Raw genomic sequence first — 60,948 nt, 5'->3', positions numbered from 1 at the left:
TGGTAATCCTTATTTTCACATCTTCCAGAATGCCACTTTTCCCTGTGTTTAACATCACCACCTTATAAAAGCTGAAAGTATTTGTTTCATTTGGAGCCACTCCTAAGTCTCTCTACATAATACTCAGAGCAAAGCAATACCAGTTCTTTTAGTATTATAGTCTTATTGATGCGATCAAAGGCCTGACTTAAAAGATCTATTTCATCTTAAATGCTGATTATTCCCATTCTTTTCTTGATTTCTTATGCAAAACTTTCTCAGTGACCACACACCATCCCCCCACATAAATTCCAGTATCTTTCTTACGGTTTTGATTCATGCCCTAGAAGCTGTATATTCTAGGTCACAAAGCCAGGCTGTAATAGGAAGGACTCATGGCAGTCAGGATTATACAGTCTATAAATAATAAGAAGTTTAGAATTTTACCTTAAGTTGAGAGTAACCATCACAAAATTCAAAACAGATGAAACAGATACCATTTTTGTAATATATATCCTGGAGACCCCTCCTTAGCGTTCCTGACAATGCAGACACTGCAATAAATGGCCTTTTGATTAACTACAAGTGTGGTAACTTTTACGTGCATTGGAGTAGATTAAATGACCTTTGAAATCCGTAAAAGTTTTCCAGCAGAGTAAATGAGCATTTAATTGGCCCATTTAGAATGCATATTACTGACAATTTGCTGTCATTTCAATCTCAACCAAAAAAAAATATTTGCAGGGAGGCATGTTAACTAACTAAATAAACTGGATGGTACTGGCTGACTCATAGGAATTTTTTTTGTTGTCTGTTTTTTTGCTTTAAGCAGTAAAGAATAGAGATTGTGGGCACACAGTGTAGTTCACTATCATACCATCTAATACCAGGGCAACCTTGAAATATTGGTGGGCGACAGCACAAACACCCTTGATGTAGGCTTTTGCTGCTTCCTTGGGACCATGTACTACATTCCACTGCTGCCTGAATCACTTATTAACTCCTATTGATTGGTTCACTCAGCTCTTATCTCAGTGTTGCACCGATGCTTACCTTGTGCTGTATAAGCACAAGAACTTGGTAATATTTTGGATCTTTTCTCAGGCAGCATATGGTCAGATGATATGTTCATTCTCTAAGGAAGATGAGAACTGTTTGCCTGTGGCAACAGCATCACCTGCTGTTGGATGAGGAATCAACATTCCCATTTCCTGAGGAGTTTGCCTAACGCTTATTTTATTTTTCAGGGTAACTGAGCTGAATATGCAGATCAGGATTGAGGAATAAGACCATATAACTTATGCTGAGCTGTCATTTTTTATAAAATATTGCCATATGCACATAACTTTTTCAGTAAATAACAATTCATATGTTGGGTTCTCTAGTGTCACTTTGACACAGAGAAAGCAGAATATTTTGATGTTTGGGGCTGTAGATTTTCCCCAAAATACATAAGAAGGCTCAGTCCATACTACAAAAAGATTGTGAGGGTTTTATTAGAAATAATCCTTCCTTGGGTTTGTAAATCAACATTAAAGAGGATTTCCTAAAGGAAAAAAAAAATTGGCATATTAGATACTGTAAGTCTTAGTTTAGAATCACATCTAGGAACATTGCATTTTAAATTTAATCATTATGCATAAAAATTATAGAATAATTTTGTAATAAATAAAAAATGTAGTATGTAGTATGATATTTTAAAATTTAGCAATATCTCTTCTTCCATCAGAATATGACTATAAAATAATACTTTTTAAGGGATCAGACTGATTTTACAACTTTTGTTGACTTGCCTAAAAATTAGACACGTATAGCTTCCAAGGATATCCAAGGATAGGTGTTTCCTTACATATTGCAGGAGCCAAAGTATTGATTGGTATCTCCAACTCTGAGTCACAATAACAACAACTTTGAGTCTTCCTTTCTCCTTCCTGTCTCTCCCAAATTCAGATGGCTTAGAGCTGACTTTGTGTTTCTCCATCCAGCAATGCTTTCTGTGATTTAATCCCCATATACATATACATGCTATGATGTCAGGCATTCTTTGGGGGATGTCGTGGGGAAGAATAATGCGCAATTACTTTGCTAAACACCTTACTTAATATGTTGATTAAGCTTGTGAAGACAGAGTAATGTATAGAATAAGCTTAGTTAGTGAAAAACAATGGAAATATGAGGAGAAAAACCACTTGCAGAGGTGCGCCAAATGAAATTTAAATTTTAAAACAAAAATAATTGATATTTAGGAGCAGAGTCTTTTGTCTAAGTCCTGCAGTAAATGACCAGAGAGAAAAGAATCCAGAATTAGTACTGGCTTCTTTTGAACCATAATACATGTTTGTTGTATTTTGTATATCTTGTTGGCTGAGATTTTTGACAAGGGAGGCTAAGTTCAGACAAGAGCAACGTAATGATCGGAAGAAATGGGTAATGGAGAAACATTAGAAGATTCAAATTATATAGCTTGGCAACGAGAAACCTAATGAGATTTATGAGAAGAGTCTAAAAGCATTTGAATAAATAAACCCAACAGCAGGAGGAAAATTAATTAGCTCCTGCAGGTGTGGTGTAGCTATGCTTAATAGGATGATCTTAATAAAAGTGAAAATTGAGGCAGAATACCAGAAGAGGCCCTATGAGACTAGTCATTAGGTTGGGAAATAGCAGAGGAAAAAGGTGATAACCCAGCTGATCACCAGAAAACATATGGTACTGTAAAGTAATCTTATTCAACATAGTATATTTCTAAGTGTCCATTCCCTGCAAAACACACCACTCAAGAAAGGATGCAAAGGGTGGGATTCTTCTCACATGACATTGGGCTGTCTAAATGCTAGGACTCTCATTCAAACTAGTCACCTCATATGCTCTGCAGTTCAAGGAGAGAGGCACTTACAGAACACAAATCATCCACACCTAAAATCTGAATTGCCCTCTCTCCATCCGGGATAAAAGGGGAGCCAAGAAAACTAGCTTTGGCTTTGAGATGGCTAAATTTAGGCGATATGAACCCTAGTTTGAAAAGTGAACACATAAAAAATCATCAGTTGAGCAGGGTCATGATGTTTCAGAAGTGAGTTAGGATACCTTAAAGTAAAATCCTGATGTGATAGAAAATAAGTGGGTAACTTAAGAAGGTTTATTAGCATCTAAATACTGGTGATAATGGAGGAAATTATTAGGAGCCTTCTTGGACTATTTTATTTTAATTTCCCAACAAGACTGACTATGACTATCAACTTATGTACTCATGATCATCCTCTTCAGAGGACCCACCATCAAGTCTTTCCTAGTTACTTTCTTGAGGTTTATTTCCATTTCTCATTTGTGGTGATGGCTATATATGGATTCATCTTCACTAAAATAAGTATGGAAAGGAAAGAGATAGCTGACAGCAGCAAACCTTTGCCAGGCAGTTGCATCAGAAATCCTCAGTGAACGTTTTGGTGATAATCCATCCCCTTGGAAACAAACACACTTAACATTTTGGATCTTGCCTTCAGTCAAACCAAGCTTGATTTATTCCTTTCTAAACTTTCCCTTAAGGTATTATCACTATCACTATCGCTATCACTATCACTATCACTATCACTATCACTATCACTATTATTATATTATATTATATTATATTATTAGGTATTTACTTTATAGCTCTGGGTTTCTGTGTATCCATGTAAACATCAAGCCCTCTTCCCTCTATTTGATATTTAAAACCCCCACATCTTATATGAGTTTGTGTGGAAACCAGGCTGCATCTGGTCTAAGCACTGCTGGGTCCTTCACTACACCAGTGGAACTCCCCTCCCTTGGTAGGTTCTGTTGGTAGCCAGGCTTACCGTGCTCTGCGCTTTTTTTTTTAAAACTGTCTGATCTAAATCTCCAGAAGGTACAAATTCTTACTGAATTAAACTGATTATACTTTACATCTTTATCCCCAGTGGTTCTCTGCTAGACACTCTCAAGGAAACGGAAGACTTTTTCCGTGACTTTTTCATGCTTTATTTGACGGGGTTCCTAAGTGGTGCTGCAGTAAACCACCAAGTGTTAAATATTTTTTTCCCTGACTGCAGCTCCCTTACAACACTCCTGTAAGGCAGATATGCAGAGAAGCCACGTACACCAGCTGTGACCGGCACAGAACTCTTTTACAACTAAACCCTTTACTTCTAAGGTGTATCACCTTGCACTTACAAACACTAAATTTCTTACACACCTGTTACTGTCAACCTCTTTGTTTGTCTAAACGGACATGGGTTGCTTGGATTCTTCTAGTAAATATCAATGGCATTCCTAAAAACAAACTAGCTTTTAAGAAGAGACACTGAAGGTTACTCCAGGTGCAAATTGCTAATCTAAGTGAAGTTGACAAAAATCCCAAATTTGCTGAATCAAGGTTTCCAAGGAAACCTAAGAATTCAAGCAACAACTGCAGGATAGAAGGAGACTTTCTTTTAATCTTAAATTTTTTTTGCCCATTTGTTTTTTCCACTGAGCACACACATACTCACACAACAAAAAGTAATCACATAAAGTAGTTATAAAATAAAGAAGCAGAACACGTATAACATAAGACACACGTTGTAAATTACCTGAAACATCTGCAGGTTTTAACTGGGAAGAAAGTGTTTGAAAAACCTTTAATTTCCTTCCATTCTTATTTGCTAAATTTCTGCACATCATCAGCAGAATTAGCCACAAGTGACTAATAGCTAGATGTTTCTTTTACTTCAGTTTGATGTAAAGGCATTTATTCAAACCCCTGAATATTTGAATGCAAGGATTCTTGCATCATATAATTAAACTAATCCTCTTTAGGAATTATAAAACAAATTGTTTTATCGTACAATAAATTCTTAGTGTAAACACTTCACACAACTTTGAGAAAATGATTTTTACAGAGTTCTCTCCACTAGAGGTCTCTAGAGAAATACAAGAAACAATGCAGAATAGCAGATACCTTAGGCTTTTCTTCTTGACACTACTTACATTTTGTGGAAGATGAAAATCAGCACTTGTTCTATACTTGTTCCAGGTATTTCTTTGGATATGCTCCTTCTGCTGTGGATAATAAAAAGTCCTATTACCACAGTGATAACTCACATCTATGAGGTGGTTTTATGCATTTTATAATTAGATTTTCGTCATTTATAATTAGAATTTCAACATCACATCCCTTAGGAAGCAGAATATTGCACAAAGTATTTAGCCAAAGGAAGAAAAAACCTAAGGTGACTACTTGGTGGGGTAGCCACCTTACTAAATAAAGAACAAATTAAAACAAATAAAGTAGCAATGAGCACAAGTGAATAAAGTGTTGGTTAACCAGAACAGTATTTCAGTTGGCAAATTAGAAAATGATTACTCTGGTGTGCTGTTCAGCACGCCATTATATCACAGGCAAAACAGAGCCTGGTTTCATTATTTGCTTTTATATCTGGGCTAACATAAACATAAATGAGGAATAAGATTCATGTAATTGGACTGTTTTTTCTTCTTGATGCTTTTTGCTGTTTGTTTGGTTGGGTTTTTTTTACTGGAAGTTTTTAAATTATAAGTTTGTGCAATTTCCATTGGGTTGATGGTTTTCAAAACAGTAATTTCCAGTTAAAGATGAGCTTTATCCATTTTAGGATCTGCGCATTTTTACACCACTCACCAGAACAACTCATTCAGCGATTTAGAGATTTTTCAGAAAGTCAAGCTTATGATCAGTATTTTTTTCCTCATGCTATTTTATTTCAGTGAACTTTATGTCTCCATTGACTATTTTTTACTAACACTTGCCTCATTAAATATAATCATGTCACTAGGGTTGCTATAAGGTTTAATGTTGATTATTCTTTGATTTGGTTAATTCATATAACTTTATATTTGCATATTTCTTCATCACCAGTTTCTGTGCTGCCCCATTACCTCTGCCACCATGTTTGATATTAAGTTTGACATATAACAAGCCTTCACATCTTTTCTTCTATACCTCTGAAGTGGAAAGGGCAGTTTTATAACATTAATGTATGGAAGTGGGAAGCTGAATGGTCTTAGGTTCGCTATTTGTTCCCATTATGTCCAGCTCCTACCACAATCAAAGTGGAAACAGAGAAGAGTAAGGTACTATTAATAAGAACTACCATTTTAAGAATTACAGCCTACTGTACTCTACGCAGAGAACAAATGGGATTCTCTGCGATTTGAGATTGGGTCACTAATCACAAAGCTGGAAAAATCTGGAAATAATAAATACTTGCCCTGCTCAGATTGCTTCTTCTTTAACTGTGGTGGATAGCTCTGTGAACAACAGGAGCTCAGTGCATGCCGCAGCATTAATTTCTACTCATTTTTTGATGCTACGTGGTAAGTGTGGAAGAGAAGAACATGAGCTATGCTGAGAGTTGAGAGACTCAGGGGGGAGGCACTCCTGAGAAGACAAGTTACTGGGACAGTTCTGGGACTTTCTGAAGTTTGTCAAGTTAGTTTAACAGAGTATCTTCTATTTTTTTCGTCTATAGATTGAGAACTGCAAAGGGTAATCAACTGAGGCCAATTAGCAGCTTGAAATGTTATAGCTAGACAATTAAGATGTGATATTTCTCACTGTATTTCTTGCTGCAACGACCAGAAAGAGATAAAAAGCTCTGAGAGGAACAGAAGGAGCACAGCAGTGACATTCTCCTAAAACTTGTAATATTATATCACAGAGTTGACCCGTCACCTCCTTCATCGGATCTGACAGTGATGGTTTCAGGCATGGAGTTTTACTGAGTTCACACATAGTGAGCCTAGAGATGCTGCCACTTCCATGGGCTATCTCAAGTCATTTGCAGGTAGGATGAGTATGGGTTGCAGTAGAAAAGAAGTCCACCTACCATTTAACCTAATGTCCCTGCTGTTAACCTTAGAAACCATGAAGTGTTATGGTTATGTAAGACATGACCTTAATCATAAAATGTCTATATACCTATGACTAGTTATAACCTTTACCTATGATGATATATAGGAAATAGTCTTTGTCTCTGCCCGCTGCTCTTTGCCTGATTTGTGTTTGTTCTATAATGAGAGGTTGGTCCCAGGGTGTCAGTCCAATACTGCATCCATTTCCAGTTATTCACCTCACTACTTGCTCTGGTTTGGAGGAATAAATTGCAGCAAAGAACTGCCATTAGAACTCACCTTACTTTCATAAAGATCTGAAATGATCTATAGAGTATACCTTGAAATTGTGTTCATATGCAAACACTTCTATATAAATGGCAGAATTTTTTCCTTGAGATGAAAATTGCAAACTCCGGGATTGCAGTCCAAACACCAACTGTCCCTGGAGCCTTAAGACTGTTGCTTCACTGGAGGCTTGAGCCTGCCACTTCACCCTTCTGCCTCAGTTCCCTCATTTACAGATCGGAATTACATTTTCCATTTACTTCACAATAGGCTCCCAAAGACTGACTAATAAGTATAGAAAGATATATATTCAAATTTTCAGATACTCAGGGATTTTTATATGATTACATAAAGCTCTGAATAAAAGCATTATGTAATAGCAACTGTTATTATTGGAATTAAAATGCATATTTAAGCTAATACTGCATTTGATAGTGTAACTACTTCATAATCAGGTTGTGTGTTAATTCAGCTTTTTTTTCTCAAGACAAAAATGCTATTCCGGGTTTTTGACCACAGTATTGTTTGGAACTTTCATCAACTTCACTAGTTAAACAGCTCATAGCTGATAACTGTGAGACATGGAAAACAAAGGAAAGTAGTGCAGTTCTTATGGGAACAGACAACATCTTCCTCTGGGAAGGGGAATGATCACACGCAATGATCACGACTCTGGATGCTTCAGTGCTATAAATACCCAATCATAAGTCAAAGTCTAAACTTCTCAAACTTTGTCTGCTGTTGTGTCAGCAGAATAAAATGCTAAGCCTTCTGTAATAAGGAAGAAATTAGTCAACTGGGGATTAAAAAAAATGGTTTATATGGTTAATGTATGGTACTAATTTAGGTTACTGAAGCTGGCAGAGAAAGCTGCTCTTCTAAGGAGGGTGGTACGAAGTTTCAGGTTGATCCTGTGGTTCCCTCCCACCACCTTCCAACATGTATATAAATTGTCAGCTCTCCAGACCCTTTGCCAGTTCTCTCTTCTAGACTTGCCAGAAGCAACAGAGGACTAAAGATGAAGATCTTTTTCTTATTCACCTTTTCCATTTTTTTGTTGTCTGCTTTTGAACAAGCAGCTGCTTCTGCTCACTATGACAAGATTTTAACTCATAGTCGAATAAGGGCACGCGACCAAGGGTAAGTAACTGGGTTTTATTTCTATTTTAAAAGGGAGCTTGTTAATCTTTATTCTTCCCTTTCTTCTCTCATTATATTAAATGTGATTTTTCACTATGAATTCTTATTGTCACTCAAGTAGAACTTTCTTTCTCAATTAATTTTACAAGAATTGTTCCTAAATGAAAAGCTTTCTGGGGAGTTTCAAAAGGAGACAGAATACTGTTAAACTTCATAAAATGTGGAAAAATCTAAAATCACCACTTCTCAATGAATAAAATACATGTGTTTTAGAATCACTGAAGTTAGTTACAGTTCACAATTAATGTAATGGGACGTCAGATATGTTTAATATATGTTTGAATATGTTTGAAATATGTTAGTATGTTTAAAATGTTTGAATAGAGTTGACACCTATCCCACAGTATTTGCTCTCTTTATTCCATCCTAATAAAAATCATGAACTCTGTTTAATTGCTTTCTAACATGGGAATATATACTGGGAGCCCTTTGTAAAACTTCTGTTCCCACTGGAGCAATGCAGCAAGCTGCTCAGCAGAGTACCCAAAAGACAATGCTTACAAGCCAGGCTGCTCAGAGACATGGAAATAATTTGAACAGCTGGTGTCAGGGAGACACATGTGTCTAAACATATTTTCCTTCGGTCTTCTTAAGTAAAAAACGTTCTGTGAATAAGAATTGTTTACCATCCTATCTTCCTTTGTTGAATACCCTCTGCCTGCTACACAGACACACACACACACACACACACTGTGCTTTTCAAATAAAAAAGTTCCCTGGCTTCCCACTGATGTAAAATGTATGTTCTAACTTTTGAACTGATGAATTTTTTTAATTGTAGAAGTATAAAAATTAGTGACAAAATGCCTTTGCTCCTTGGAATTTGCCATTAAGAAATTCCTTTTCCGTACACTACCATGCTAAGGAAAAAGTATTCCTCGTTTGAAATCTGTGACTCCTTTTATTTACATGCCAATTTACCCTTTGGTCCCCAGTAATTCCCAGAATGTTTACTTAGGTGCCTGTGGTACTCCAAACGGTTGGTAATCAAAATAGCTGATTGATTTACAGAAGACAGGGTTTCCTTCTACATAAAGAACAAGGCACTTTTCTTCCCCATCTCCCCATGACCTTCAGCTGCACAGATGTGTACAAGACAAAAACTGTAATGAAAAGAGTCTGATGGTATTCACAGCTCAGTCCTTGGTGGCTGGTAATTAATTCACTTCGCAGGGGGAAAGAAGAAATGTAAGGCACATTGAGACTTGACTAGGCACAGCTGGCATTCACTGCCCATCAGAGACAGAGGGTCAAACCAGAAAGGAGGGGAATCTTCTGTCCCTGCCGGGAGGGTGGGCTGGCCAAGGAACCCAGCTGGGCCGTCCCGGGAGCTTGCACTGTGGTTGCTTGAAAACACACCTGCCCTGGGAACTGAAGCCAGATGTTCATTTCTTACTCTTGCTCAACAGAAATGATATTTAAAATGTTTCTCACTCCCACCCGTAGCCCAAATGTCTGTGCCCTTCAGCAAGTTATGGGAACAAAAAAGAAATACTTCAGCACCTGCAGAAACTGGTACCAGGGAGCCATCTGTGGAAAGAAAGCGTAAGTATGCTCTGTTTCAAAACTATTCCTCATACATTGAGATATCATAATGTACGATTAGAAAACTCTCCTTCTGTCAGAGACAAACTAACTGTTTGTTTCAAATGTAGACGCAGGAAGAATTCAGTGCATAATTTTACAGGGTTACAACTTCTCTTTAGCTCCTTCTAAAACCACCTGGGTAACTGATCCAATAATTGTTGCCAAAAATAATCACAAAAGTAGTGGAAAGTCTGAAAAAAACTGAGAGCATAGTATATAGTCTTTTTTAAGTTTAAGAGGCTTCAAAGTATTTGTTCCAGCAGTACTTCTCTGAGTTAAGTATTCATAGCTCTACTTTAAACACAAAGAGGTGTGAGGTTACCCAAAAACACAGAGGGACCTAATGGGCCAGTTGTGAAAAGAATTCAGCACTACCCAGCAGAGCTGTGTGCTCAGACCGCACCTCTCCACAAAGAAAAAAAAAAATCAAAATATAGTTCTGGATACAGATTAAATCTGGGAGAGTTTGGCATTCTTTTGGAATCTGTGTGTATACTTCAATTGTCACTTCTTCTCAGAACGCAAGTCATTGCCTTCTCTGTGACAAAATGTCAGTCACTACTGCTTCGTCAGCCATAGAGCAGCTTCAGAGTGTGAACACATACAAAACCCCCAGTCCTGAACTTGGTCTGCCCCACTTGTCTCACCTAGAATTAAGTAATTTAACAGAGACTGATATTGTTTATACAATACAATAAACTAATGTTTTTCTTCTGTACCACATTTTCTCTTGCTGTTATGCAATTACTTGGATAAATTTCTCAGCAGTTGTCACAGGAAATCATTATTTTTATTTTCCCATTATTCTCTTACAGGGTCCAAATAGGTCTGGAGTGACATTTTCAGAAAGGCTTGAGTAAACAGGGAGTCCAGGCTTCAATTGCAACTCTGTTTTGGGGTATTAGGAGTCTCTTAGTGAAAGCCTATAAAACTCTTCCAAATGTCCAAGTAATATTTAGGTACACAATTTGAATAGTCACTGAGACATTTTATGTCCTAAGACATAAAGATGTTAAGTTATATTGATACATGGTGCAAATTATATGTATGAGGAACTTAAATCCATTTAAAGTAAGATTTGTACTTAGAATTTTCCTAATGAACATCAACCACTGTTTTAGGTGTTAATGTAATGTGGAATAGAGATTTTTTGTTTCTGTGCCAACGGCTTCCTTAACAGAGGTTAATATGGAAGAAAAATATCCACAGGGTTAGCAACATAAGCCAGTTGAAAATTACTCCCTTTGTAAACAAGCTCTTAAATTCTCTTGAAAATGTTTTTCTGATCAACAATAATTCACTAGATAAACTAGAAAGGAGAGCTTGAACAAGAAGTGACTGATAATTTGCAATTAGTTAGTCATATTTTTATTCTCTTGACTGTCAAAGTCATGAGTAAATAGGATTCACATTTTCCAGTCCATTCTTCAAGTTTTAAAAAGTGTTTCTAAATATAGAAACAATGACAAATTCGGGGGGGGGGGGGGGGGGGGAGATATATTTTGACTTTAAACCATTACACATAGCTCACATTGAATCCAAGTGAGCGTTTACAAACAGAATACTTCTAAGTTAAAACTGCAACTGTAAGACTTTGTAAACTTGTATGAAATTCATTGAATGGTTCTTTACAGAAAGTCAAAGAATTCTATGTTGACAAAGAATTAGATGCAGACACAATCTGGGTTTGTGCTGGGGAATGGGGGGGGACACAAAAAATGATGCAGAGTGTGCATGCATCACTAGGAGTGCTAATATGGCTACAGTCTCTCATGCTCTCTTCAGTGCATCTACATATACGACACTTTCATAATTAAAAAAGTATCCTTTTCCTATTTATTTTTTTCATTTTTCTTCAAAACCAGCTTTACATTTTGTTTCTTTTTTTGACTGGTTCAGCTGTCCTGGCTGCAAACTATTATATTCATAGTTGTTCTTGAACATGATCCCTATACTTACTAATGTAAAACTGATTAAGACTCCCAAATGATTATTTATGTGAGAAAAATGCCTCCAGTAATGATTTTTGCACTGTTAAAATCAGACATGCAAATCAGATAGTAGTCAGGCAAGGATCTGAAATGGGCTTGGATTGTGGTTTCTACTGCTCCTGTTGGGTGTCAGAGGCTTTGCATTTTTTGAGATTCCTGAAAGATACTGCATGTCATAACACAGTGTTGGAAAGGATCTTTAGGAAAAAGACTGAGGGAAGATGTAGTAGGAGGAAGTTTTCTTCCATTTTCTTTCTGAGAAAATGTTTTCAGTGCTCTGACAGCATACCATAAATTAATGGAGCTGAGTTATACTTCCGATACAGTGAGACACTGATTCCAACACACAGTCTTGCCTTTCAAGCACCGGCTTTGAAGTCTCAACTCTAAAGTCAGTCTAGACATGAAGAATGATACCATGGCCCCACCAGAGCCGAGGAAAAGACCTGATTTTCATGGGCCAAGCTGTCACCCTAAGCTTTCTGCTATTGTAAACTTTAGTGGCTACTAATTACTTACTTAAGGAGATGGAAGAAAATAACAGCAGTAAGTTAGAGTGGACGTAGCACAAATCGTACTGAACATCCTACCCAGACAAGCAATCTGATAATTCTAAATCCCCAGAGGTTTCTTTGGAATGTAATTGACTGTCCGGAATCCTAACCAATCTCTCCCATTTTGATTTTGGCTTTGTTTTTATAAGCAAATCCAGACTGGTTAGATCTCATTTTTCATACAAATTGCAGATTTGTATGCATTTGATGATGGTAATAATGATCAATTTCCAGTCAAACTAGACTGTGTGCGGTCATTTGCCCCACCTCTACCTTCAATTTTTTTCGGGACCCATAGATTTATAGTTTTTATCAGAATCTTTCCTTCTCCTCCAGGTGGCATTATAATACTGACTTCCCTTTTCCTTCAGTAGCCATGCTGCAAGTCATCCAAAATACTTCACCTTTTGAGTAAAGTCTGCCATACCACTGACTTCTTTGGCACTACATTTTATTCCACTGCAGACACATTGGGAAGAAGGGTATTTCCTGAAAATGACTTAGACTGAAACTTGGATATTCTCAAAGTCAGTTTTGGAAAACAACCTACTCCTGTGGTTTTATTCCTAGATAGATGTCATGTCTTCCCATGAGAGAAAGTCTGCTCTCAGCACAAATCTGACAGGGAGTTCATTACTTTGCTGAGCTGCAGGAGTAAAATGAGTTATGCAGTGATAGATACCTTCATGTGTCAGGAAAAATTTTGAAGCAATAGGCAGTTTGGATTCATTGAACTAAAGTCAGATGGTGACTTTGTTCTCTTCACTGACTAGAATTTAGAGGAATGTAAGCTGTAAAACATTTTACAGAGCCTGAGTAAGGCCCTAAGCAAGAAGCCTGCTACAGCCAACTAGAGGAAGACCTTTGAGCAGTTGGGCTGGGTGGATTTGGGCATGAGAATCTACACAAAATTATCACCTACCTTCTCCCTCCTCTTTTAACACTCCTGCCATTGTACAAGCACTCACAGAGCAAGGCTAGAGGCGGAAAACAGTGTGTATGAGAGTAAATTCAGTCATAGAACTCCTGAGGTTTTTTTGGTGGCTGTAATAGAGCATCTGTTACAACTTAGTCTTAGCTGTTAATGGGAGTTTTATACTCTGTGTACTCAAAACAGAAATGCAGACATGACTAAAGAGGATACTGTCATAAGAATGCTAATCCAAAGGACAATGGCTTTTCTCATGTTAATATCTCCATGTTAACAAGTCCTCCCTAACTTGTATATATGATCTATAAAATGTTAATTTAAGAATGCTTTTATTATTTACACTTCCTATCCACTGCTGTAAATTTCCAACTGGAATGCAACGTAAAGATTTTCTAAAATCAAAGTCTGTTGGACTAGAAGTCTTTCCACTGTTTCTCTGCAGTATTTTATCTCCATGCCAGCAAGGAGTAGAAACAGAAGAGTGACAGAGCTGATCTGAATAAACTGAAAACTGGCTCTGTTAGCCAAGAATAACAAGGGCATAAGGTAGTGTTGCTCTGACGCTTTTTCCTTTGGAATATACTCCTTTGGATGAGGTCAGAACAACTTTGTGCTAAAAAAACCCCAACAACCAACCAACCAAAAAACCCCACCCCAAAACCAAAAAAAACCACCAAAACCTCCAAAAACTCAAGAATGCAGCATTGCTTGTTATCTGAGTAACTGTGTTCTTTGCTTGGGCAACATCTTACAATGAACCAGTAAGGAGATACAGATGAGGATAACTTATGGTGTGAGATGGTACTTCCCCTGTGTACTGTGTCTATACATGAGTGGTGCTGAGGAACTGCATCTTGCACTGAGTTTTGTCTGGTTCTAACCTTGTCAGGGGATCCTCCACACAGATGCTTTTTTTCCCATTCCATCTTTCTCACTACATTTTGAGCACAGCTGATACATGGACCTTCTAATTGCAGTCAACTGTAAGGGAACATGAATACAGTAAGCAGGAATTTGCAGTAATCCTTGATGACTGAAAAAAAGCCTGGGCTGTACATAACAAGTTACATGGTAAAAAAGGCACTGATCTTGTAATGCTTGGCTGAAGAAGCATTTTCTTTCTTAACTATGTTCTTCAGCCAATTTTCTGCCTTTCATTAATTGTGTCGTTGTTGGATGTGGTAAGAAGACTAAACTTGCCATGTCTTATTCTATGCTTATAACTCAGCTTCCTCTTTCCGTTTTCCAAAAGCTAATTAAGACTGCAATCTTTCATAGCTGCTCATGGGGTGAGGAGCAGATATTTTTCTATCCCATGGAAGGAAAAAATATTTTCTCATGACAAAGCAGTTCACACAGTTGGGAGAATATTCTGGCTTCTATTCTGCTACACAGTTTTCTCTAATCAGATTTTTTTTTTTCATTAGCTTCTGGCAGGAATGCAACAAGGAGGAAGAGTATAAGGTTAATTTCCTTATTAGTTAGAAAATCTGTAGCCTAAACTGTATGCTATTCTTGCATTCTGAAGAAATAGCCATTCAGTGAATTCCTTTAGAGAAAGAGATCTATTAAAAAGAACTATACAAATACTTTCAATATGTGGCTTCTCAGTTGAAAAGATGCACATGGCAGAAGGGTGAATATGTCATGTGTGTATATGTATATGAGGGAATGAAGACAAAATATTTTCATAGCACAGAGAAATGAAAGACTATGTGTTTTAAAAAAAAATTCTTTGATCTTCACCAGCTCTTTCAGATTGCTGTCAATTACGGAATTATAATCCTCACTTTTAAAATCATGCTTTGTAATGCTATTGTTCTTCCAGTCTACTTCCATTTTTTAATCTCTTCAAGTAGTTTGGATGTTGCAGGCCTTGAGTCCAACTTTTCATTTGAATAAGCTGTTCATTTTAATGTGCTTGTGGTTAATGTTTTGTCAGCTTTAGTTTATGAAAAATGAGAGAAGTGTACTCAGCTGCCACCAAAGAGTCTACAAATTAAAAGCTGGAATGTAGTGGTAAAGACTCAGCAAAAACCTTCAAGGAATTAGTGTTGAGAACTCTAGCACTGCCAACATCAGCCACACCTATAAAAATAAATCTATGATATAAAACCGTGATGGCAACTTTTCCTTGTCATTCACAGTGTACCATAATTTGAAAAGTAATATCTGAAGTCTAATGTCTTAAACTTTATGTTTTAGACTTTGGTAAGGTTGTATAATTTGTTGGCATTCCCCCTCCTGAGGAGCCAAAATCAGCTCTGTGATAACTTTAGTGAATTTGCACTTTCGTGTAAGACAGGAGAATTTGTCAAGCAGATCTATGGTAGAGCTTTTATTTCTGCCATATTAATTAAGAAGACATTATATCTTATAAGACCATAAATGCTAAATTGAGTGTTACAGTATAGAATTATCAGTTAGCCCTGTTTTGCTGTTATGTATATCTCACACGTATTCAAGAATGAGAATATTTTATTGACATCGTTATATAACAGTTCCTAGTCCCTGGTATTGCTAAATTCTATGTATGCTGTGGTGACACACTCTTTTAACTCTGTTTTTGATTTCTTGTAGTCTGGTTTTCATCCTCACTACATTTACCAGTGAACTTTCCCTTGTGTCCATCCATCCAGTCTTTAGTGACTTTCTTCTCTATAACCTGCTTTATGTCTGTTCTTAATTAGTTCTCTCCCTCATTCCTGAGCTTCTTCAAAGTCTTCCTTGAAAAACTGAGACTCTGCCATCTTACTATCACCATACAATCCACAGGATCTTCTCCTAAATACCTGTTTAGTTTCTATATCCAGTATGTATGTGACCTCATGTAGTTTCACCATTTTAATTTCTGTTCAGTTCACTTATTTTTTTTCTTTTTCCTTTACAGCCTTGCTGCCACCAGTTTCTCTCGATGTCCTCACTTTCTTTATTTTTCCCTTTCCTGAATCTTTTCAAAATAGACCGGTTAAATTAGTTTTCTTCAGCTGTTGTTCTAGTCACATCATCTTTTAATAACTTTACATGAGTTTCACATCCCCTCCCATGTTCCTTCCTAGCACTTAAACTTAATGATGGCAGTCATTCTATAAATTCAAAAGCCTTACATTTAGTAAAATACAATCAATTTGTAGTCTATACAGAAAAGGTTGAATGATAAAAAAGGGATGAAGATCTGGAAAGTGTGTACTTAGCAATGAAAAATTCATAATAAAAAAAATAAAAATTAGACTCAGCTAAAATTAGTATACACTTGTCCAGTATATTATTTAATTGTGCTTTTGTCTATATCCCACAGAACTGTCTTATATGAGTGCTGTCCTGGCTATATGAAGATGGATGGTATGAGAGGATGTCCTGCAGGTACAAGCTTATTTTCATATGGATGAGTCAGTATATGAGAAGCATTACAACACAAGAGGCTTTCAAAGGTGGTCATCTTGAGAAATGATTGCCTCTTTTTAAGATTTACTTCCTGAGAACACACAGCTTCATTTGCATACAGCCAACACAGTTAAAAATCAGCCAGCACTGAATTTGATCATGCAGTTTAAGTTGAATTTCCCAGCTCCTTCCAGTTGCTGGATTGGAGAGAAACAATAGTGTCTTCCGTTCCCAAAGCTGCCAAAGAACTTTTATTCCTATGCCCTTCACACCCCAGAATAACCTAAAGCATACCAGTGAGGTCAGAAACCCAGGACATGAGGTGTGGCATATCTAAATTCTGTTTATTCCTTTTCCTGAGAAGACTTGAATCTTATTACTAAGAGTGTTTTAGGCTTTAAATAAACTAAGAACGAGTTAAAAACAAGACACGAAGTCTTAATTTCTCCTATTTGTGCTATTCTGTTTTGCATAAATGTAATTAATTGCAGCAGAGAAGAGTAATCTGAGAAGGAATATATTTCATCACTTTAGATCCCTATATCTGAACTAGTCCTTTTACATTCAATAATAGTTAGGCATATCTAAGGCAGAGTTCAGTTTGTTTAGATGAATTAATCTCACTTTAGATGTTTACATTAGGATGAGGTCAGTCACGGTCTAGAATTGCCTGTTCCTCTCCATGACCATAAAAAGAGCCAAGAACAACTAGCTTGCATGCAGATGCCTAGAATTAGGACAGATGAATCCTGTTCTCATGTAGCAGTGTTTTAACTGTAAGACTATGGCCATTCTTACTCTCTGGATGAATCAATATATGCAGAAACCACACACTGGAAGAAGAGCAAGAGGCCTCATGAGAAGAATTCTGGTCCACCATGACCAAATGAGACCCACTCCATTGAAATTTTTGTGATTATAGATGGAATTTACTCCTGTCCTCAATGGGTAGCCTCCCATTTCAAGTTGGGTTGGCACAAAACAAGACAACTCTTCTAAAGAAAACATTACAATATTCTGTTTTGTTTGATCTAATTTTTCATTAAGCAAACTAAAAAACTAAATAAGAATCAGATGTGTTTGGATCGTTTTTGCGTATGTTGACAATGGAATTTTAATCTAAGCACATTTTTTTTAAATTTATTTAAACAGTTTCAGAAAGGCAATAGTATTATCCAACCAAAAGAAACAAAGTAGATTTGGTTGTGAGAAACTGGATGACTGAAGAGTTTACAGTATTCTTATCTCATGTTTATTTCAGTTGCTCCTATTGATCATGTATATGGTACACTTGGTATTGTGGGAGCTACCTCCACGCAGCAGTATTCTGACATATCAAAGCTGAGAGAAGAGATTGAGGGACGAGGATCATTCACTTTCTTTGCACCAAGCAATGAAGCCTGGGAGCAACTAAATTCAGTAAGTGTGTGTGTGTGTATGTATACATGCGTGCATGTGTTAAAATGTGTTTCTCTTTCAGCTAATGTTGTTTTAGCTGCAACAGCTAGTCTGTGACAAGGTAGACTAGAAACAATATTGATATTTTAGATATAAAAGGACTTTACACAAATTATAATAAAATAATTTGTGTGTTTAACATGCATTGCTGAAGCTAGAGAGTCTGAATTTATTTTCAGGAGTACTAAGCAACTGTAAGTGTTTCTTATTTAAGCACTTGCATGACAAATGCTAATATTGCTAGTGTTATTAGCATAGTTTTGGGGAAACTGACAGGAATTCCAGTACTTGTATGATGTAGAGTATAATTGTACTTTGTCAGTGATTCAGGTGTCCTCTTTTAGTAATGTTTTTAGTTAAATAAATATTGAATCAAAGCTCCTCCAATGACTTGTCTGTGATGAGACCTCTTGTCTTTCATTTGTGAGCAAATCAGACTAAAGCATCATTTAAGTAGAGCCAGATTGATAGGTATCAAAGTCGTGTCTCCTAACAGGAAATACCCATTGTTGAATATATTGAAAGCATATGTTAAAGTAAAGCAATATATACATCTTTCCAACTGGAAGAATGTTTTGAAGCTTCTAATTAGTTAAATTCCTTTCTTCAGGAAATTCACAGGAATTTGGTTGACAATGTAAATATTGAACTGTATAACGCTCTCCACCACCACATGGTAAACAAGCGCATGTTGACAAAAGATCTTAAGAATGGCATGACTCTGGTGTCTATGTATAATGACCAGAAGTTGCTTATTAACCATTATCCTAATGGGGTAAGTCTATTCTCTTTTCTTTTTTCCTAATATAATTATTCGGTTATAGCCATTACTCTTTCTTTTATTTCCTTCTATAGCTAAGAAAATAGGTTATAGAAAGTTTAACATCTAGCAAGTCAGTTGCCACTGACAAAAATAAATAAATTTTATCTTGAAGAAATTTTGTCTGCTGTGTAAACTAATCACTAAGAAAGAATTAATGAACATATGCTGTTTGCTGTTTAGAAATCAAAGTTCAAACGAGAATGAACTTTCTTCCTAAAAGACAAAGCCTTTTGTGGCCAATATATATGATCATAATAAATGTGAGAGCAAAATCTACTATTAATCTTCATGTGTTTACAAAACAATATTAAATCAGCTCTCTTATTTGAATTGGAGTGCATGGTAGAAGCATTTAAGAATGTAGGGGACACCCATCCATTATTTGGCTGGAAAAAAATTCATTTTTATAAATGCTAGAAATCTCCCATGCCTTAAATGCATTGAAATGTTTATGTTGGACTACAGTTTACATCAGTAAAAAACAATAAAATCACCATATTAACCAGATATGGAAAACAAATCTGAATAATTGCAATAAGAAATTAAACATGAATATGAAATCAATGTAGCCTGAATAAATCTGCTGCTAGCTTTCCAGAAGCTTAGTCAGCCTTTCAAATCTTACAAGGTTTTACTTAAAATTTAAAATAAAAACTGAAAGAACAACAGTGAATACATAATGTACAGTACATACTTTGCCAATCTGTAAGAATCAGATTCCAAGTTTATGATCAAATTAATGCTTAATCTTCTACTGCTTGATTCTTCAAATATAGGTTGTTACTGTTAACTGTGCCAGGGTCATCCATGGCAACCAGATTGCTACCAATGGTGTTGTTCATGTCATTGATCGTGTTCTGACCGCTGTTGGAAATACCATTCAAGATTTCATTGAAGTTGAGGATGATCTTTCATCTCTTAGAGTGAGTGGACAAGTGAAAATGCTTCTCTGGTCTTTTAGTTTTTTCTTCTTTCTTTTCTATTTGTGTATGACACCTGGAAATAAGAAGGGTTAGTTCAGTAAAAGACAGAAATAAATTAAATTAAGAACTCCAGCTAATATTGCAAATCTAGCTATATAAAAAGGCAAAGTACATTTTACATAAGGAGTCTGCTTCGGCTCTTTTGCGGATCGAATAAGACCACATCAATAGGATGGGTAGTGTCCCTGTGCATAAAAAAGTGTGCCTTCTTTTCAAGCACTGAGGTAATGAAATGTGTGAGCATAAGTTAGTGTCTGGTGCTAGATAAATAATTTCAAAATGAACGATAGAAAATGGTAAAAATCCCAAATAAATTCCAGAACCTAACTCATGGCAAGTTTCAGAACACCAGTAGATACATGTAGGAAGGATTTTTCTTGCAGAGAGGAAGCAGGTTTTTTTCTGTCCAAGTTTCTAATTTCTCCTTCTGGAAGATGTGTCTGCCTAGTGTAATGGGATTTCATGTTGCACATGTTTAAAGAAATATGCCACAGTTTTGCAAATAGCTGTTGTCCTTTTCCCTCCTTCATCTCCTCAATAAATACAAAAAAATATTTTAAATACAGAGGCATAAAGGTGGAAAAGACTCTCTGAATCCCTCAAATCCAGTCCATGACAGTCATAGGCAACCACATCATTTAATCCCTTTAAAAAACTGAATATAAAAGCCAACCCTTTCTAGCCTCCAGCTGAAAAAGAAGCCCTCTCTATTTCATTTTTTCCTGTGCATTCTCTTGTATCTCTTCTATTTGGGTTTAACTTTTGTGAACTCTAAGCAGACATTTTCACTTAATCCTAGATAAGGTCTTACCTATTCCTTTTATATTAACTTGCATACCTCCCTAACTCTGCCTGAAAAAAAAATACTGGTTTCTGGGATACATACTAGCATCATGCTTGTTTTTCTTTCAGTTGCATCACATTGCACTCTGCCTTTCTGACTTTTCGAAGGGTGAAGTCCCTGTTTATAGCACATACACCCGCTAATTCCTGTGTGCACACCTCTGTACTTCATACTGTTTTAATGACTTTGGCTCCAAAAGGAAATGTGCTAAAGAAACCATTAAACAAAATCAACCTTGAGACTCTAATATGACATTTCTTTTAGGATGGTTATTTCCATCTGCCAGTTCGTCAGTTTCATATGCAGTTTATCTTTCTGTCTTAGGTTGAGCTAATAGTATTTCATATTTAACTGTGCAAATTCTTTACTCCAGTCCAGATGTGTTCAATTTTACATATGTTCTTTTTCTAGAAAATCTGTTCATAATTTGTATTGGCATACTCTATCATATTACCCTTTTAATCCATCATATATTCTCACAATATCTTTGATTACTTTTCCTGCATTGTTCTTTTTCTTCAGTCTTTGATTCTAATGAGGACAGGTTGCAGCCACCAAAGAAATACATATTGTTACAGTATTCTCTTTTAGGATTAATTCAATAATAGAAACGCCAAAATTGTGAGGTTGTACAGAGGTGATTTATAAGCAAGTTAAGAAGATTTTTGTGTTTAACTTTATTTTAATAAACAATTGTGTTTAACTTTACTTTTTTAATGTCCAGAGCTGAGTAACATTTTAGGGATTAAAAACTTGGAGATAATTTTTCCTAGCTTTAAAGCCTGAGACAGAATAGAATAGAATATTTCAGTTGGAAGGCATCTACAATGATCATCTAGTCCAACTGCCTGACCAATTCAGGGCTGACCAAAAGTTAAAGCACGTTATTAAGGGCATTGTCCAAAAGCCTCTTAAACACTGACAGGCATGGGGCATTGGCCACCTCTCTAGGAAGCCTGTTCCAGTGTTTGACCACCCTCTCGGTAAAGAAATGCTTCCTAATGTCCAGTCAAAACCTCCCCTGGTGCAGCTTTGAACCATTCCCACGCGTCCTAGCACTGGATACCAGGGAGAAGAGATCAGCACCTCCCTCTCCACTTCCTCTCCTCAGGAAGCTGTAGAGAGCAATGAGGTCGCCCCTCAGCCTCCTGTTGTGATTCAAAATCTCCTCCTTGTATTTAATCAAACTAGTCATACACCTGTAATATATTTTTTATTATTTCAGGGGCAAATTATTAGCTTTGATAGACTATTGCTTTGATCTAATTTGTCAAAACCTATATGTTCACATTTTTCATTTAAAAATTCAGGCCATAATAATAAAAATTTCTGCCCTGTTGTCACCTCTGTCAGAATTTATTGATTACTGTGTGCTAAATTAAGGAGGTAACTTGGTATATCAAGGCACATTTTTCCCACAAAATTAATTTTCTATTCCTTTTTGTCAATTCATTTTTTCATCTTTCTGTAACAGTGATCTCAGTCTAGCATTAAAGTGCCTATGGGTACTAGGTGAAACTAGACAGATAATGTTTTTTTGGTAATCTAAATAACCAGCATTAAAAACCGAATGTATTTTCTAGGCTGCCGCCATCACATCAGATGTCTTGGATATTCTTGGAAGGCCTGGTCATTACACACTCTTTGCTCCTACTAATGAAGCTTTTGAGAGACTTCCAAGGGGAGTCTTAGAAAGGATCATGGGTGACAAGGTGGCTTCTGAAGGTATGTAACCCTTTTTTGCAAATGAGAAATACAGTTGAGTAGATCAGGAGGTAGAAACTACATGATCCTAGTAGCTCTGAAATTAAGCACCTGTGCTTTCATACATACAGGAGGAGTTACTACTTCTGTCTCTGATTTTTCCAGTTAACTAAGGATTCAAATTCACTGAAAACTTAGTTTCCAAAACAGTTTAAAGGAAACTGTGAAAATATAGGCATATTGATGTTTCTAATAGTTCAGCTGCATAGTTCCGATAGAGATTCCTGCCTCCAGAAATGCAGGGCTATCTGAATGTGGGATTCTCTCACAGCTTTCTCATGAACAGCTTTTTCATACAAAAAGGACATGTTCTTGTAAAAGGCAAGTTCTGCCTTGCAAGTTGAACTGAATTTATACTATATATTCTGAAAAACTATAACAGTCAGCACATTTACTTTTCTGAGAACTACAATAAAACTAAATAATAACTGAATCAGTCTGTTATGTGAACAGTAATGTAATGGACCACTAAGAAATGGAAGGCTACATTTCTATTCTCATTTATGATCTCTGCTGCACTAAACAAGTTCTCCATCATTTCATTATAACCTGATTAAGTCACTGTGCAGTATCTCAATGGAGAATGGTAAAAAGAGGGATCTGGGCTAATTTTAATGTGAGGCAATGACTGAGAATGGAACCCTGAAATAACACGGCATTTTTGTTGTGGCTTTTTTATTATTTTTTCAGTTTGCTTTCAGGAATTTTTGGTTGATTCTTTTGGTACCCACAGAGGATAGTACACTGAATCTCACCTATATAGTAAGGCATAACAAAATATAAATCTGGGGCTGACTTTGCATAGCCTATAGAGTTTTGTACTCAGAGGTCCGTTTGGACCATATCATCTGCAGTCACCGAGTTATATACTCTGTTACATGCAGATTGCAGCATAACCAGTGTAGTTTTCATAATATAAGGGATGCCAAAGGTTTTTGACCACAGAAGTTGTTTAGAGGCCTATAGTATCAATTCTCATATAAATAACTTTCAATAAAGAATCTATGAGTGCAAATAAGCAAATATGCTAGATAAGCTAGTAAACTATTAAAAATAGTGTAGATGTAATATTTTATCCCACAGCTATATGTGAATTATATATATATATATGAATGTATGTGTCCAAACACCGATATATGGACTTCCTGCTCTTTTCTCCACAGCTCTCGTGAAGTTCCATATTTTAAATACTCTCCAGTGCTCTGAAGCCATCACAGGTGGAGCTGTCTATGAAACCTTGGAAGGAAACACAGTTGAAGTTGGTTGTGATGGTGAAAGTCTGACTGTGAATGGAGTGAAGATGGTGAAACGCAAAGATATTGTGACAAACAATGGCGTTATCCACCTCATTGATGAAGTGCTAATTCCCGATTCTGGTCAGTGATGTGTATGAAAAACTTCTTACACTGAAAATGTTTTCTACAATGTTACCTAGATTCCCTCAGATATATTGTTATGGATAAGCATAGAGAATCCAAATCAGGAAAAGGAATAAACAGTGTGTTAAAATACCTTTTCTTATTTCTTTATTTGCAGCCAAGCAAGTCATTGAGCTTGGGGGTGCCCAGCAGACTACTTTTACAGACCTGGTGGCACAGCTAGGACTGGCATCTTCTCTAAGACCAGAAGGCCAATACACTCTCCTGGCACCTCTGAATGGTGCTTTCTCAGGTTAGTAGCCTTAAAAGATTATGCTCTGAATGTCAAAATAAACAAGAATATATGCTACCCTGACAGTTTTCCAAATAAGTCCCAGTACTGGTTCTAAGTCCCAAGGAAAGAGAGCCATAGAGAAATAGAGATACTTCATCTTTTCAAAATACATACCATAGAGAAAGACAAAACAAGCCTAACCACCAGGCTACACAGCTTGTTTTTAGTGGTATCATTTGTTAATGGAAATAGTGTCACTAAAGTAAGATTCAAAATACGCACAGACAGATTGTGGGAAAGCAAAGATATTAATGAACTGCCAGTTCCCTTAATCTTTGCAGTACTTGCATTAGATTCACAACTTATTTATTCTCAGAAAATTTGTACAAGAAGGTTGGTATTTTCCAGTACATTAAAGCAGAGAGAAACTGATACAAATATACTATAGAACAGGCGTTTGCATATTTGCAGAAGTAACCACATGGGTATCCTGCCCTTCCTCCAAGAATTTAAGTGTTAACTCACCACCACAGAAGCAAATTTGGAAAGGTTTTAAGGTGCACATGCAAAAAGGAAAAGTTGTAATAAGAACTTCAGCAATTCAGAAGATGGAGCAGGCCCACATATAAATCATCAGCCATATTATTTATAATAATTAATCAGGGCTATGTCAAAAGTTCCTGACTGAATTTAAGGAATGGCAATTTGCAGAAACTACTTAACAATTCATTTTCTGTGTACACAAATCTGCCCAAGCCTTAACTCGAGCATTTCAAAGAAAGATTCGGTATTTCCATGGTCTTTTAATACAGCGTCCACAGTTAACCTTATTTGAATAAAAATTCACTATATAAATCACTATATATTAATATCTAAATGGCTTTGTAGATGACACCTTGAGGATGGATCAACGCCTTCTTAAAACTATCCTACAGAATCACATTATAAAAGTGAAAGTTGGGCTCAATGAACTGTACAATGGACAAGAGCTGGAGACAATTGGAGGAAAACTGCTTAGAGTTTTTGTGTATCGCACAGTAAGTGAATGGGCCTTTCTGACAATATGTATCCCAACTATGAAAATGAACAGTCATGAAAGAATAAAAGACAAAGCTGAATGAAATTTCCAACGTTTACCATTACGACTATCGAGCAAAAATCTTTAAGCTTTCAAGCTAGGAAAAAATGAAAATCTAATCTTTGTCAATGGAAACTTTGCATGGAAGACTCTGGGAAAACGAAACAGGATTCCAGATTTGGCACTCCATTAATTACAAATTTTTAAAGCTAGTTTTTAGAACTAATTAAGAACATTCTCAAGGGAAACAAAAAAATCAAATATTTACACCATGTTAACCTAATCCAGATTTTTCTAATTTTGCTTTCTCAAGCAATATCAGATTTCCTGGCAAGAACACACAATTTGATTGTAGGAAATACATATGAATACTATTTTTAAATTTAGGAGCCTCTTGGGAAGTATGTGTCCATCTCATTTTATCAAATATGTTTAAATGTGTATCATTGTGTGAATAGCTATACTTGTTTCTCTTTTAATCAGGCTGTATGTATTGAAAATTCATGCATGGTCAGAGGAAGTAAAGAAGGAAGGAATGGTTTTATTCACATCTTCAGGCAGATCATCAATCCAGCAGAAAAGACATTGCATGAAATGCTGAGAAATGATAAGCGCTTTAGGTGAGTAGCAGTTTTGACAGCACTGAGATTTTCCTATAGAGGGTAACTGTATATACAGCATAGCTAGTCTCAGAAATAGTTGTGGACTGTGGGTTGTTGGATTTTGGGCAGCAGGGAGGGCAGGGAAGGGGTTATTACCTCCTCAAAAAGAAAAGGGGGGGAGGGTGGGGAAGAAAAAAGAAAAGTTGTTCTCCTCCAGCTGTATCCTGAAAGGGCTCCCAGACTTTATGCTAGAATGGTTGTTTACGGCACATAGGAGTCAGTAAGACACCAGAACGAGAGGAGTAAGAGGACAAAAGGGATTGGATGATACGTCCAGAGCTATAAATGCAGCTGAGTCTGGAGATTTAATTAACAAGTAGTACAATTCCATATGGGTGCAGCATGATTGCATATCCTTCCAGTACATATTTCTGTCCCCTTCCTGCAAGTATCTCAATACTAGAGAGAGCAACTACCCTTGGCATCCTCCCTTAATCTCTTTTGATCTGTGGGGTTTTTATTCGATGAATTCTGCTCTGATCCAGGCTGCCAATATTTTTTTTCCTCAAATCCTTTTTCCTCAATCTGCTACTCTTAAGACTGTCTTTTTTTTCTCATTTTCTTCCTCCATTGTCTTTATTTCTGGGACATAGTGAGTGTTTGAAGATTGATGCACTATCAGAAAAAATGAGGGAACTAAGTGCCTCGACCCAAGTATAGTTACTACACTTCAACAGAATGTATTTGTGGTTTGTCTGTTTGTTGTAAACAGCGTTTTCCTCAGTCTGGTGAAAGCTGCAGATTTAGATGATGTTCTGTCACGGCCTGGAGAATGGACTCTGTTTGTTCCAACTAACGATGCCTTTAAAGGTTTGACTGATGATGATAAGGATATATTGATAAGTAAGTAACATAAGAAAACTAGAAATATAAGCAAAGATAAAATCGATGGGAAAGGTGGCTAGTGCATTTCTTACGCAAAAGATGTCTGATAAAACAGTTTACCTTTTGCATAGAGCAGGTCATGGGACTTCCCTAAATTAATTCCTTCTTGGGGGATAGAGAAAATATCTTTTTGGAAAAAAGCATCCAACCTGAATTTAAATTTAAATTTAAATCCTTGATATATTATTCCCAGGTGTAATCACCTTCCAGGTTAAAATCTGCATTCATTTAATTAGTTTCAACTTTCATCATTCAACCTTGCTATAGATTTTTTTAAACTGAAAAGTCTCTTCTATCACATTTCTTTTCTAGTTGTGGCCATTGCATTAAAAGATATCTAGTATTGACTTTCCTATCTTTCCTTTCTCTTCTCTGCCTCCACCCAGTGATCTCTGATATCACCTGTGCTCTACAAGTTAAATATTTAATATATATTGCTAAATGCCAATTTATGTAATTTCTTTCCATCTTACACTTTTAAACTCTGGAATTATATAGATTTTCCGCAAGATTTAAAAGTAGTTTCTTTAATGTCATGTTTTATTTCTGTAAGAGAAAGAAATGCACAGTGAATACTTCAAATCTCCTGCAGAATTTCCCACTAGAAGGGTAGACTGTGGCCACAGCACTATAAATATTTTTATTTTATTTGAGAGTAATGTGAATCTGGCCTGTGCACAAGTGCGGAAGGAGTAGTTGCCTTGAATCCCACATCTAGAAGGTCAGTCACATTTTCCATTCCTGCACTTTTCAGACCAAAGTTCGAAGACATGAAGCCAAATCCCATGAATCCTTAATGACTTCAGAGTCCAGCTCAGAGCACTGATAAGCAGCAACCCCAGCTCTGTACAGCCTTTAACTCACTAATGAAGCAGTGTGAATTTGAATTATCTCTTCAGCCATTTAAAGTTATGATAGTGGTCTAAATTACCCTCTAGTGTGGTGTGTCTCTAGTGACTAACAGTAAATTAACAGATAGCCTAAATGACTAACATTACATAGCTATAAAATGAAGCTTGTCTCATGGCTGTGAACTGAAGTAACTGGATAAATGCCATTGTTCTGTTTTTATTGGACTATATATTTATTTTATTACCAAAGATTGAATTTATCAGGTCTACTATTTTTCTCTTCAATTCACAACTTGACATTGTACCCAAGGCCCATGCCATTTTGGATTATTTCTATAATTAAGAATACAATTATATTTGCCATTCTGCTTTTCAAGGGGCTTTATGTACTATCTTTTCCTTTTTCCATCATTGTGACTCAGTTTCTACTTACTTTCCTTGGCAGATGAGATTTTAATTTACCCTCATTATGTTTTTTGCAGCAGAATGTCCATTCTTTGTGTCAGATTACTTTCTGGAATTCTGTCTTGGCTTTCTTTAAAGACATTATGGTGCTTCCTCCAAAAAAATTAAACCTTAAAATACGTAATTTTTTTAAGAAATATAAAGAAATACTTTGTTTGTCTGTAAGACACAAAACAAAGATTATTTTAACCAGTAGCCATTGTGGCACAGAACAAAGCTAATCTGATTGTTTGTGAAAACAGCTTTTGAATGGCCATGTTTAGCCTTTGTATGTAACGACGCTATCTATGAATAGTCCAGTCACAAAATCTCAGTGCTAATCTTAGTAGGAAGAAAAAGAGCATTTAATTGCATGTCATATCAGTGATCAAAGCAAAAAGCAGAAAAAGGAAAATGTTCATTGAAAGAGACACCAGGAAAAAATTATAACCAGATAGTATTTCCATTGAAGTTTCATCAAGGCTGAAACTCCTAATAACAATATCAGTGTGTAATGCTAATATGAAACTTGTAATAGAATGGTCAATATTCCTAGTAATGGCAAGCAGATGTGTTTTAAAACTGCTCAGTTTGGTACCCTGTCACCTGGGGAGGTTGTGGGTATTCCTACAGCCCATCCTATGATTCTGAACCTCCATGGACCCAGAGCACCAGGGAGCCCTGTCAGGACACTAACTTTGGCTCCAGAATCCATTTCCTTTTTAAGACAGTCTTGAAAATGTTGGCCTTTTTTCTTTTCTTCCCAAATAGTAATGATGTCAAACTTTGAAATAAGGAAATCATCCCTAGAATACGGGCTTTTTCCCCTTTCCCCACTTCTCCAAGCTGCATCTGTTCTCTGTAAGAACAGACAAAACCAGCACTCCAAATGAATCCTTCTTTTCTGCCTGAAGTAAATACCAACTTTCTCCTGCCCCAGATGGGAATAAAGATGTGTGTATATAAAGAGTTGTGAATTATCTCCAGTCATCTCAGAAGCGTATTGCCACAAAAGAATAATTATATTAATTGTTAGCTGTGGTTCCCTTTAATTGCAACAGTGTTAAGGCTGGAGTTTATCTAGTAGCTTGGTGAAATTTGATATTGCCGACTGCTTAGTGGTCCTGAAGTTATTGTGTTTGTGAATGATTTGTGGAGCATATTCAAGAAAAGGGCAAAAAATTCTGATTAGAGGTGCAAGCAAATAAGAGAAAATAATACAGAAAAATAGGAAAATGCTGGCCACTTTTCTGTTCTTTATATAGGAGTTCTCATAGCATCTTTATGATTATGTTCTGGGTGCCTTTTTGTCATAAGGTTGTTTTTTTCCCTTTATCATCATTTTAACAGACTCAAATTGTATGTGTTCATGGTAGTTTCATTCATACTATGATTATTTCTGGCTCAAGCCTGTGTGAATCTTTAGAATTTCCAGAAAGAGCTATCCATTACCATTTAATTTTTACTCCTACTTTTCTTTTCAAATAGGAGACAAAAATGCGCTCAGGAATATTCTTCTTTACCACTTGACACAAGGAGTTTTCATTGGAAGTGGCTTTGAGCCTGGTGTGACCAACATTCTTAAAACCATCCAAGGAGGGAAACTCTACTTGAAAACAGTTAAGTGTTGAAAAAGAAGTCCCCCTGATACAGGCTTGTAACAGGGATTTGACATTCCATGTCTATGCACATTACAGAAAGGGAAGCATTTCTCTGAATGTTATGTTAGGGTTTGGGGTTGTTTTTTAATGTCCCTGATAACTTGTGTTCTCCTTTCATCCTTTACCAGGTGAATGATACTCTTCTGGTTAATGAACTGAAATCAAGAGAATCCGATCTCATGGCAACCAATGGTGTCATTCATGTTATTGATAAACTCCTGTATCCAGCAGGTGAGTATTAGTACATGGAATTTATACACACTCTTCTGAATCTGTTTATATGTTAAGTAGGTGCAATAACTTAAAAAAGTTAATTCCTTTAAAGAGACAATTCCTATGTAGAATAAGAAACAGAAAATTTACCTCACTACTCATTTTGTGGACGAACCTTGTTTGAAACCATGGCAACTCTTTGAAATTCTGTGAAAGTCAAGTATATGGAAGACAAGATGCCATAGGCTATCTTTTCCACTAATATGGAGGAATGTATATGTACAAGTACACGCTTGTGTGAGTGTTTGAGAGTGATTACATCTCCTGATCACTGTAAATGAAAGTAAAATGAACACAGATGTATGTTTCCTTTTACACGCCTATTTCTTTTGTCAGATCTGCCTGTTGGAAATGATCAGTTGCTCACAATCCTGAAGAAGTTGATTAAGTACATTCAAATTAAGGTACTCTTTAAATAATGATCCCTTCATCTTTTTGGCAGGATCTGTGGAACTGTGTACGTTATAATTCATAAGTGATTCTCTGGTCCCTCTGTTTCTTCAGCAGACAACACATTCAATAGCTACCAGTTACCCAAATATAATCATGAATGATACACTGCACTCAGTAGTTAGAATTTGTTTTCCAACACCAAATAATTGTAGAATATTTGCATTTGGGTAACTCCAATGTGAACTGGCCCAAATCTGCTCTTTGGTTCAGGTACACTTTATAACTCCAGCAAAACAAATCACTTCTAAATCCTTGAGGCAATCCCTCTTTGAAAGAAATATTGAGTGGCTAAATTGCTATGTCATTAAAACCACCAGCCTCAATAGCCTGTGGAGAAAAATAGGCATCCCTATCTATCAAAGCTATCCTCTTGAGATTGCATTCTTCCTCAACAATGAATGAGAGGACCTAGGCAAATAGCATAGCCTAACTCTTAGATCAATGAAGTAGTGAATCCTACCCACACTCACTAGGAAGCTAGAAGGCAAGTGCTGGTTTTTTTTAATTTTAAAATTAATTTTCTGTATTTATAGTTTGTTCGTGACAGTACCTTCAAAGAGATTCCACTGACGTTTTACAGTAAGTTAATTTTAAATACTTCCAGATGGGTTTGAGATTGCTTTTTAAATGTTGCCAATTCCAATCTTGAATTGTAGATCTTTTTTTCAATCAAAAAGAAAGCAATTTCTGGGAAAGTAAGATGTGCCAATGAAGCACAGGAAGAGAAAGACTCAAAGTAGAATGTTTCTGGCTGTTGTGCTACTGTATGTATTTTTTCCCTTTCCAGATGTGTGACAGGAAAGTAATCCTGAAGTAAGCTGTTCAAACTCTTTGGGGTAGGCAAGGTACATATGGAAAAGATTGTTTTTCAGTTTTTAGCCAAAGTGCAGTGCTTGGTGCGTAGCAGAGTTTTGCTGCCTCTCTCTCCAAGACATAGTATTGTACTGTACTGACTCTCCAAGATGTGGCATTGACCAAACTGCACTGAGATGCTTTCTTTTTCATAAATGCTTCCAGAGGGACAGAGTGTACCCGTTCCACCTGTTTCCCATACGTGCAAATATGAGGCTTGTATGGGAGGCAGTACATTTCTGAACATTTTCTCTTTAGGGAGTAAATGTAAAAAAGGAACCTTTTTTGCTCTCTTGCAACCTTTTTCAGGGTTTGCATTTAGATTCTGCATATAAAGCAGAACCTGTTGAGGCAAACTGTTAGAAGACAAAGATCCTGCTGAAGCTTTGGCTTGTGAGGGAATATGAATTTAGGCAGATGATTAAATTTCTGTAGGATTCTACCCACATTTCTCAGTAGAAATGGAGACCATCACATTAGGCTTTTGAAAGTTGAGAATGGACGCACTGAAGTTAAAAGACTCTTGGAACAAAAAATAAAATACTCTATCTTGATGGCAAGTTGACTATGAGTCAACAGTGTGCCCTGGCAGCCAAAAGGGCCAACCAAGCCCTGGGGTGCATCAAGCACAGCATAGCTAGCCGGTCGAGGGAGGTGATTGTCCCACTCTGTACTGCACTGGTGAGGCCCCACCTTGAGTACTGTGTGCAGTTTTGGGCACCTCTATATAAGAAGGACATCAAACTGTTAGAGTGTGTCCAGAGGAGGATGACGAAGATGGTGAAAGGCCTCAAGGGCAAGACTTATGAGGAGCAGCTGAGGTCACTTGTTTGTTCAACTTGGAGAAGAGAAGGCTGAGGGGTGACCTCATTGCAGTCTACAACTTCCTCCAGGGGAACAGCAGAGGGGGAGGTGCTGATCTCCTCTCTGGTGACCAGTGATAGGACATAAGGAAATGGAATCAAGCTGTGTCAGGGAAAGTTCAGACTGGACATTAGGAAAAGGTTCTTCACTGAGAGGGTGTTTGGTCACTGGAACAGGCTCTCCAGGGAAGTGGTCAGGGCACCAAGCCTATCAGAGTTCAAGGAGTATCTAGATGATGCTCTTAGTCATATGGTTTAGTTTTAGGCAGTCCTGCGAGAAGCAGGGAGTTGGACTCGGTGATCCTTATGGGTCCCTTCCAACTTGAGATATTCTATGATTCTATGATTCTATCTCCCACGGCCAGTGAGAGTAACATGAGAAGCAATGCCTCTAAACTGAACCAAGGGAGGTCAATGTCAGACATCAAGAAAGTTGTAAGTGTTGATTTAGTTGAGTGTGGGAACGGGAAGGCTGGAACCTCTACCAGTGAAGGCTTCTCTACCAGTGAATGGATAAGAGTCGAATAATGATCTATCAATCAGAGATGTTCGATGAATACTTGAGTCTGTCTTAGGTGTAGAGGGACAACTTGATCTCCCAAGGGCACCACAGTCATGCTCTCCATGATGTTCTATCAAGTGTAAGAATAGTTCTGAATGTCAGAGGGTTTCCTCTGTCTACCAGGTTAGCTCCCTAACGAAAAGAAAAGGGCAAGATTCAAATTTAAGATATGTCAGGGAATTGTGCAAATCTTTATGCAGGGGATTGTACAAGCCATTATTATTATGTACCTTACATTATCATGGGTTTCATGACCAGTGCGTTTCATAAGGCACAAACAAAGGCAAATAGCATGCCAGCAGACTCCGTTTGCAGGCGACTCGTATACACTACCATTTAGTAACTAGAACCAAGATCCATATTCTAGATCCTTTTGAGTTACTTTTCCATCCATTAATATCTGTGATTTTATCCACATCTTTATGACCAGACCAAATCTAACTGATCATTACCACAAAGAAACTGTAAGAATGGAATGTGCTTTATATTCCATTTTCTATACTTTCAGAAATTAACATAATTGAAAGCAACGTCCAGCCCATCATCAGAAAGGAAGGTAAATGAGGCCCTTAGTATATATATTTCTGTATATATTCATATACATATACAGAATATATATTGTATATATTTCTTTAACAGGATGCATTTTGTACATAACAACTCCAGGACATTCAGCACTTTGCTGGAAAAGCAAAGATACAAATATTGCAATTAGAACTGGCTGAAATATTTTGTATAAAAAGATTTCCCACAGTTGTTCTCCCCAAATGGATTTTCTCCTTTTTCTACAGGCATTTTTAAAACATATTTTAAATAATCTTTTTTCAAACCATTTCTTTTAAGTAAGTGCCCCAAATATTACTATACTTTCAATAAAAACACTTCCTTTTTTTTTTAATTAAAAACAGTTTTTTTAAAAAATGAAGTAGATTTGTTTCTTATACTTTGAAGAAAAAAAAAATCAGTTCTTTTTTCTGTAGTTTTCAATCAGTTCTAAATACCAATATCTGTCAGATGCCTGGAAAGGATGGTTAGCCGAACTTTCTTTTTCAATTTCTTGAGGCAAAAGCATGACTTAAAGATTAGTGGTGGGACCGAAGAGAACAAAAAATGGGGCTGGGACTGTCAATAGCACTTGTGATTCATAACAACTAAAACACCCATAGGTTTCACTAGCCCAGGTACACTGCTAATGAGCTCCAGTTTCCCATTGAAATAAAAATGCTCAAAGGGAAACTAGCCAAGCTCAACTGAGGAGAAAGGCAGTTAAAAATGTCTTGCAAAAATTTTATCCAGACTGTTCAATCATTGTTTCTGGGACGACTTCCTCCCAGCAGAAGTGACATGAGCTTGCTTTTTGAGCAGCTTGTCTGTGCTTCATCCCACTTAGGATTAGACACCATCTAGCCTATATGCTGATCTTTGTTGCCTAGTCTCCATGATCAAATCAGATCCACAGAGCAATATAAATGGATAGATGATTCCATGCGGTAATTAATCCAAGATATTTTAGAAATCTTCCTATGATGAAGGTTAATCACTCTCTGAAAGTACCTGTTCTTCTATGTTAAATCCAGAGACAGAGCATATAGTTTAGGTGATTTACAGAATGTTTAGAAGTTGAAAGTTAACTGAAACAAAACCTTCTTTTAAAGAAAACATGAAATGCCTGAGCACTTCTATAGTCAAATGTACAACTAAGTGTTATTCACCACAGAGAGAAAAAATAACTTTATAAGTTAGTGAGTATTGAAGAGTTACTCCTTTCCATTGCCAGTACAGTGTTTCTGCTTTGGGACACACTCCAGGGAATGATCTCTGGCCAATACAGCCTTTCTGCTGATGATTCAGAAATAGACCCAATAAAGCCAATTCTGGCCCTTCTGAGCTTGCTAGTAGTAACAGTAGTGAGCGGCAGCTCCCATCAAAACCACATTAAGCCCACAATTGTCTGTAGAAAAAAGCTGGCAAAGTTGCATGTTGATTTTTGCAACATATGTCAGGAAGTTCTAGCAGATCGTGATGGAAAGGAGATTTCAGTAAAAAAAGAAAAACCACCGCCCCTCCCCCCCCCGGTTTAGAGGATGATGTCTGCCCTTTCCTGTCTCAATGTTTTCTATTTGAGTTGTGCTTCCGTTGTCCATGCATAGGCAAGTTAAAGGGATCTAAAGAGTTAAATCTGATCGAAACCCAAATCTTAATGGACTAAATGTGTAAAGGATTGATCATAGACTAGGCAGTATGGCAATCTATGGCTTTTTGTTTTGCATACATCTGCTGTATCAATCACATAGGAAGGTACAGTAATTTAGAAATCTAAAAAAAAATAAAAAGATTTATAAACATTCATAAATATACCTTTGACATGTTTTCACTAGCATTCATCACTTGTATCAATGTATATTGATATTTAATGGATTCTCAACATGCAAAAATGCCTCTAAATTTAAAACAGAAGAAAGTGAATGAATCTTGTAAGATTGCTTCTTTAAAATTTATGAACGTTTTTCAGCCAAACTTGTTAGAAAATAAAAGAAAAAGCAATGGGTTGTTCAGCTACTTAAAATTGAGAGTAGATCAATACAGCTCTGTAATAAATGGGCATCGTTATGATCCTATCATATCATCTCATCTGTGGCAAATAAATTAATTATTTAGCTCTAAAGTCTAACTTATACCATAATCTTCTGCTGCAAAAGCAAACAAAAATGTATGCTTGGATTTATTACTATTGAAGGACACTAGTTAGCCTGAATTGTACTGTTTTCAACGATTAACACCAGGCACACCTATTAAAAAGCTATTATTAAATCCTGATCAGTAATTTAAAAAAAAAAAAAAATCTAAGCAGTATCGACTTCTACATAAATTCATATAAAAAAAGAATTTTAAGGGATTTTTAAGGAAAGAGAGAGATGGACTGTGTTAAGTTTCTAACTCTGAATAGGGAATAAGAGAAGTGTGTGTTACAGCAGCTTCTTAAGTAGATGTTGCCGTAACTCTTGTTACAGAAGAACCATGTTATTCCTGTTAATTGACTGCATCAATGGTATGTTCCTAATTTATTTAGTATATGCTGCTCCTGCCTGTCAGACAGAGATACATTTGGATCAGTATGGTCTGTAGGGATTGCACAAGATCGAGAGGTTTGTTTTGTCCATTGAAATCAAGATTACCTCTCCCACGCAACTCAAAGAATGATAGCCATTAATGCTGACAGATATCCTTACAGCCATTCCAGCTGATCTCTGAAGTTTTTTTTTTCTTTAACCTGGATGACCACTGGCCAAGTCTTGGTAGCTTAAAAAAAAAAAAAAAGCGCCAAATAAAAAAACCCAAAACAACAAATAAAAAGCCCCAAAACAACAAGTAAAAAAACCCCCAAAACAACATAAGATAATTCTGATTAAAAGATCTAGTTTCCTTTTGGATATCTATACAGTTAGTAGGAAATAACATGACAAACATTTCTCTCTCTAGTTTTTTTCTAACCTTTCACACGATAGTTTGCATGCTGATCGCTAGTGGAGCAATAGCTGTAAGATTCCAGAAATGCTGCAGAGTAGGCTTCTTACCAATATATATAGAGGAAGACTTCCTTTCAGCTGCTGAGGATCTGTTTTTTGCCTGAGACTTGTCAACAGATGTTAAAAATATCAGATACACAAAAGTAAAAAAAAAAATTGTAAATAGTAAGTGTACAATAGGATCAAAATTTAAGATAGCATGGGAGGAAGTACAAGATTGTACAGCATTGCTGCAAATGGCTTCTCAGGTTTAAAAAATCCTCCATTACAGTCATCTGGTTTATTTAGGGTAGGGGGGATAATGCTAGCTTCATCTCAGCCCCCTGGAGTACCATAAATATTTTCTGACTATTTATAACATGTTGTTTTTTTCCTATGTCACAGACCCATCTATCACACAGCTCACTAAATTAATTGAAGGGGAACCTGAGTTCAAAATAGTCAGGGAAGGGGAGACAATAACTAAAGTGATTCATGGAGGTGGGTATGCTTTCAGCAACTCAATTTGTATTAGTTAAAATTTGAAACATATACTGTTCCCAGTCAGTTTTTACTTTATGTAGGTGATTCATGTGATATGTTAGACAACTGTTCTGTTTTTAACAAGACCTTCTGGAAGTGTTGTAATTTTATTGCATCATTTCATTCTCACTTCTCATGCATTTAAAAAAATTGGATTTTGTGCCTAGCTGTGTCCTATAGCTACAGTCAAGACAGTGTTAGAAATGCTCTCCATGCTGACATAACATCTGTCTCAGTTAAGAATTATTTCCTGGTTGTTGTCCTGCAATCAAAAATGCAGTATGTGATTCTGTGATAGAAAGGCAATTTTATCAGACAGAGAGGTAAACTTTGCCTTCTGCTTTGCTACAGGCATTGAGAAGTTCACATCTAGGGTGCTTTTAAAGGAAAAACAGCATGTGGCCATCCTAAATTTGGAGGAAACTTAGTTCCTGGTCTCCTCTGAACATTTTTATTTTTCATAAAATATGCTATGGTATTTCCTTGTGTGCTTCAGTAAGTTTCAGCATCTCAAAAACAGCACTTGTAACACTGTTCATCACTTGATTAATGTCTTCAATTTAAAAATCCCTGTAGAACCAATTATTAAAACATACACCAAAATCATTGATGGGCGACCTGTGGAAGTGACAGAGAAAAAAGTAACAGAAGAAAGAATTATTCAAGGTAAATTATGCCGAGCTGTTCATACTTAGTAAAGTTCACCATTACATACAAAAGTAACACATCTTAAGTTCTGTCCTAATGCCTAAACTGCATTTCCTGGAGAGATTAACTTTCCCTAATGCTTCCCACTGCCTATGTATGGCTCAAATTCTGGCTGTGTGTGCTACACACACATATACATAAACGGCAACAATATTTTAACAGCTTGCAAAACAAGGAAAACGTCTCTTTTTTTTTTTTTTTTTATGTATTTGCAAAGTGTTTGCTTTTGCAAGCTTCTTGCTACCATTTCAGGATGAGACTGCTTTTATTGCATTTTTTTAGTCTGCCTTGCTTTAGAAAGAAGAAATTTTTAATTTTTTTTTTCCTTTTCTGTGAACTTTTGGGTTGTATATCTCCAGGTAGGTTTCATTTGACCAAAGGTAGACCTTCAGTGTGTAGATACCTACTTTTGCATGTCATCCCAGGCTCCCCAGACAATCATTTCAGAAAAAGAACTTCTCTTTCTCTGTAAGGTGGGGCCTCGACTGATCTGACATCCACAAGTTAAACATTTGTATTCAGCTAATATAAGATAAAATTAATATGCATCTGTGTCCCTTGATCTTCTCCCACAATAACTTTTGAACTCTTTGGCCAATTTAAATTATATTTGAACTACTACAGAGATATTTCTTTAAGAATCCTAGAAACTTCACAGAAATTGAAAAGTGGAGTGAGGCGTATTTAAGCAGTCACAAATTCTCTGCTAACATTTTGATCCCCTTGGTTAAATATCAGTTTGAATACTGCCATTAAAATTCTGTGTGCCAGAGCAGTTATAAGGGAAAGACAGTGTTATAAGATCATATTGACCTAGCAGAAAGTCTTAATATTCAGTTTATTTAGAAAATCTTATAATTCAATTGAAGAAGTCATTCAAGCAAGAGAGAAATAAAGAACCAGACTTAAGTTATTCTCATACAACTATTTACTACAAAGAAAATAACTGAGTGAAAAACATTGGGGGTTTCTGAATAAACCTGGGACTATTTTTCAACACAAAATTTCTGGGGGAGAAAATAAAATACCATTTTCTCATTTCTCGAATTCAAGTTTCACTAATATCCCACATAAAAACGTCAAAATAATGTAAAATGCCAGTGTTTCAGATCTGGTATTCCCTTCTCTTCCCTCTGTAGTAGAAAATGATAAAGAATCTCAAATGTTAAGCTCTCAAAAGATTCACAACAGTAATAAGAGCAACAAAGTCTATTTACAACAGTGGATCCAGACTCTTTTTGCACTTAGGAAATATCTGATCTACGACCTAATACAACAAAGTGTTTAAAACTGTGTCTTACTTTAAGAACGGGCAGATATTTACTGTAAGTGTGTTAAATTTGTCTAAGTACTTTCCTGAATAGCTCTAAATACTACTTGTAACCCTCTTTCAGTTTAATTTGGGACACAGTGAAAGATAAAATGATCATAAAAGCAGATTAAAGCATGTTAATCATGGAACCATCCTAAGCGTTAAATAGGAAAAAATAACTTAAAGGACAATCCTGTTATATCTGATTCAAGTCACTGTCTTACACATCTTTTTTTCAGGTCCTGAAATAAAATATACCAGAATTACTGCAGGTGGTCCAGACAATGAAGAAAAGTTGAAGAAATTGCTTGAAGAAGGTTAGTATCCTTGTTTTCTTTCCTTTCTTTAAAAAAATAATTAAAAATTATATTACTTAAGTAATTACTGAATGGATACTCCATGTTTTCAGCAAAGGTGCTCATACTGCAAAATCATACCCAGAGATTAAACCTCAGAACCTGAGAAATGTCCAAATCTAACATTCTGGTTTGAGTCTCTGATCTTCACATTTCAGTCGACTCCAGAGTTGAGGCTGCCTGAGTCTCATATATAGTATGCTATGTTTGTCATAAAATATGGTGTTTTCAGTGTTTACATGGAATTTAATATTATAACAGATGAATTTTGTAATTCAGCAAAATGCTATGACAGAATTAATTCAGTAATATGTTGTTATAGGATTGTCAAATGTTTTCTGTAAATCAATTTTTTGCCATAACCTGTATCCTATCAGAGGTTACCAAGGTGACCAAATTTATTGAAGGTGATGGTCATTTACTTGAAGATGAAGAAATCAAAAGACTTCTGCAGGGAGGTAATTCAGTGTATTATAACTAACCTTTTTGCAACAGGTTATGATAACTGAAACCCCTCTCAGATATGTTGATCTCGACATTTTAAAGACTGACCTAGCAGAACTGTAATTTTAATGGGAGAAAAAATAGAATGCCATATAAGAAGTGCCAGATGTCTGTGAAATGGAAATAAGTACAAATTTTGATTAATCAATTTTTTTATGATATTGATCATGAAAAAAAAAATATTTGGTTTTTTCAGTCTTTAAAAAGTTATCTAATTAAAACTCAGGGGAGCAATGAAGATTTATTCCACTAGCTGTGAACTCTTTTTTCAGCAAATTTAAATCTGTGAAAAAACACTTATGAAGTGGAAAGTATTGTAATAGGCCAAATTCATCTTACTTGTCAGTTCTTCAGAAATGAATATTCATTGCCCTCAACTTAATAATTAAAGGCATGTTTAGCATCCTTCTTTCAATGCTTACAGGAGATGGATATCAAGGCATTAACTTTAATTCTCTTCAAATATAGCATTCCAAGGAATGGTTTTCTTTCTTTCTTGCTCTCTTAATGCTAACACTTTTGGCAATATATAACCGGTAGCTGTAGAAAACTGGTAAAAGAACTTGTGCTTATGAAATTAATCTTTATCTATGAATTTGGAATGTTCTCTGCTTAATGTAGATTAGAAAAACTATCTATAATAGCAATGGGGAATAAAAAAAGAGAATTCAAGTGTTGTGTATTTAGTAAATGTTAGTGTAAACCTGAGTCAGAAGCTCAAAAATATGTATAGATGTTTCTCTTGGCGTAAATTAACTGAATCCACTTCATTTTATGTTCATGTTTTAGTAAGTTACAAACTTGAATACCGGTGAAGTAGCTCACAGCCAGCTGTGTGTTCACTGACCTAATCTTGTAGTCCTTCAAAAGCACTATTCTGTGGATGTGACTTCAGTTAAGTAAAAAATTTAGTGACGGTTGAATGGCTGAACAGCTTTCCACCAAACAAAACCATGCTAGTTGATAATACAGCTAGTCTTAGAGAAAAGCCAAGATATGGCTATGAATACAGTTGACTGTATTTCTTTCTTCTGTTTTAAACATCTAAATCTTAGTTTTACAGATCTAAGCCAGGATTTGCCTATAATCATTGGAGAGAAACGAAAACTTCCGGAGGGTTTTTCATCTTATCCTATCTTAAGCGTCCCAGCTATGTGAAAAGAGTTGGTCTCTGGAGATACCTATTTCAATGTTGAATATTTAAAAGGAAAGTCGAAAATGAAAGAAATGATAGCAAGAAAATCCCTCCATATACTGGACTATGTTCTATTGGTGTCAACCAGGCAATAAAGTGTAGGATCAAGCTTTATCTGTAGAACTGTTCAAAATCTGGTGACAGGTCTGATACCAGAATCTAACAATTACAATTGTAATCATCTTCAGTTACAGAGGTATACAATTAAATAGACATAATCTGTAGAGGTACATCTTACAGTGATCCTATAGGTGTATGGAAAAGAGATAAATAGTTTCTCTGTAGTAAATTTGGAAATGACAATAATGCCTCTTGAATTCTTGCTATTTTTCCTTGCTATTATATGTTAGTTTGCATAAGCATCCTGCTTTACAGAATGGACCAAATAGGCAGATTTGTCTCTTGTTTTAATTTGATTTTTCTCTATCTTTTCCATGATTTATCCATTCAGCTACCCTTGGCTGCCATAATACCTTACCATATGTTTAGCCAAAAAAAGCAGATACACATGCTGCTTTATGGCTGTTGGTGATAATGGTGATAATGCTTTATGGCCCTCTTGTCTACATCAAATTACTTCTGTTTTACTGAAAATTTCCTAAGCATTTAAATCCAAGTCCAGTCACAAATGAATGTAATACCACTGTCTAAAGTAAAAGAATAATTTCATATGGGCTGTAATTCTACTCATACAATATCCAGCAGTGCTTATTACTATTGGCAGTCTTTGCTAAAACAAAACTTCAAGCCAAGATTGTGATGAATGACTCTCAACCCTAGAGAAGGAATCACTTGTGGCAGGGCCAAGGAAATCAGCAGGACCTTACAGCATGAATAACATGGTGGCCTGCATACACCTGCACCCCCAAAATGACATTGTTTCCACTGAAGGCTCCTTGCATATGGAAAAATGCTATGCCAGATTTAACTCATTTGTTTTTGATGCTTATCATAGCTGGAACTGAGTACACCAAGGTTACTAAAGTAATTGAGGGAGAGCCACAGATTATCGAGAGAGAAATCAAGGAAGTCCATCTGGAAGGTTAGTTTGTCTAAAAATCCAGTATCACTAAGACCTGCTTTGTCTGAAGTGATCATTCCAGGTAGGGTTTTATAGTATCTTTTCACAAAAATTACTTAGGTCTGAAGCCAGTATTCTAGCAAGAAGAGTTTTATAATTGTTTTGGAAAAGAATTCTTTCACTGACATTGCAGAAAAAAATGTTGAGGCTTATCTTGTGGCTAAAAGTAACTAAAAGATTTGGCAAGCATAGTAGACAAGAGGAAATGTCTAACCACAAAGCTTAGGTAAAACATTTGAAGGAACATGCACCATAAGAATTGCCTTTTCTCTAAGCAGCACATCCAGAAGAAGACCACGTGAGTTGTTTTTAACTTGAGTTATTTCTTGTCAGTGTTAATGTGATCTGTTGATGTGAGGGGTTCTCAACTTGGTGAAGGGCGGGTAGGGTGGAGAGAATATAACCTCTGGGGTTGAGTAAATATCTCACAGGGACTTGAAATTTCTCTACCCTTATCCCATTGTTAGGGAAGCTCTTGGGTTTGAAAAAGCTGAATGGTGTCGAGGTCCAAAATGAATCTTTTAAAGGAGCCAAATACAATTCAACCTGGCATTATACCAGGAATTTGTTCTTCACGTTTAACAATCTTTTTTTAATGATCTTCATTCAAAGTTAAGAAGTAACGTCTTTAGGGTTTCTTTTGTATTTGTATGTATGCCCTTTTCCAATTCTAATTCTAATAATGCAGAATAAGTTATTCTGCCAGCCTTTGAACTGAATTCATAGGAAAAAAATATTACGGCTTGTGGAGAATGAAGTTAAATAAATATGTTTCTACTTTTTAAATTTTGAAGTCTATGCTAAATACTGAAGGTATACCATAGTGTTTGTGTAACTTCAATGCTGAGTAGTACAAGGCATGCAGGGAAGTCAACTATTGCCTGAAAATGACAGACAGGTATGATCTTCAACCATGAGGTTTGCCTGAAAGCATAATTGTGTAGGCAGCATGTAAGTATGGAAAGCATACTTTGGATGGACCATGTTCTGTCCTTGTCAGGGCAGTGCAGAGCTTGAAATTTGCTGTCATGTTACTGCAGATACCCAGTGTTTAACCTCATCTGTAATAAGGTGAAGCCTGTATCTCAGGGCTATGCATTTATATACCCTATACCTCAGGATGAAAAGACAACTGACTGCAGCTGGCTAAGTGAAGATGAAAGTACTTCATGGTTGTGAAGAAGGAAAAATACTGCACTAGCATTTCTGTGACAGTAACAGAAGAATTCTCTCCTATGCTTGTGAAATGTTTTTCCTCCCAATGTGGAGACATCTGGTTTAAAAAATGTCTCAAGGTTTGATGAGAAAGAGGAAAAAGTGTCCATAGTTTCACTGAGTCAGTATTTTGGAAAACAGATGTATCTGCTAATGAAGGTGGTACCTATTCAATAGCCCTTGCTCTACTCTACCCTTTAAAACAGAAGTCTCTGAGAAAATTAACTGAACTCTAAATATGGAATCATACTGTGGACTCACAATGCAGTTACACATCAAGCCCCAAACACAGCTGGAAATGTGGCCAACATCTTGTGATGGTTGACTTTCAAGCATATCACTTATAAATAATTCCTGAAGTAATGTCTATACAGCAGACCTGGACATCCTCTGCCAAAAGCTGAGACTGAGTCTTGGGCTGTATATTAAGCTGAGCTTGTACGTTGCTGACAGTGTCAGATTGTGTTTGCTGAATGAAGAGCATGGGCAAAACCTCCTGGCACCTGCCTACATCATGTAACCACCCATAGGAGATCAGTGTGAATAATGGATTAATTCATACTGTTAAAATGTAAAAATACTTTTGAAATGCTGATAAGATTTGATGGATGACTGCACATGGCAGAAATGTGTGAATTATATTATAAGCATTCATGTTTCAGGTGATCAAGTCAACATGCTAATGGGACAAAATTCTTAGTTTACTGAAAACCTTAAGAACAAACTTCACAAGTCAGCAATGGGTTTCCAACATTTCTAATGAGTTTTAATTCAAAGGTTCTTGCAAACAACTTCTGACTGCAACATTTCTGTTTTCTAGAAGCACCTGTACGGAAAGTACAACCAACCAGGAGGACACAAGGTAAAAGCAAAACATATATTTAAACATCTTAACATGCAACAAATATTATTCCCAGTTACATTAAAAGCCAGGAGGGAAAAAAAATACCCTTAAGAAAACAGAGTTCAAAAGGAAAGAGTTGCATTTATGCTTTAAAAAAAAGAAATTTTAACAAAGCTTTGTATTGTTAATTACTGGGTTTCTAGATTTTTTTCTTATAGATATTTCTGTCTGAAAATGACTTAGAGTATGTGCTTTGATCAAACAGTGTTTCAGATCAGAATAAAGCCATCAAGGTGAGATCTGACTCTGGAGTCTAACACTGTGAAAATGGCACTGTGGGATTCCCCACCATGGGATTTGTAACTCACTGATTCTACATTATTTTGATCAATTAAGAAGCCGAGAGATCATTGTAATTTCCTAGCTGCTAGCACAAGAATGAAAGATTCAGCATCAGTCTTCATCTTTCCTTTTCACATGTCTGTTTCATAAGACAATATATAGTGTAACTATATTATATATAATTATAGGTAGTAATTACGGTTCTTTTTCCATTTTTCCCAGGGGGAACAGCAAGAAGGAGGACAAGACTAGCTTATCCCTAAAAGCTTTCCAGGATAGAATCCACAGAATTACAAATTAACAGCATGGTTTTTGAGAGGAAGAGAAACTGTTTTTAAAAAAACATGAACATTAGAAAACAATGTTGTTTTGATAACATAATGTAAACTGAACCATGAATCCACAAAAAGATGTGAAGCTGCAGATACTCACAGCTAGCACAGTGCTCACTGGAAGGAGTAGTCCATTGGGGGTGCTTTAACTGCTCTTGATAGTAAGCACTATGCAGAGTGGGATCCTGGAACTGCTGAAGGCCATCAACTTCTGTAGAAACAGGATTCCTTCTTATGCTGGCTAGTAAGTGTTTGCAGGATTGGATTAAAAAAAAACAGGGAACAAAGCAGAGTGTATTTTTTTATTATTTTTATTTCCACTAAATAAGAAATATAAATGAAATTACATCATTTCTAGGGAAAAAAGTCACTTCAGCTGACTTTTAGAGTAATCTAAGGAAATACGAGATGTTAACATAGCACTTTTGGTTCAGTAGTATTGTATGCTTTTTATAAGTCAAAATTCATCACGTGTTTAATGTCATAATGACATCAGTAACGTTACCATTTCTAAACAAACAAATATGCCTTATATTAAATGTATTCTTTTTTTTTTTTTTCTACATTACATATCCAAATGCCTTCTAGTAAGGTGGCTAATGGAAGCTCTTAAAAAGAAAAAAAGCAAATATTATGAGCTTCTGGAAATGTATTTGAGATCATGTTGACTTCTTTATTTATAAGAAAAATCATTCCCATTAAAGGAATCCTATACCAATACATATACTGAAATTCTTAAGTGTTTTCCCGCTTTTCCCTAAATGTGTCTTTTGATTATTAAAGTGGATTATAAAATGGATAAATAGAATGCATGCAAACAGTTAACTCAGCATGGAAAAAGGTTTTACAAAAATGAGGCTAGGTCTGAAAGCTTTTATATCAAAACATGCTTTGCTAATGTCTGGTACTAATGTGGAGTTGTCTGTAAATTATGTCAATTTTATAACTCTAGTTTTGAACTCATAAAAGTTGTTTGCCTTTATCAACAAAAGTTGGAAAACAACTACTCATGGAGTAGAAAAAACATGTTCAAAGTGCCTTAATTCTGCAGACCAAAGTTTCAGAGGACTTATCTAATGTGCTTTTATACTTTTGTTTTGAAACAAATACTCAATAAAGAATTTGGCTGAACTGTGCTTGCTTTCATTTGTAAATTTTTTTTAATATTAAAGGAAATTATAAATATTCTTAAGCTTTTAGTGTAGTTTTTAGTTAGTGTAGTTTTTAGTTAAAAAATATGCTTTCACAGAAGCAAACTGATGCTTCCCTTTCTCACTTAGCACGTGCTAATGCACTTAAACTGCATCACTCTCCTTAAACACAGCTAAAAACCTTCCCTAATTCCATAATCACATACCATGAGCACTACTCCCTGAATGGTAAAGTTATCTGAGCATTGGATTGATACGTTGTGTAGCTTTACTGGGCTGTCAGACTGTCTCAATAAGGTAACCTCAGTATCGACTATCATAGTGCTTTGGTGGAAGGATAGCTTTTAACCCTGGTGAGAGCTAGATAGCTTTTAGGTGAGAATGAGAGCTCTTAGGACTGCCTAGAGGGTGAACTGAAGCTGTCACCTTTCCCCAGGGCCTTTGACTGTCCTTAAATCATTAACTCTAATCTGCTTTCTTCACTGCTGTGCCACCATTAGCTGTCAGTCAAGTAAGATTTTAAAGGACGGTAATTATGTTAGAGGAGGAATGTGTCTGTTCTCTCCTCTCCCAAAAAAGAGTAGGAGATGGGGAAGAAAATGGAATGGAACTGACAGATAGAGTATGTATAGGAACTGGGGAGGAAGCAGAAGGAGGCAAGAAAATGGATTAAAACGTATCCTGTGGTAGGACATTTTTAACTTTTCAAGTGGGAATAAACTTGTAACATACTAATTTTCTACTTTGATAACATTTTAAAGTCTCTGGTAGCCATTAAAGTACCTTTCTGTACTTCACCCTTCATTAATATAATCCAGGTGAAATACAAAAATATATAAAGGGCACTCCTCTACGAACGCTTGTTTCCCTGATACACTGCATCCCTCTGAGACCTTCCTTGACCACAGCAGGTGTCTGCCCAGCTGCACTGTACACTGACATCTCTTTTGATGGAGTGGCTTTTTCTATTTATCTGAACAAGAATCCTTCCACAACCCAATGTAGAAAGATAATCAACATGTTCTTTTAATTACTTTTCATATAGTTAGTCATTTCTGTCTCAGCACGGACAGTCTTTTACCAAAGAGCAGATTTGGAGAACTTTTGTGACCATGACTCCTCCCGCCCCGTTATCTATTTCCCCTCACCTTATAGTAATTTAAACTAATGTAATGTGATTAAACAAGGGATTAGCATACTACCAAGTCAGAATGCTTACTAATAGTAGAGAACTCACTCTTTTCTTTGGTGTTTCCTTATAATCTCTTGGGGATTTATAAGCAGGAATGCCCAGCTGAGTTGGTGATGGAATTCTCAAAGCGCTTTATTTGCTTCCTTTGGTATCCTGTGTGAAAAACTGATGCCAAAGAATTTGTAACTGGCAGTGCTCCCAAATCTGTCAGTTTTGGCAGCAGTAGGTGCACATCAGTGATCTATAAGATCACTAAATATTCATGTTTGCTTTAAAAATAACGAAATTTTAGAATTATACATTTAATTGTTACCTTGTGATTTTCTGGAATCTAGGATTTGTATCTACATGCTTTTCTTTGTGATGTAGGAGAATGAATATTCATAAATGTTCATAATTTGACAAGTATTGAACAGAGGAGACTATGGTGAATGTTTTTCATATATTGGATAAGATGAAAAAAAATTGGGAACTACAAGGCAGAGACATTACAGATGCATGACAAAACTGCCCTGGAATTAACATTACTTCGCATTTAAATGTCACCATATACTTAATTAATATACTTAATACTTAATCTTTTCTTTTCATTATCAAGGCCTTCATTGTCTGTATTTGTCAGACTCATAACAATCGTACTCTCATCTCCACTCATTTAACCTATGCCATATAAGCAATAACACAACAGGAGAGGAGGAATAGAGGGCATTGAGGTATATCTACATTGATAACCATGAAGAAAAGCCAATCATAATGTTCCAGGAAATTACAAGTAAGTCCGTACCCCAAAGCTATGATAATATAGGCTTCATCCATAGACCGCTAGCACAAAGCGGCTTCAAATTGCGACAGTCCACAAAATGGATATCGTCATAGTAGCAATCCCTGGGTTGATGGAGAAGGACCTCGAAATTGTCACAGCAATAAACTCTTTTTCCAATGTCACTGAAATAATTCAACCACAAAACTGGTAAGTGGAAAGAAAGCCCTAAGAAGTAAAAAAAATATTGCCAGGATTGAGATTAATGACTGAAGGTTTCAACAAAGAAAGTTTTTCAGATAAAGTTAAAGCTGAGGTGCAGACCAATGCTTATACCACAAATATGTCAGAGGAGGAGACTGAAAACTTAAGAAGCATCTTATGACCATAATTGCTGTTGGAGGAGACTTGAGAGGTGAGCCAATACCTGACCTAACAATGGCAGAAAATAGGGCTTATTCTAGATCACTGAATATGCTTTTTTTAAATATAAAATGGTCACTTCTGTCCTGTCTTCCTCTTTCTCTCATCTCCCATGTGAAGTGACCAGCAAGGATGGCTGAACACTTCCTTGGCATGGATCTATGTCGTCAAAACATTCCTAAACTGGTCCTCTGAGCTTTGCAGTCACGTTAACTCTGCTTAATTGAATACATATAATGCCCACTTCCCAAATTTGCCTGTGATAAAGAACAAGACAAAATAACTAAAGTCGATTTCTCCAAAACAAAACTTTTTATATTCCTTCCCTTAAAGGTGAAAAGTAAATGGATCAAAGACATAAAATGGACTATCCTTAAAAGCAGCACCACAAATCATATGCTGTTTCATAAAGATTTCTGTCTTCTGTGTTTAATACCCCTTTGCCAAATTGATCTGAAATTTCCTGAGGTCCAAAATCTAATAGATGACTGACATCCTTGTATAAATCTTTCCATACTCTTATACACATTCCCATCAGTGTACCCTCACCCATGACAAAAAGACTGCTGGAACAAGGCCTAAAAAAGGAGAAAAAAATTATTCTTAATAATGCCTGATTCTTTCTTTACATGATTCAGCAAAAAGTTTCACCCAGCCCTATTTCTTCCTCTCTAGTTTGAACAAGAGCACTGTATTGTACAGTCTGATATCTGCATCACATGGGTGTCAGCCTTAAACTGCTGATACTACCTTTACCTTCCAGGGTTCACATTTTTAAGCTTAAATAATGTTCTGTTAATCTTGGTACTGTCTGAGGAGAGTAAATTTTTCTGTCTCTATAGACACCAGGCTTTGGGTTTTATCTTGCTTTCTTACCCTTTTGTTGTTTCTTCAAATATCCTTAGAATTACCTGTGGTGGCACCTTGGTGCTCTTGCCATGGGCCACTCACTCAGCGGCTTCTTGACACCACTGTAGGAGCTTTAGTAGTAAAAGCACATGTGATATTTGTAAAAAACAGAACAGAACTAAACTCTCCATTACTTTAATTCAGCTCCCAAGAAATATATCAAAAAAATATGACAAGATTGAAAAATGTCAATGATGTTGAATTTTTTTAAAAAAGTGAATAGGAAAAATGCCATCTGTGGTATTCTTCTACATGAAAAATTGAGTAGCTTTATTCATTAGTGAATTTTAAATGCCTACTTCAGCTATGCACATTCAGTGCTGGCTTTCCTTTTTTTTTTTTTTAACCACAAAAATATTACTTTTAGAAAGATTAAACTGGCATTTTATAAAGAAATATGGTTTGCATTATCTCATGGATTTTGTGTTTCAATTAAATGCCATTTGTGTAAAGTGGAGGCTTTTGAAATTAGCTATACACCAAAAAAATGCAGCAGTTTTTTAGGAAAATGCTAGACAGAATGTTTTCAGGTTATATGTTAACTATAAGAAGGGACAAAAGAAAAGACTTCTTATAACAAAATTGTATAGTTACAGTTGCATTCTTCTTGCAGACTCTCTCAGAGTGGTTAACAACAAGTATTGGTCAAACTGACAAAAAGTTATTCCTTTAACATTGCTACTAATTGCCAAAGAGTGTTTATTACTAGCAATAAAATTGGTTAAAACACTCAAAAATTCATTTGTCTAATGATCTAATAAACCTGGAAATAAATAATAAAAAATCAAAAGCATTCTTTCCATTTTAGTACATGTGTTTTGAGATTATTTTTTAGTAAGAGGAGTATTAAATAGAAATTAAAATAGCTGCTCTCATGCTTGGAAAACACAAGAGAATTAGTTACTTTTTTTAGTCAACAGATCCCCAAGCATCTTACAAAAAAAATCAACATCGTTGTCTCAGTTTTACAGATGGAGACACTTAGTCACAGAAAAAATGAAATCCTCTCTTCTGAGTTCCAGTTCATTTCACTGTTTTCCAGATCACACTTCTCTGGTTTCCTCATCACTAGCTAACATTTGACATCAAAATGCTATAAAAAAATTGACATCTTGTTACTCTGATGGCGATACTTTTTGTGGTTTTATGAGAGCAGCTATACTAATAGGACAATTGGTAGAGGTGACATGTGTCCTGATCTTCTGCCTCTGATCCATCTGGGTGCTCCATGGACAATGTACAGACTGCCTGTCCTGGTGTGCTCGGCAGCAGATTATATCCTTTAGCTGGACATATTGTCATCAGACGGGCCTACATTTCCTCAAGTTCTTTGCCAATGGATGACAGATAAACTTTAGGTACCTCCAAATGCCACTCGAAGTGAGAGATATGTTCATATATATAAACTAGAGAAGGGAGATGGTATCATGGTAGTGTCAGAAAGTTCAATCTATGCAATACTACTGCATGGGAAGGGGCGAGTGCCAGGCTAATACTTAGAGCTGTGTCTATGCTAGCAAACTAAACAGAGAGGGGAAACATGCTGGAGCACTGACATTTGGTGATCCATGTTATTTAGCTGATAGTATGCTCCTTGGACTGGGTTTTGCCTATGACAACCAGGCAGTGCCTGGACATAGTTCAGGGGACAGTGAAGAGAAAGGACTGTTCCCAATAGGAAGCATAGACAAGGCCATCTTGATTTAAGCAGGGTGGAGTATTGACCCCCATAGAGAGCCATAAAGTGCCACTTTCCCCCACAGTCATGAAACAGGCCTTCATCTTTTTTATTGGCCAGTATAAATGGTGTGTATAATACCAGTCTTGTGACCTATTCTGGGCCAGCTGGCCTTCTTCTGTCTCTATTCCTCTCCTTAATTCCCTGTTTTCAGTGTTTTACCCATATGGAACCTGAAATAGCCTTTCTGCCTTAAAAAAGCTAGAGACTGGATAAGACCTTGTTTGTACTTCCTTCCCCCCAACCGTAGGTGCTCATCACTCTCCTTAGCCAAGTGGAGGAGCTGAGCAGAGTTGCTGCTTCAGGAAGGCCAAGGTGCATCTCTGCTTCTTGGGAAAGGAGAGGTAATATATTTTAAATATAAAATCCATCACCTGTGCCGACTGTGAATGGAGATTAGGTTCCTCTCACCTAACATGGAGTGTCTACAAGGTATATTTCTACATCTGAGGTAATTGCAGGCATTTCCCTCCAGTGTCAACAGCAGCCCCAGCACAGTCAATAGAATTTAGCAATTTGGGTTCATGTGAGCAAAAGTAAGCATCTGCTCAAGGCAGAGGGATTGTAAACTAGACTGTCTGAACATCCATTGCATAAAAAGGGGTGCTAAGGTGGCAAGCTCAGACATGACTACCCCTACATTGTAGCAGGTCTCTGTTGGATGAATAATGTTCAATAAGTTTTAAGTCTGCAAATCAAATTTCTTACATGGAAGATTGTTTCTTTTGCAGAAATAACTATAAAAAGCTGCCAAGTAACATCAAATCGATAGTTCAATTCCTTTATAAAGACAATGGTGTGAAATCTTAAATAATGTCAGGAAGGATTTTTTTTACCATTGCCATTTTGACAAATGAAAACGTGCTATGCAAGTGACCATCTTCAATGTAAACCTAGTATCTCTTTTCATGTCATTCATCTGTCAAAAGATCTAGAATAGCAACACTGAATTAATGACTTCCACTTTTTGTCCACAAAGTATTTTAGTAAGATAATTGGTGGAGACAGAAGTCCTGAGAGATAAATGTGTGTTGTGATTCATTCTTTTACTGTCTGAAGCTCAGAATTGCTAAATGCCAATCCCAGACGGAGGGTCTGAGCAGGGATACCAAAGTCTACACAGCTCATATAAAAGAAGACCTGATTCCTTTGAGTACTGAACTGCAGAAATTCCTGGTTATAGCGTGAGATGCATAGGGCCTCCTCTTTGTAATTGGACCATGTGTGATGTAGAAAGTCTTTTTGAAATTCATGATGGCACAGGGCTTCATGTCCAATTATTAAAGGAAGGTTTGCCTCCGCTTCTCTTCTGCATAAACCACAAGCGTGAAGATTTCAAAAGCTCACCTTCTCCTGTGTGTCACCTTTGCCCAAATGAATTTTTTTATAGCATTTCAAGAAAATGCAAATATGGAAGTATAAAAGCTTGCCAACATTTGCCAAGGGTTGTTTTTTCAGTATAGCAATAGTCTATTTTTGACATATACAAAATTTTTTGGATCAGTATATTACTTTTTAACCAGCACTAATTAAAAATTCAGTGATATATAAGTTTTGTGTTTAACTGCTAACACAGAAGAGGAAATATTAGCTACAGATTCTACATGGGGAGGAGACTAATTACTCATAGTATAAGCAATTAATAAAAGATCAGGATGACACTATATCATTAGGAGCCCAGCACATTGTTGATTGAAAGGTAGCAGCACTTCTTGTTCAGAAGACTTTTCAGTCTCCTTTACAGCCATAGTAATATATTCCTAATGTCAATCTAGATTAAAATGCTTCTTTTCTTGCTGCTTTAACTGGCATCTTTTAAACACCACAGAGCTCAAGCTTTCTTTTATGGATTTCTTCCTTGTTAAACAGAAGTAGCCTCTATGGTGGAACGTGCAACTCAGAGGAATGGCATCAGCACTCACACTTTGGATCATAAAGTTCACCCCATCCTCATGTGTTGGGTTTTGCAGTCTTGCTTCACTTTCTGATCTTATGCAACTCTTGCTTGCTGAGATTTCTTGACTTTTGATTTTAATTTCCATGTCTATACTGCTAAATAAAAACAGAACTAGAGACTTTGCTTGCATATTTAGATCCAGTGGCACATGCAGTCTGCATCCACGCTACATAGCACTTTGTCCTCAGCTGCTTTTACCAGGTGGTGCCCCTGTGGTTTAATTTTCTTGGCAGGGACTGAGGAGGAATGCCTTTTTTTTCCCCTCCCTGCTTTAGAGTGTGTGAAATAACATGGTGCTTTTGAGGATGTTGTTTTAACTTGACACAGAAGTTTTGCATTGTGTGCTCTGTGGTAAAGTGTACAGGAGTTAACTGAGAGTGCAAAGCCTGCTGGGGCATGGTTGGAGGAAGAGAGAAAGCAAAATCTGTGCATCCTTGTCTATGCTGTCTGTTGGAACATTTCCTGGAATCTGTTATTCACAGATTAATGCATGGGATTGGCTAAAAAAGTGCAAGCTGGCGAAGGCCAAAACCATGCTATGGAGTGCTCTATCAGCAGAGTACTGTGTGCAGTGCTTCGTCTCATTCCCATATACTATTTAAAGTATAGATATAGTTATGGACTAGGATAGTTGGAATTCCCTCTTTTTATATACAGTACCTCATGTTTAACTTCATCTGAGCGTACGTAAATTAGGTGCTGTAATATTTGTATAGGTCTGGCATTCTCAAATATATGGGGGGAAAAAAAAACCAAAAAAGAAAAAATTACTAGTTTCAGACATCCTTTTATCAGCTGCCCTGCCGTCTTTCTTTTTAATTTCCAATAATTAACTCATCTCTGGTAACAAATGTGTGAGATTCACCTGTGTGAGAGGTGATCACTTCTATTTACAAACCACATTGTTTAGGTTATTTACAGAAAAAAAAATAAACTCTACGCTTCCCCTGGACATCACAGAATCACAGAATGGTTGAAGCTGGGAGGCATCTCTGGAGATCATTTAGTTCAACCCCCCTGCCTAAGCAAGTGCAGCTAAAGCAAGTTGCTTAGGCCTGTGTCCAGTCAGGTGTTGAGTATCTTCAAGAATGGAGACTCCACAATCTCTCTGGACAACCTTTGACAGTGATTGACCACCTTCACAATAAAAAAGTTTTTTCTCATGTTTAAATGGCATTTCTTGTATTTCAGTTTTGGCCCATTGCCTCTTGTCCTGTCATTGCTAACCTCTGAGAAGGGCCTGGCTCCATTTTTGTTACACTTTCCCTTCAGGTATTTATGAACTTTGCTGAGATCCCTCTGAGCCTTCTCTTCTCCAGGCTGAACAGTCCCAGCTCTGTCAGCCTCTCCTCATATGTCAGATACTCCAGCCCCTTCATTATCTTAGTGGTCATTTGCTGTAATCACTCCAGTAGCTCCGTTTCTTTCTTATACTGGGGAGCCCAAAACTGGACACAGTACTCCAGGTGTGGCCTAACCAGTGCTGAGCAGAGGGGAAGGATCAGCTCCTTTGACATGCTGACAGTGATTTTCCTAATGCAGCCCAGGAGGCTGTTGGCCCGCTTTTCCATGAGGGCACATTGCTGACCCATGGTCAATGTGTTGTCCAACAGGATCCAATCATAGAATCATAGAGTGGTTTGGGTGGAAGGGACCTTAAAGATCATCTAGTTCCAACCCCTCTGCCATGGGCAGGGACACCTTTCACTAGACGAGGTTGCTCAAAGCCCCATCCAACCTGGCCTCCTCAACAATGTCCTCCTCTGCAGAACTGCTTTCCAGCCAGTTAGCCCACAGCCTGTACTGGTGCCTGGGATTATTCCTCCCCAGGAGCATGACCTGGCTTTTGCCTTTGTTGAACTTCATGAGATCCCTGTCGGCCAATTTCTCCAGCCTGTCTTCTGAATGGCAGAACAGCCATCTGGTGTATCAATCACTCCTCCTCGTTTTGTAGGCTCTGCAAACTTGCTGCGGGTACACTCTGTCGCATTGCCCAAGTCATTAAAGTAGATGTTAAACAATATTGGGCCCAGTACTGACCCCTGGGATATAACACCATGAAATGAAAGATGCTGCTGGTCATGGTGTGTCGGATGTTTAAGCTATGAGGAGTGCTGCTTACTGCATGCCTGCTTTATAATCATTCATTTCATTATAACTCCTGCTGATACTTTTTAGGGTTGTTTTAATCATGTCTGGGTTGAATCACAGGCATTTATCCCTCTAATTGCTAGTCTGATTATCTTAATTTTTTTCTCAGCAAAATATTTAAGCTTTTTCAACAGCTGTATTTCCCACAATGGAACATGTGGCCTGAATCAGGGCCACATTGAAGCCATGTGATGTGAATGTGATGCTAAACAGAATTAAAACAGCATGTTTATTAATTAAGAAAAATACATCAATGCAAAAACTACTGGCAAGAGCCGGGGACATTTTCAGGGGCATAGACAGGAGTGACTTGAGGTATGATTTGCAAAAGTTTACCCCAGGCTCCTCAGGCTGTTGACTGTACTGCAAATGAGGTCTAAGAAACCTCTTAAAGTCGTCACTGTCCCTGCAATCCCCCAGAGCTCAGGTGCCTGCCTGTCACTGTCAGTCTGTCACCATGATCTATAGCAAATCCAGACCCCGCAGTTCTCAATGGCAAGTACAGATCCGTCTGTCTACAGACACCTAGATCCATTTGTCTGGAGGGCTTAACAGGACTTATTTCTGTCTTTGATGAAGACCTTGATTACAAAGTGCCCATACAGCAGTGGAAGATACAGATGGAGTGGTGAGTGAGACTGCTGAGCCCCCTTCTTCCATCTCTAGAAAAAAGCAGCTATGATTTAATTGGGAAAGACTGTTCTTTCCAGGGAGGGCAGAAGGATAACTCATTTCTGGATCCCAGCTGGTCAGAGACAGGAAATACAGTAAGTACAATTTTTAAAGAGGAATTCTGGTAAAGAGCTTTTTAAAATAAGATGTATATTGCCGTATTTTTTTTCTTTTGCATTTTCTTGTGAAATTGGATATGGATGAGTTTGTCTTTGGAAAGGCTTATTCTGTAGTACCAAGACCTTGGCAAAAATGCATGTGACCACTGCAAGGCACACGTGTCCCGTACAAGTCTGCAGAAGCCCCAGGAGCATTTCCAAGATAGTGGATCTTCATGTGTGTCCCAAATATGTCCTAACTCTACTGGGACAATACCTGAATGTGTACTCTTCTCCATCTCCAGTCCTCAGAAAGGACTCTGAAAACACGAGCCAGGGAGATGTCATGTCACAATCCAAACAGAAGCGAGTCTGGAACAAAACAGCTGTGCATCAAATGCGTATTTATTATTTCTCCAGCTGCAGATCAGAGACATTACAGATGGAAAAGTCTTATTAGATCATGTTATCGATCTCCTTGCCAAAGCTGGATTGTTCCCCACTGTTACAGTCTGTAATGCTTTGCCCAGGCGAGTGGTACCTTCCCACAGTCATTCTCTCACACCCTCCTCAGAGCCATTTTCCCATATTTTGCTCCCCTTTCTGGCTTAGCTGCCATCAGACTAGGCAGACATATTCCATCAAGTACTCCTTCAGCAGAAGAGACAGCTGTTTTAGCTATAAGAAGGATGAACACCCCTGTTGATATGACAGTGATGAACTTGCTCATACTTTCCTGAAACATCTGTACGATTGGAGATTTATTTATGTGTTGAACAAACTGTTGACTTTGATTTAGTTTGTGGATGGCCTCATAGGTCTGCCACTTTTTTTTTTGCCTTCTTAATGATGCCGTAATAGTTCAGAATGTGTGGTTCATGAAATCACAGAATGTTTAAGGTTGGAAGAGATCTCTGGAGGTCATCTGGTCCAAACCCCCTACTCCAGCAGGGTCAACTAAAGTTCTAAAAAATACTTAAAGCTCAGTTGCATTTGTGAAAAGTCTCTTATGAGTTGGAAAAGCCCCTATGTGTTTCCCTCCTTGTCCCGAAATCAAATGCATTTTTCAAACACTAGTGCAATGAGAAACTATTTCATGTAATTGTTGGCACTCGTCATGAATCAAGTAGAGTTATGTCAGTAGAAATGTGGCAGCAGATGACTATAAAATTCAGCATTCTTTTCAGTTTCGTCATTGAAAATCTTACTGCTCAGAAAGTCTTCATCCCCTGGCAGCCAGGATACCAGGGCTGCCCCCAAAGAATCAGGCAGCAGAAAATAATTTCAAGTCATTTGGCTCTTAGCATCTAGACCCCGAGATTCAAAGTTCAGAAAGCCCCTAGGCTTCTGGTTTCACAGCCAGAATTGCCTGTGAGTGGGAGCACAGCTGACTGAAATAACAAGAGAAAATCAGGCTGTATTAGCTGATCATAGAGACAATAAGTCATATGTGCAAAGTATATGCATCTGCAGTTTATTCACTGGGAATCTTTAGATTGTGTCTGCCTCATCTGTCCATACAGACCGTGTACACAGTCACCATGAATTTACCTTGTGGATAGTTTTGTGCATTTTGTAACTGTGTACTCTACTGCAAACATCAACATTTGCAGCCCAGTTCTATAGTACGATTCAAATGAGCTTAGGATAGCAACCAGCCACTCTGAAGTGCTAAACGAAAAAAACCTGCTCTAAATTTTATATAAGCAACCAGAGTCAGATGCTACCTATGTGCCTACCGCTTAGAAATGCTAAAAAATCATTAAAATGCACTACACTGACAATGATGACACCTTCAGCACTAAGATCCTAGACCCAGTGCTAAACAGCTCTTTTGGATCTTTCGTTTGCTCCCTATCCAAAATTCCAGGTCAACAAGGATCATGACAGGGCTTAGTTGGGGACATTTATGACTCACCTTCTAGTAGTGCTGACACACTGCCATCTAATCAGATTGTGAGGTTATGATCTAACTCTTTGTGGTTTCTGTGTGAATGCTATTAAAAATATTTTTGCAGTGGAAAATTGCAATGTAAGGAGTAACAAATGTTGAAGATATAAAACAGACTTTTTGTATGTCTTCTATTCCTGGATGCTTTTTTATTCATTCATGGGTGATGAGGCACTATCAGAAGCTGACCTGGCTCCGCTCTTCCCCTTGGTCACAACGTCCCCCCCAGGGAAACCACAGCGTGGGGAGGAAATCCCTGCATGACCCAGGCTCACCTGAACATGAGGGTGATGGCATGACATACACAAGCCCAGCACCTTAGAAGTACTCTCAGGTCACAGAAGAGCATCATGATCAGGTTAACTAACCTCCTCCTTAGCACATGGCAGGGATTCCCCTATGTTCGTTTCTCTGCACTAGTCAATGTGGTAAACCTTTACTTCTGTAATTTAATTATTAGTTTTCCCGCTATGATACCATTATTGCTTTTTTATTGTCTTTTTGTCACTTTCAACAATTTACAGGAAAGCAAGGGATTTTTCTTTGGGCAATGGCTATAGCTGCAAGTAAGAGACAAGCTTTCAGGTACACAAGCCCTTAGTCAGGGCTGAAGTGGAAGCATTCATTAACTGACCCACACAGTACCAGAAGGATAGGTCACTTCATAAGCTTAATTTGGGAGATGCAAAAAGTATGACTGGGACTAAGATTTTACTGGCTGTTTGATTAGAGATAGTAGGTGGATTTTATCTGGAAGGAGGCATCCTACCCCTGCAGACACGGGTGGGAGTTTTGTCACTAATTTCAGTGGAGGCAGAATTATGTCATAGTCTTTTTCCTTTCTTTTTGTACTGTCTCTCCAATCTTAATTTATTATATTACCTAAAGAGGAGGAGCTGTGACTCTGAATCTGAATAAAACTTGATGTCACTGTGTTGATACATCAGATACTCTTGCTCCCAGCACTTGCTAACTACAACAAAGGGAGCTGTGGGTGGGAGGTCCTGAAGGGTGGGCGGTTTGGATCTGTATCACTCTCCTCTTGGACTTAGAAACTGAGGTAGATGCCTAAGTCTGTCGTCTGCTCTCCAGTAAATAGGCAGATTATGGCTCTTGGTCTTTACAGTATCAGGAAAAAGGAAGGTCTGCTGTTATGACTATCCACTATACGAAGCTGCAGAAGTGACTGGCCTTCAAATACCAGTGTGAGAAATGGAACATTTGCGTTATGGTCTAAAATGTGGTTAGTTAAAACACAGCTTGATGTAAATTACTCATGTTCAGGGTTTTTTTCAAAGGAATGACTTACTGAAACAGCAGTGTAACTGGGGAATCTGATTTACTGATGTTGCTTCTAACAAAGAAAGAGTCTGTTTTGGATAACGGCGTTCCAGAGCTCCTTGAAACCAGCCCAGCTAATTCACTCTTAGGATTTTTTTTCCTCCTAACCCAATCATCCTTTTCATCACATCAGATATCCTTAGCAGCTTGGCAGTACAACACTTCTATGTTTTCAAAAATACTTGCAAGAGGTTAAGGTGAACATATCAGATTTCAGTCAGGTGACAGACATGGAACTGTAACAATTTACAAATACTGGATGCAACCTCGTTATGGGAATTTTTATGGTGGGGTTATGTAGGTTGAATGAATTTTGTTACTGAAAAAAAAAAGAAAGCGAACAATACTTCTGGTTAAGGCATTGTAGGGATGGTTCACGGACTCTGGTGCGGGTAAAACCAAAGACCTTTATTGTTTACAAATTTGTACTTATATAGATTCATTAGCTGTCCACGCGCTCAAGCTCGTTCCATGATTAGTTAATACCTTCTGTTCACGCGCTGCGGCTAAGCTTCTGATTGGTGCTGTCGAGCAAGACACACGTCTTCTGGCTTCGGTCTCTTATCTGTTTTCCAAGTTATTTCAGTCTTCAGCTTCTTTTCTGCACACCTGCTTTATCATTTATTTACTCCCTTATTCTATGTCTTTCAAGGCTATGTCTAATTGTTCAAGGCTGCTCGCAAAACTCCCTACGGATTCCCACAAGGCATCCTTGAGCAAACATATGGGGATCATTACAGGACAACTGGAGAGTCGTTGGTAAGCAGACTATGGACTGATTGTTTTGTATTTCTATGCAATCAAAAACTTATCTCAGCAGGTGTCTCTGAGTTCCCTGATTGTCTATTGCAAAGAAGTGTTAGTTTACTCCTAGAGTTTCTTTGGACCTCCCTCTAAGACAAAAATCAGCTATCACCAGCTGATAAGTCACTCTGGGTCCTCAGTCCATAGGCACTACTGAGCTGTCACACAAGGTGTGCTCCCTCTGCCCTATGTACAGACGTCCAGCAGGCTTTCCATCCTCAGTCCCTCTTACATGATGTCATAGCATACCCCATGACATTCAGCACCTACCCTCAGTTTCATGACGCTGGGTTGTGACACAGACTTCACATTGGTTTTGACACTCTGGACTGAAAGGCACAGACCAAAGAATTGCAAGGTTGAGAGAAAGCTTGGATTCATGCACCGTGTGGATGAACCAATCCGCTGTAAAGGAAGCTGTCTCTGAACAACATGGATGCAACCACTGTCCTCATACGGCATAGCGTCCCTGAAGCAGATTCATTCACTTGTGTATAGCTACTAGGTAACAGCATAGTCAGGAAGCCCATGGGCTGAGAAAACACAGGTGCTCAAGCTTGATAAGAAAGCAGCACAAGGCTGTTCAGGCAATCACACAAGGCCACACAGAGCTTCCCGTGGAGATCTACCTGGTTAAACATTACTATCTACTACAGCTTTCAACACAATATACGTTTTTCTAGCTATTTTTTAACAATTTTCTCTTACACTAGACCTTCTTTCTGCTGTTAAAATTAAGCAATGCTTTGATTTGGAGAACATCATACATATACCTGAACTGGAGAACCTGGGAGAGACTTCTCTTTCCAGACTTGAGGGCACATTTGTAACACTTACTGAAACTGGGACAAAACCTGAATATATAACATCATGTCACAAGCCCAAGTTTTCCAACAGAAGGAAACCCAAGTACCTGTGCACAAGAACAGTGATGTGCTGTGTCAGGTAAGCCGGTGTGGACAAGCAGGGGACC

At 37.1% G+C, this 60,948-nt stretch overlaps 1 protein-coding gene across 11 annotated transcripts; it reads left to right on the top strand.

Moving 5' to 3' along the window:
- The first annotated feature begins 8,088 nt into the window (after positions 1–8,088).
- POSTN (periostin) lies at positions 8,089–45,964 on the top strand. 11 transcript variants are annotated; one of them, XM_050915460.1, is made up of 24 exons: positions 8,089–8,274; positions 9,781–9,879; positions 16,696–16,760; positions 18,043–18,200; positions 18,850–19,014; positions 19,839–19,985; positions 22,473–22,614; positions 23,817–24,029; positions 24,190–24,324; positions 25,195–25,343; positions 25,868–26,004; positions 26,759–26,889; positions 29,715–29,845; positions 30,016–30,118; positions 30,497–30,564; positions 31,147–31,192; positions 33,399–33,446; positions 36,802–36,897; positions 37,516–37,605; positions 39,199–39,276; positions 39,693–39,773; positions 41,970–42,056; positions 44,131–44,172; positions 44,719–45,964. In XM_050915460.1, exons 1-24 carry the CDS (start codon positions 8,153–8,155, stop codon positions 44,757–44,759), a joined length of 2,574 nt encoding a protein of 857 aa, XP_050771417.1. In that variant the 5' UTR covers positions 8,089–8,152; the 3' UTR covers positions 44,760–45,964. The 11 variants fall into 11 exon arrangements, with proteins under 11 accessions (XP_050771417.1, XP_050771418.1, XP_050771420.1 ...); XM_050915461.1 differs by lacking the exon at positions 33,399–33,446; XM_050915463.1 differs by lacking the exon at positions 37,516–37,605.
- The last annotated feature ends 14,984 nt before the right edge of the window (positions 45,965–60,948 follow it).

This window comes from Gymnogyps californianus, chromosome 1 (genome assembly GCF_018139145.2).
Source record: "Gymnogyps californianus isolate 813 chromosome 1, ASM1813914v2, whole genome shotgun sequence".
NCBI classification, from domain to species: domain Eukaryota; kingdom Metazoa; phylum Chordata; class Aves; order Accipitriformes; family Cathartidae; genus Gymnogyps; species Gymnogyps californianus.
The sequence above is the reverse complement of the archived record's forward strand: the minus strand, read 5'-3'. Positions and strand labels throughout refer to the sequence as shown.

What these genes read in the sequence shown, in the direction of transcription:
- POSTN (XM_050915460.1), top strand. Translation starts at nt 8,153, where the DNA reads ATGAAGATCTTTTTCTTATTCACCTTTTCCATTTTTTTGTTGTCTGCT. An exon ending in TGACAAGGTGGCTTCTGAAG is followed by an intron (nt 22,615 to 23,816) that starts GTATGTAACCCT and finishes TTTTCTCCACAG; the next exon opens with CTCTCGTGAAGTTCCATATT. An exon ending in AGAAGAAAGAATTATTCAAG is followed by an intron (nt 37,606 to 39,198) that starts GTAAATTATGCC and finishes TCTTTTTTTCAG; the next exon opens with GTCCTGAAATAAAATATACC.